The 70,347-nt window shown below is 58.9% G+C and overlaps 2 protein-coding genes across 2 annotated transcripts in view; both read left to right on the top strand.

The window, feature by feature from the left end:
- Positions 1–18,738, top strand: part of LOC122546171 (macrosialin-like) — a 61,739-nt gene extending 43,001 nt beyond the window's left edge. The window contains exons 2-6 of the mRNA XM_087983056.1: positions 4,681–5,285; positions 12,604–12,723; positions 15,516–15,588; positions 16,972–17,145; positions 17,544–18,738. Coding sequence (XP_087839182.1) covers positions 4,681–5,285; positions 12,604–12,723; positions 15,516–15,588; positions 16,972–17,145; positions 17,544–17,683 — 1,112 coding nt within the window. The 3' untranslated portion in view covers positions 17,684–18,738. The remainder of the gene's footprint in view (positions 1–4,680; positions 5,286–12,603; positions 12,724–15,515; positions 15,589–16,971; positions 17,146–17,543) is intronic.
- Positions 18,739–27,188: 8,450 nt separating this feature from the next.
- On the top strand, positions 27,189–58,905 carry mpdu1b (mannose-P-dolichol utilization defect 1b). The gene is made up of 7 exons (XM_087982798.1): positions 27,189–27,343; positions 31,471–31,536; positions 32,462–32,594; positions 37,352–37,437; positions 39,350–39,468; positions 57,275–57,385; positions 58,568–58,905. Exons 1-7 carry the CDS (start codon positions 27,247–27,249, stop codon positions 58,688–58,690), a joined length of 735 nt encoding a protein of 244 aa, XP_087838924.1. The 5' UTR covers positions 27,189–27,246; the 3' UTR covers positions 58,691–58,905.
- Positions 58,906–70,347: the final 11,442 nt, after the last annotated feature.

Consider the following 70,347-nt stretch of genomic DNA (forward strand, 5'->3'; position numbering starts at 1 on the left):
CTCCAGCCCCTACACCCCTCCCTATCTCTGTAACCCCCTCCAGCCCCTACATCCCCTCCCTATCTCTGTAACCCCCCCTCCAGCCCCTACACCCCCTCCCTATCTCTGTAACCCCCTCCAGCCCCTACATCCCATCCATATCTCTGTAACCCCCCCGCCAGCCCCTACACCCCCTCCCTATCTCTGTAACCCCCTCCAACCCCTACACCCCTTCCCTATCTCTGTAAACCCCTCCAGCCACTACACCCCTCCCTATCTCTGTAACCCCCTCCAGCCCCTACACCCCCTCCCTATCTCTATAATCTCCTCCAGCCCCTATACCCCCTCCCTATCTCTGTAACCCCCTCCCGCCCCTACACCACGTCCCTATCTCTGTAACCCTCTCCAGCCTCTACACCCCCTCCCTATCTCTGTTACCCCCTCCAGCCCCTACACCCCCTCCCTATCTCTATAAACCCCTCCAGCCCCTACACTCCCTCCCTATCTCTGTAACCCCCTCCAGCCCCTACATCCCCTCCCTATCTCTGCAACCCCCCCTCCAGCCCCTACACCCCCTCCCTATCTCTGTAACCCCCTCCAGCCCCTACATCCCATCCATATCTCTGTAACCCTCCCTCCAGCCCCTACACCCCCTCCCTATCTCTGTAACCCCCCTCCAGCCCCTACACTCCCTCCCTATCTCTATAACCCCCTCCAGCCCCTATATCCCTTCCCTATCTCTGTAACCCCCTCCTGCCCCTACACTCCCTTCCAATCTCTGCAACCCCCTCCAGCCCCTACACCCCCTCCCTATCTCTGTAACCCCTCCAGCCCCTACACCCCCTCCCTATCTCTGTAACCCCCTCCAGCCCCTACACCCCCTCCCTATCGCTGTAACCTCCTCCAACCCCTGCACCCCCTCCCTATCTCTGTAACCCCCTCCAACCCCTACACCCCCTCCCTATCTGTGTAATCCCCTCCGGCCCCTACACCCCCTCCCTATCTCTGTAATCCCCTCCAGCCCCTACACCCCCCCATCTCTGTAACCCCCTCCAGCCCCTATATCCCCTCCCTATCTCTGTCACCCCTTCCTGCCCATACACCCCTTCCCTATCTATGTAACCCCCTCCAGCCCCTACACCCCTCCCTATCTCTGTAAACCCCTCCAGCCACTACACCCCTCCCTATCTCTGTAACCCCCTCCAGCCCCTACACCCCCTCCCTATCTCTGTACCCCCTCCAGCCCCTACACCCCCTCCCTATCTCTATAATCTCCTCCAGCCCCTATACCCCCTCCCTATCTCTGTAACCCCCTCCAGCCTCTATACCCCCTCCCTATCTCTGTAACCCCCTCTCCCTATCTCTGTAACCCCCTCCAGCCCCTATACTCCCTCCCTATCTCTGTAACCCCCTCCAGCCCCTACACCCCCTCTACCCCCTCCCTATCTCTGTAACCCCCTCCAGCCCCTACACCCCCTCCCTATCTCTCTCACCCCCTCCAGCCCCTACACCCCCTCCCTATCTCTGTAACCCCCTCCAGCCTCTACACCCCCTCCCTATCTCTCTAACCCCCTCCAGCCCCTATATCCCCTCCCTGTCTCTGTCACCCCCTCCAGCCCCTACACTCCCTCCCTATCTCTGTAAACCCCTCCAGCCCCTACACCCCCTCCCTAACTCTGTACCCCCTCCAGCCCCTACACCCCCTCCCTATCTCTATAATCTCCTCCAGCCCCTATACCCCCTCCCTATCTCTGTAACCCCCTCCAGCCTCTATACCCCCTCCCTATCTCTGTAACCCCCTCCAGCCTCTACACCCCCTCCCTATCTCTGTAACCCCCTCCAGCCCCTATACTCCCTCCCTATCTCTGTAACCCCCTCCAGCCCCTACACCCCCTCTACCCCCTCCCTATCTCTGTAACCCCCTCCAGCCCCTACACCCCCTCCCTATCTCTGAACCTCCTCCAGCCCCTACACCCCCTCCCTATCTCTCTCACCCCCTCCAGCCCCTGCACCCCTCCCTATCTCTGTAACCCCCTCCAGCTCCTACACCCCCTCCCTATCTCTGTAATCCCCTCCAATTCCAGCCCCTTGACCAATCCCCGATTCCCATCGTTCCACCATTGGGGGCCGTGCCTTCAGCTGCCTGAGTCCTGAGCTCAGGAACCCCCCTCCCTGACTCCCCTTCCTGTGTCTCTCTGTCTGCTCCTTTCAGACCCTCCTTAAAACTGACATCTTTGTCTGAGCCCTGAATCTGATACATCCTCATGTAGCATCATTCCTAAAGAAGGACTTATGCCCGAAACGTCGCTTCACCTGCTCCTTGGATGCTGCCTGACCTGCTGCGCTTTTTCAGCAACATATTTTTCAGCCCCACTTCCTCATTTAGCATCCTGTTTGATTACAATTACAGCAAGATACCTGAGGAATCTTAAACGGTTTTAAGGGGGCTGGAAGCCATATCCATGCAGGTGTCCCAACTGATTATCCCAATTCCCTCCCAAACCACTGTCAATCGGGATTAATCTGTAAACTCCTGAACTGGCCCCAGCATCAGATCTCTGCTGCAACCATGATGAGGCGATGGACACCATCAGGGGTCCGACTCTGACAAATCTTAATGTCATACTACACCTCAACACGAATTCCTCTCAAAGTGAAAGGGATGACCTCCACCCAGGATGTGACTTGAAAATTTGCGTTACAAAATCAAATCAGTGTTAGATACAGAGTACAGCTCCCTCTACACTGTCCCCATCACACCCTCCCAGGGACAGGGACAGCACGGGGTTAGATACAGAGTACAGCTCCCTCTACACTGTCCCCATCAAACACTCCCAGGGACAGGGACAGCACGGGGTTAGATACAGAGTACAGCTCCCTCTACACTGTCCCCATCAAACACTCCCAGGGACAGGGACAGCACGGGGTTAGATACAGAGTACAGCTCCCTCTACACTGTCCCCATCAAACACTCCCAGGGACAGGGACAGCACGGGGTTAGATACAGAGTACAGCTCCCTCTACACTGTCCCCATCAAACACTCCCAGGGACAGGGACAGCACGGGGTTAGATACAGAGTACAGCTCACTCTACACTGTCCCCATCAAACACTCCCAGGGACAGGGTCAGCACGGGGTTAGATACAGAGTACAGCTCCCTCTACACTGTCCCCATCAAACACTCCCCGGGACAGGGACAGCACAGGGTTAGATACAGAGTACAGCTCCCTCTACACTGTCCCCCATCAAACACTCCCAGGGACAGGGACAGCACAGGGTTAGATATAGAGTACAGCTCCCTCTACACTGTCCCCCATCAAACACTCCCAGGGACAGCACGGGGTTAGGTACAGAGTACAGCTCCCTCTACACTGTCCCCATCAAACACTCCCAGGGACAGGGACAGCACGGGGTTAGATACAGTGTACAGCTCCCTCTACACTGTCCCCATCACACCCTCCCAGGGACAGCACGAGGTTAGATACAGAGTACAGCTCCCTCTACACTGTCCCCATCAAACACTCCCAGGGACAGGGACAGCACGGGGTTAGATACAGAGTACAGCTCCCTCTACACTGTCCCCATCAAACACTCCCAGGGACAGGGACAGCATGGGGTTAGATACAGAGTACAGCTCCCTCTACACTGTCCCCATCAAACACTCCCAGGGACAGCACAGGGTTAGGTATAGAGTACAGCTCCCTCTGTCCCCCATCAAACACTTCCAGGGACAGCACGGGGTTAGATACAGAGTAAAGCTCTCTCTACACTGTCCCCAAACACTCCCAGGGACAGGGACAGCACAGGGTTAGATACAGAGTACAGCTCTCTCTACACTGTCCCCATCAAACACTCCCAGGGACAGGGACAGCACAGGGTTAGGTACAGAGTACAGCTCCCTCTACACTGTTCCCCATCAAACACTCCCAGGGACAGGGACAGCACAGGGTTAGATACAGGGTAAAGCCCCCTCTACACTGTGCCCACATCAAACACTCCCAGGACAGGGACAGCACGGGGTTAGATACAGGGTAAAGCTCCCTCTACACTGTTCCCCATCAAACACTCCCAGGGACAGGGACAGCATGGGGTCAGATACAGGGTAAAGCTCCCTCTACACTGTGCCCACATCAAACACTCCCAGGACAGGGACAGCACGGGGTTAGATACAGGGTAAAGCTCCCTCTACACTGTTCCCCATCAAACACTCCCAGGGACAGGGACAGCATGGGGTTAGATACAGAGTAAAGCTCCCTCTACACTGTCCCCCCATCAAACACTCCCAGGGACAGGGACAGCACGGGGTTAGATATAAAATTTTGAAAGATGGAGAAGTGTTGTGGGGGAACCAACAAAACTTGTTGGTAAACAGGACACGAATTGCTGAGTTGTGAGACTCTTTAAGGGTTGTCCTGGCCTCTCTAGCCTGACTGTTCTCCCCTTCGGCCCGTCGACATCGTCTCCCTCTCCAGTCCGAAGCTGCTCAGTAGGATCAGATTCTCCCACGAGTGTGGTGGGATTGGCCTCTGATGGTAGCTGCCCAGGCCCATCATGTCGCTAAGGACCTCTATGATGTCACTGAGCTTGTTCCTCACACAAGCAACAAAGAGGCCTCATGTTATCCCACTGTGGTCTAGATGGTCATTGCTGGTGCAGGACGTTGGAGATTATTGAACTAACTGTTGGATTTTTCTCTCACAGTGAACGGGAACACAAAGTGCAAAGGCTCTAACTGTCCAGGACCAGCCACTCTCTTACCTCCAACCGTCGTCAGTGCAAAGACACCAGCTACTCTTGTCCCACCAACTGCAATTGGCCCAGTGACCACCACCAATCACACCACCCACCCTCCGGCCAATCACACCACCCACCCTCCGGCCAATCACACCACCCACCCTCCGGCCAATCACACCACCCACCCTCCGGCCAATCACACCACCCACCCTCCGGCCAATCACACCACCCACCCTCCGGCCAATCACACCACCCACCCTCCGGGCAACCACACCACCCACTCTCCGGGCAATCACACCACCCACTCTCCGGGCAACCACACCACCCACTCTCCGGGCAACCACACCACCCACTCTCCGGGCAATCACACCACCCACTCTCCGGGCAATCACACCACCCACTCTCCGGCCAATCACACCACCCGAGCTGTGTTACCCACAAGTGTGAGTCCGAGTCCTTCTCCAGAGCGAGCCGTTGGAAGGTACAATGTGACCAACAACAAAACGGTCTGTGCGATGGCAAAGTTAGGGATACAATTCCGGGTCCAATATCAAACTGCAAAAAAACACACGGTGAGTCAAAGTGGCCTCTGCCTCTTAATCCAAGAGACTGGAATAAAGTCAGAGGCAAGCACGCGTCTGTCAGCAATATCGTAACGCTAACTCTACACTTTTAAACTGACAGTAAAGCCCCTTCTTTGAAGATGACATGAAGATGGGTGTAGACCAAAGTGTGCAGAGGACACTGAAGGTCTGCAGAGGGATATAGACAGGTTCAGTGAGTGGACAAAGATGGAGTAACATATTGGTAAATGTGAGCTCATCCAGCTTGGTAGGAATAACAGCAAAATGGACTATTATTTAAACAGAGCAACATTGCAGCACGCTGCTGTGCAGAGGGACCTGGGTGCCCTTGTGCAGGAATCACAGGAAGTTGGTTTGCAGATGCAGCAGGTAATTAATGCGGCAAATAAATATATGGTTGTTCATTGCTGGAGGGATGGAGTTTAAGAACAGGGAGGTTATACTGCAGCTGTACAGGGAGCTGGTGAGGCCACACCTGCAATACTGTGTACGGTCCTGGTCTCCTTACTTGAGAAAGGTACTGGCACTGGAGGGGGTGCAGAGGAGGTTCACTAGGTTGATTCCGGGGTTGAGAGGGTTGCCTTATGAGGAGAGATTGAGTAGACTGGGACTGTACATATTGGGGTTCTGAAGAATGAGGGGGGATTGTATGGAAACATCTGAAATGATGAAGGGAACAGACAAGATCGAAGCAGGGAGGCTGTTTACGCTGGGGGGGGGGGGGGGGAGGTGAAACTAGAACAAGGGGGCATAACCTCACAATACAGAGGGGGCAGATTTTGGATGAGCTGAGGAGGAGCCTCTTCCCCCAGAGGGTTGTGAATCTGTGGAATTCCCCGCCCAAGGAAGGCTACCACATTTAATCCTGATAGATGTTTGAACAGTACATGAGTGAAGGGTTATGGTGAGCGGGTGGGGAAATGGAGCTGAGTCCATGGTCTTTTTGAATGAGGGAGCGGGCTCGAGGGACGGACTCCTCCTCCTGGGTCTTATGTACCTCTATGCTCTTAAACTGAAAGGAAGCTGCTAGTAAATGTGCCCATCAAACCCTCCCAGGACAGGGACAGCACGGGGTTAGATACAGAGTAAAGCTCCCTCTGCACTGTCCCCCATCAAACCCTCCCAGGACAGGGACAGCACGGGGTTAGATACAGAGTAAAGCTCCCTCTGCACTGTCCCCCATCAAACACTCCCAGGACAGGGACAGCACGGGGTTAGATACAGAGTAAAGCTCCCTCTACACTGTCCCCCCATCAAACACTCCCAGGGACAGGGACAGCATGGGGTTAGATACAGAGTAAAGCTCCCTCTACACTTTCCCCCCCATCAAACACTCCCAGGGACAGGGACAGCACAGGGTTAGATACAGAGTAAAGCTCCCTCTACACGTTCCCCCCCCATCAAACACTCCCAGGGACAGGGACAGCACAGGGTTAGATACAGAGTAAAGCTCCCTCTACACTTTCCCCCCCATCAAACACTCCCAGGGACAGGGACAGCACAGGGTTAGATACAGAGTAAAGCTCCCTCTACACTTTCCCCACCATCAAACACTCCCAGGGACAGGGACAGCACGAGGTTAGACACAGAGTAAAGCTCCCTCTACACCGTCTCCCATCACACACTCCCAGGACAGGGATAGCACGGGATTAGATACAGGGTAAAGCTCTCTCTACACTGTCCCCCCATCAAACACTCCCAGGATAGGGACAGCACAAGGTTAGATACAGAGTAAAGCTCTCTCTACAATGTATCCACATCACACACTCCCAGGATAGGGCAGCACGAGGTTAGATACAGAGTAAAGCTCCCTCTACACTGTCCCTCCCATCAAACACTCCCAGGACAGGGACAGCACGGAGTTAGATACAGGGTAAAACTTCCTCTACACTGTCCCCATTTCACACAGTCACAGGACAGGGACAGCACGTGGTGAGATACAGAGTAAAGCTCTCTCTACACTGTCCCCCCATCACACACTCCCAGGACAGGGACAGCACGGGGTTAGATACAGAGTAAAGCTCCCTCTACACTGTTCCCCCATCATACACGCCCAGGACAGGGACAGCATAGGAATAGATACAGGGTAAAGCGCTCTCTACACTGTCCCCATTTCACACAGTCCCAGGACAGGGACAGCACGGGGTTAGATACAGAGTAAAGCTCCCTTTACACTGTCCTCATTTCACACACTCCCAGGACAGGGACAGCACGGGATTAGATACAGGGTAAAGCTCCCTCTACACTGTCCCCATTTCACACAGTCACAGGACAGGGACAGCACGGGGTTAGATACAGAGTAAAGCTCTCTCTACACTGTCCCCCCATCACACACTCCCAGGACAGGGACAGCACGGGGTTAGACACAGAGTAAAGCTCCCTCTACACTTTCCCCACCATCAAACACTCCCAGGGACAGGGACAGCACGGGGTTAGATACAGAGTAAAGCTCCCTCTGCACTGTCCCCCATCAAACACTCCCAGGACAGGGACAGCACGGGGTTAGATACAGAGTAAAGCTCCCTCTACACTGTCCCCCCATCAAACACTCCCAGGGACAGGGACAGCATGGGGTTAGATACAGAGTAAAGCTCCCTCTACACTTTCCCCCCCATCAAACACTCCCAGGGACAGGGACAGCACAGGGTTAGATACAGAGTAAAGCTCCCTCTGCACTGTCCCCCATCAAACACTCCCAGGACAGGGACAGCACGGGGTTAGATACAGAGTAAAGCTCCCTCTACACTGTCCCCCCATCAAACACTCCCAGGGACAGGGACAGCATGGGGTTAGATACAGAGTAAAGCTCCCTCTACACTTTCCCCACCATCAAACACTCCCAGGGACAGGGACAGCACGAGGTTAGACACAGAGTAAAGCTCCCTCTACACTTTCCCCACCATCAAACACTCCCAGGGACAGGGACAGCACGGGGTTAGATACAGAGTAAAGCTCCCTCTGCACTGTCCCCCATCAAACACTCCCAGGACAGGGACAGCACGGGGTTAGATACAGAGTAAAGCTCCCTCTACACTGTCCCCCCATCAAACACTCCCAGGGACAGGGACAGCATGGGGTTAGATACAGAGTAAAGCTCCCTCTACACTTTCCCCCCCATCAAACACTCCCAGGGACAGGGACAGCACAGGGTTAGATACAGAGTAAAGCTCCCTCTACACGTTCCCCCCCCATCAAACACTCCCAGGGACAGGGACAGCACAGGGTTAGATACAGAGTAAAGCTCCCTCTACACTTTCCCCCCCATCAAACACTCCCAGGGACAGGGACAGCACAGGGTTAGATACAGAGTAAAGCTCACTCTACACTTTCCCCACCATCAAACACTCCCAGGGACAGGGACAGCACGAGGTTAGACACAGAGTAAAGCTCCCTCTACACCGTCTCCCATCACACACTCCCAGGACAGGGATAGCACGGGATTAGATACAGGGTAAAGCTCTCTCTACACTGTCCCCCCATCAAACACTCCCAGGATAGGGACAGCACAAGGTTAGATACAGAGTAAAGCTCTCTCTACAATGTATCCACATCACACACTCCCAGGATAGGGCAGCACGAGGTTAGATACAGAGTAAAGCTCCCTCTACACTGTCCCTCCCATCAAACACTCCCAGGACAGGGACAGCACGGAGTTAGATACAGGGTAAAACTTCCTCTACACTGTCCCCATTTCACACAGTCACAGGACAGGGACAGCACGGGGTTAGATACAGAGTAAAGCTCTCTCTACACTGTCCCCCATCAAACACTCCCAGGACAGGGACAGCACGGGGTTAGATACAGGGTAAAACTCCCTCTACACTGTCCCCCCCCATCAAATGCTCCCAGGACAGGGACAGCACGGGGTTAGATACAGAGTAAAGCTCCCTCTACACTGTCCTCATTTCACACACTCCCAGGACAGGGACAGCACGTGGTGAGATACAGAGTAAAGCTCTCTCTACACTGTCCCCCCATCACACACTCCCAGGACAGGGACAGCACGGGGTTAGATACAGAGTAAAGCTCCCTCTACACTGTTCCCCCATCATACACGCCCAGGACAGGGACAGCATAGGAATAGATACAGGGTAAAGCGCTCTCTACACTGTCCCCATTTCACACAGTCCCAGGACAGGGACAGCACGGGGTTAGATACAGAGTAAAGCTCCCTTTACACTGTCCTCATTTCACACACTCCCAGGACAGGGACAGCACGGGATTAGATACAGGGTAAAGCTCCCTCTACACTGTCCCCATTTCACACAGTCACAGGACAGGGACAGCACGGGGTTAGATACAGAGTAAAGCTCTCTCTACACTGTCCCCCCATCACACACTCCCAGGACAGGGACAGCACGGGGTTAGACACAGAGTAAAGCTCCCTCTACACTTTCCCCACCATCAAACACTCCCAGGGACAGGGACAGCACGGGGTTAGATACAGAGTAAAGCTCCCTCTGCACTGTCCCCCATCAAACACTCCCAGGACAGGGACAGCACGGGGTTAGATACAGAGTAAAGCTCCCTCTACACTGTCCCCCCATCAAACACTCCCAGGGACAGGGACAGCATGGGGTTAGATACAGAGTAAAGCTCCCTCTACACTTTCCCCCCCATCAAACACTCCCAGGGACAGGGACAGCACAGGGTTAGATACAGAGTAAAGCTCCCTCTGCACTGTCCCCCATCAAACACTCCCAGGACAGGGACAGCACGGGGTTAGATACAGAGTAAAGCTCCCTCTACACTGTCCCCCCATCAAACACTCCCAGGGACAGGGACAGCATGGGGTTAGATACAGAGTAAAGCTCCCTCTACACTTTCCCCACCATCAAACACTCCCAGGGACAGGGACAGCACGAGGTTAGACACAGAGTAAAGCTCCCTCTACACTTTCCCCACCATCAAACACTCCCAGGGACAGGGACAGCACGGGGTTAGATACAGAGTAAAGCTCCCTCTACACTGTCCCCCCATCAAACACTCCCAGGGACAGGGACAGCATGGGGTTAGATACAGAGTAAAGCTCCCTCTACACTTTCCCCCCCATCAAACACTCCCAGGGACAGGGACAGCACAGGGTTAGATACAGAGTAAAGCTCCCTCTACACGTTCCCCCCCCATCAAACACTCCCAGGGACAGGGACAGCACAGGGTTAGATACAGAGTAAAGCTCCCTCTACACTTTCCCCCCCATCAAACACTCCCAGGGACAGGGACAGCACAGGGTTAGATACAGAGTAAAGCTCCCTCTACACTTTCCCCACCATCAAACACTCCCAGGGACAGGGACAGCACGAGGTTAGACACAGAGTAAAGCTCCCTCTACACCGTCTCCCATCACACACTCCCAGGACAGGGATAGCACGGGATTAGATACAGGGTAAAGCTCTCTCTACACTGTCCCCCCATCAAACACTCCCAGGATAGGGACAGCACAAGGTTAGATACAGAGTAAAGCTCCCTCTACACTGTCCCTCCCATCAAACACTCCCAGGACAGGGACAGCACGGAGTTAGATACAGGGTAAAACTTCCTCTACACTGTCCCCATTTCACACAGTCACAGGACAGGGACAGCACGGGGTTAGATACAGAGTAAAGCTCTCTCTACACTGTCCCCCATCAAACACTCCCAGGACAGGGACAGCACGGGGTTAGATACAGGGTAAAACTCCCTCTACACTGTCCCCCCCCATCAAATGCTCCCAGGACAGGGACAGCACGGGGTTAGATACAGAGTAAAGCTCCCTCTACACTGTCCTCATTTCACACACTCCCAGGACAGGGACAGCACGTGGTGAGATACAGAGTAAAGCTCTCTCTACACTGTCCCCCCATCACACACTCCCAGGACAGGGACAGCACGGGGTTAGATACAGAGTAAAGCTCCCTCTACACTGTTCCCCCATCATACACGCCCAGGACAGGGACAGCATAGGAATAGATACAGGGTAAAGCGCTCTCTACACTGTCCCCATTTCACACAGTCCCAGGACAGGGACAGCACGGGGTTAGATACAGAGTAAAGCTCCCTTTACACTGTCCTCATTTCACACACTCCCAGGACAGGGACAGCACGGGATTAGATACAGGGTAAAGCTCCCTCTACACTGTCCCCATTTCACACAGTCACAGGACAGGGACAGCACGGGGTTAGATACAGAGTAAAGCTCCCTCGACACTGTCCCCCCATCAAACACTCCCAGGACAGGGACAGCACGGGGTTAGATATAGAGTAAAGCTCTCTCTACACTGTACCCCCACACACACTCCCAGGACAGGGACAGCATAGGGTTAGATACTGAGTAACGCTCCCTCTACACTGTACCACCATCACACACTCCCAGGACAGGGACAGCACGGGGTTAGATACAGAGTAAAGCTCCCTCTACACTATCCCCCATCAAACACTCCCAGGACAGGGACAGCACAGGGTTATATACAGAGTAAAGCTTCCTCTACACTGTTCCCCCATCAAACACTCCCAGGACAGGGACAGCACGGGGTTAGATACAGAGTAAAGCTCCCTCTACACTGTCCCCCATCAAACCCTCCCAGGACAGGGACAGCACGGGGTTACATACAGAGTAAAGCTCCCTCTACACTATCCCCCATCAAACCCTCCCAGGACAGGGACAGCACGGGGTTAGATACAGAGTAAAGCTCCCGCTACACTGTCCCCCATCAAACACTCCCAGGACAGGGACAGCACAGGGTTATATACAGAGTAAAGCTTCCTCTACACTGTTCCCCCATCAAACACTCCCAGGACAGGGACAGCACGGGGTTAGATACAGAGTAAAGCTCCCTCTACACTGTCCCCCATCAAACCCTCCCAGGACAGGGACAGCACGGGGTTAGATACAGAGTAAAGCTCCCTCTGCACTGTCCCCCATCAAACACTCCCAGGACAGGGACAGCACGGGGTTAGATACAGAGTAAAGCTCCCTCTACACTGTCCCCCATCAAACACTCCCAGGACAGGGACAGCACGGGGTAAGATACAGAGTAAAGCTCTCTCTGCACTGTCCCCCATCAAACACTCCCAGGACAGGGACAGCACGGGGTTAGATACAGAGTAAAGCTCCCTCTGCACTGTCCCCCATCAAACACTGGTGAACTGTTTAAGATCAGATTAGTTGAATTAAAATACTAATTGGTCGCTGACGGGGTGTTTAAGTTTGATGCGGTGTGTTTGACAGCAGGGATTTCAAAGGTTAACGCCATGCCCTCCCCCTGCCAGCTCAGAGTGTGGTTACAAAGCGTTATGAGTTTGACTGGATTCTGTTTGTTATTCACAGGCCTGGGGAGTGTTCTTTATTGAGCCCAACAGGACTGTGGCCACTGGGACATGTAGCACCGGGTCAGTCATCATGAACCTCACTTTCCCAGAAGGATTCCTTATTTTCACTTTCAAGAAGGTGAGTAATTAAAAAGCCGAGACCCTAAATATTCAAAAACACTCTCCCTACCCCAGGCCTCACTGGGACAGTGATCAGGAATCCCCCCTAACCCAGGGCTCACTGGGACAGTGATCAGGAATCCTCCCTAACCCAGGGCTCACTGGGACAGTGATCAGGAATCCCCCCCCCCCAACCCAGGGCTCACTGGGACAGTGATCAGGAATCCCCCTGAACACAGGGCTCACTGGGACAGTGATCAGGAATCCCCCCTAACCCAGGCCTCACTGGGACAGTGATCAGGAATCCCCCCTAACTCAGGGCTCACTGGGACAGTGATCAGGAATCCTCCCTAACCCAGGCCTCACTGGGACAGTGATCAGGAATCCTCCCTAACTCAGGGCTCACTGGGACAGTGATCAGGAATCCTCCCTAACCCAGGGCTCACTGCGACAGTGATCAGGAATCCTCCCTAACTCAGGGCTCACTGGGACAGTGATCAGGAATCCTCCCTAACCCAGGGCTCACTGCGACAGTGATCAGGAATCCCCCCTAACCCAGGGCTCACTGGGACAGTGATCAGGAATCCTCCCTAACCCAGGGCTCACTGGGACAGTGATCAGGAATCCCCCCTAACCCAGGCCTCACTGGGACAGTGATCAGGAATCCCCCCTAACCCAGGGCTCACTGGGACAGTGATCAGGAATCCCCCCTAACACAGAGCTCACTGGGACAGTGACCAGGAATCCCCCCTAACCCAGGGCTCACTGGGACAGTGATCAGGAATCCTCCCGAACCCAGGGCTCACTGGGACAGTGATCAGGAATCCCCCCTAACCCAGGGCTCACTGGGACAGTGATCAGGAACCGTTCCTAACCCAGGGCTCACTGCAAGATACTCACTTGTACTAATTGCTTTAAAATCTCAACAATGAAATGAAACCGGATGGACCACGCAGCATCAACCCCGGCAGCAGAAAAGACACGACAGAAACAGCCCTGTTGACCCTGCAAGTCCCCCTCACTAACGTCTGGGGCCTAATGTCAAAGTTGGGAGAGCTGTCTCCCAGACTGGTCAAGCAACAACCTGACATAGATGTACACACGGTCTCAATCCTTCCACACCCCAGCATCACCATCCCGACAGGACACAACCAGGAGAAATGGCAACTCTCTGGGATACAGGAGGGAGGGTGATATTCTCAGAGTCCTCCACATTGACTCTGGACCCCATGAAGTCTCATGGCTTCAGATTAAACATGGGCAAGGAAATCCCCTGCTGATTACCATGTCCCGTCCTCCTAGGCTCCTGGACCCGTATCCTCCATGCTGAGGGTGGCAGGGTCACAGAATGTCCTCTGGGTGAGGTATTTCAGTGTCTCACCATCAGAGTAGCTCAGCAGTGGCATTACTGATGGAGCTAGGCGGGTGATAAAGGACAGAGCTGCTAGAATGGGTTTGCAGCAGGTGGTGAAGGAGTCAATAAGAAGGAGAACCAGACCTGACCTCCTCCTTCCCAATCTGCCAGCTGCAGATACATCTGTCCATGACAGTATCGGTAAGAGTGACCACCGCACAGTCCTTGTGGAGACAAAGTCTCACCCCCACATTGAGAATCCCCTCCATTGTGTTGTGTGGCCCTATCACCGTGCTCAATGGGACAGACTTCAAACAGATGGAGCAACTTCACACTGGGCATCCCTGAGGCACTGAGGGCCATCAACAGCAGCAGAACTCTACTCCAGCATAATCTGTAACCTCATGGCCCGGCATATCCCTCACTCAGCCATTACCATCAAGCCAGCTGGTTCAGTGGGGAGTGCCGGACAGCATGCCAGGAGCAGCACCAGGTGTATGAGGTTTTGCACTGAAGTAATATTCAAATAGCATTCGTCACACAAATACCAGACAACTGACTTATCTTCAATAAAAGACAATCTAACCGTTGTCCCTTGATGTTCAATGGTGTTACCATCACTGTCTCCCACTATCAATATACTTGCGATTAACCTGAAACTGAATGGAATTTTCCCTATAAAATACAGTGACTGCTAGAGCAGGGCAGAGGCTGGGAATCCTGCAGCGTGTAACTCCCCTCCTGACTCCCCCCAGAGCCTGACCCACCATCTACAAGGCACAAGTCAGGAGGGTGAGGGAATACTCCCCACTTGCCCCTGGATGGGGGCAGCTCCAACAACACTCAAGAAGCTCGACACCATCCAGGGACAAAGCAGCCCCCGCTTGATTGGCCCCACACCCACAAACATCCCCTCCCTCCCTTACCCACCGACGCTCAGTAGCAGCAGTGTGTACCAGCTACAAGATGCGCTGCAGAAACTCACCAAAGATCCTCAGGCAGCACCTTCCAAACCCACGGCCCCTTCCATCCAGAAGGACAAGGGGCAGCAGATACAGGGGAACACCACCCCCTGCAAGTTCCCCTCCGAGCCCCTCCCCATCCCGACTTGGGAATATATCCCCGTTCCCTCAGTGTGGCTGGGTCAGAATCCTGGGATTCCCTCCCTCAGGGACATTGTGGGTCTACCCTCCAGCACATGGACTGCAGCGGGTCAAGAAGGCAGCTCACCCCCACCTTCTCAAGGGGGGCAACTAGGGATGGGCAGGAAATACCAACATTCCTTAAGTGAATATATCACAGCTAAGCACTGGTTGTGAGATAACCTTTTTGGATTAAATTGGTGTCGGGGTGACCAGTGGCAACAGAAGTGGTCAGGGGTCACAGGGTGAAGTTCATTGGTAAGTCTGCAATTTATTTCTGTTCTGCATCCTGACACTGTCTGTCTGTCTCCTCAGGACAGCAAGCAACGAACCTTCTATCTGAGTGGCGTTCACAGTGAGCTGACCTACAGGTTTCCTGGTGCAGCTGGTGAGTTCACATCCCTATAACTTAGCCCCCACTTGGTCATAACGGCCAGGCTTTGGATAATCAGACAACGGAGATTGCAAAAGCTCAGCACGTCTGGCAGCACGAGGGAGAGACAGGGAGAGACACTGTGTCTAAGAGCCACAGGCTGACTGACCTGCTCAGCAGCTCAAACAGCTTCTGCTTTTGTTGCCGATTGTCAGTTTCCGCAGGATGTTGGTTGGCCTTCAGACAGCAGCAGCTAAACCTCCCCAAGGGGCCCCACAGCATGGCAACCAATCCAACCCAGATAACCACAAGAAACATCTTACAGGGACAAGGGGAAGAAGTGTTGGGAGGTTCCAGAGCTCAGGGAGCAGGCAGCTGGAGGCACTGCCCCCAATGGGGGAGCGATGGGAATCGGGGGATGGTCAAGGGACTGGAATTGGAGGGGGTTACAGAGATAGGGAGGGGGTGTAGGGGCTGGAGGGGGTTACAGAGATAGGGAGGGGGTGTAGGGGCTGGAGGGGGTTACAGAGATAGGGAGGGGCTGGAGGGGGTTACAGAGATAGGGAGGGGGTGTAGGGGCTGGAGGGGGTTACAGAGATAGGGAGGGGGTGTAGGGGCTGGAGGGGTTACAGAGATAGGGAGGGGGTGTAGGGGCTGGAGGGGGTTACAGAGATAGGGAGGGGCTGGAGGGGGTTACAGAGATAGGGAGGGGCCGGAGGGGGTTACAGAGATAGGGAGGGGGTGTAGGGGCTGGAGGGGGTTACAGAGATAGGGAGGGGGTGTAGGGGCTGGAGGGCGTACAGAGATAGGGAGGGGCTGGAAGCGGTTACAGAGATAGGGAGGAGCTGGAGGGGGTTACAGAGATAGGGAGGGGGTGTAGGGGCTGGAGGGGGTTACAGAGATAGGAAGGGGGTGTAGGGGCTGGAGGGGGTTACAGAGATAGGGAGGGGGTGTAGGGGCTGGAGGGGGTTACAGAAATAGGGAGGGGGTGTCGGGGCTGGAGGGGGTTACAGAGATAGGGAGGGGTGTAGGGGCTGGAGGGGATTACAGAGATAGGGAGGGGGTGTAGGGGCTGGAGCGGATTACAGAGATAGGGAGGGGGTGTAGGGGCCGGAGGGGGTAGCAGAGATAGGGAGGGGGTGTAGGGGCCGGAGGGGGCTACAGAGATAGGGAGGGGGTGTAGGGGCTGGAGGGGGTTACAGAGATAGGGAGGGGGTGTAGGGGCTGGAGGGGGTTACAGAGATAGGGAGGGGGTGTAGGGGCTGGAGGGGGTTAACGTGAGTTGGGGGGGGGAGAGGCTGACTGAGGTTGGGGTGGAGGGAGAAGACGGTGTGATCTGATCCTGTGGTGGAGATGCCCTAACTAACGTGTCTGTGTGTGTGTGTGTGACCTGGATAGGAGCCAGCCGGTACACCGCACACAACAACAGCGTGACAATGCTGCAGGCCCACCTCGGCCATTCCTACAGCTGCTCCAACCAATCAGTGAGGGCCAGCAGCACCTACTGGGTCGACCTGGAGGACCAACAGGTTCAGGTCTTCAACATCGCCAAGGACCACCAGTTCGGAGCAGGTAACACCACCTCCTGCATTGCGGTAGCGCCTTGAATCAGCCTCACAATCACCCAGCAGCTCTCAGATCTGGGCAGGGTTATAATTTGAGGAATTCAGCAGCTGGTTTAGGATGGGGAGGGAGGAGAGCAAGACTTCCCACCGTCTCTTCCAAATACGGTGTGTGACCCAGGGAGTAGGGGTCAGGTATGGGCTGTCATTGGCAGGGGGGGGGGGGGGGGGGAAGGGAAAGGTTCAGCATATAAGGGGATTGGGCTGGGGGGGGGCGGGTGGATGAGAGGGGTGCTTGAGGGGAGGGGGAGGTGATTGGAGCGGTGGGATTGAGGGTCTGTGGGGTCGATACTGTGTGGGAACCAGTGTCTCATCTCTCTTTCTCCCTTCTGCTCCCCCCCCCCCCAGCGGAGCTGTGCCCCCAGGACAGGAAGTTGCCCGTCGTCATCATCGTGGTGGTGGTGCTCCTGGTGATCCTGATCTTGGTGGTGATCGTGGCCTATCTCATTAGCAGGAAGAGGCACCCAGCCGGCTACCAGAGCATCTGACCGGGCAACACCAGGCCCCCTCCCCCCCCTCACACACACACCCACACAGACACCCTCTCACCCACACACACACACACACACACACATCCCCCACAACCACACCCTCTCTCCCTGCCCCCACACACACCATCCCTACATACACACACACACACCCTCAGCCCTGAGGCAATGGAGTGGGGGCAGGGACTTGGGGTCAGGGGTTAGGGCAGAGTACAGAATGTGGGGTTGGGGGTAGAGCAGGAGGAGATTGTGGGGTCAGGGGTTAGGGCAGGAAGGGAGCTGGGCAGATGTTTGTGCTAAGGGGTTTACTGGGGGATGAGGAGACAAAGGGAGAGGTTATTGGGGGAGGGGAAGGGTATTGGGGTTAGGGGAGTGGGTTTGAGGCTACTCTCCAATGATCGGGGGAGGGGGACTGGGTTGGGGGAGGGGGTGGTTGGGATCCATCGGAAAACCAAGGAATGAAATGAGTGGCAGCTCCATCTGGGAGCAGGGAACAGATCTCCACTTCTCTCTCGCTCTCCGACCCTGCCCCTCACCCCACTCTGCTCCCAAAACACGACCTGATGTGGAGGAGGGAATGGTGTCCGCTGCTGGTGTTTTTTTTGGGGGGGGGGGAAAAGAGAGAGAGCGAGAGAGAGTGTCTGTGTGTGCGCGCCTGTGTGTGCGCTGTCTGTCTTTGTGTGTCAGTGCGAGAGTGTGTGGGTGGTGTGTGGTTGGGGCAGGGGGTTGATGGGAGGTAGGAGAGAGTCTCCGAGTCAATCAGGAGACAGCTTGCAGCACGAGGTAACGTTTAAAAGGGAATCAGAAAATCAAAGGGAAAGATTTGCAAGGTAAGCAGGGAAAAAGCACAGGGGAGGGAATGGGGGCTGACATGGGAATGATGGGCAGAAAGCCTTCTGCTTGTGCCATCGAGCTCCTCAGCTTTAGCCCCATGAGTCACACTTGCCTTTGAACCTGGGTAATGCTGACAGGCACACACTCAATACAAAATAATAAAACTTTTAACTTTGTTGAATATGTAGTTGTAGTACAAATATATTGTGTTAAAGACCAGGCTTTCAGTTCCTTCTTTCTCTCTCGCTGTCTCTGTAATACTGCACGTGATTTCTTCACATGGGCCATCGGAGAAACTGGTTCTGAACCACAACCAGAAACACAGCGACAGCCATTTCCTGTTAACGCAACCAACGCAGTGTTCATTTCAGTATTCCGAGGTCTCTTAAAGGACTGAGCCACAGCCTCTCACTGTGTGGGGCAATCACAGACACAGACCCCCGTCCCGTCACCGTGTGGGGCAATCACAGACACAGACCCCCGTCCCGTCACCGTGTGGGGGAATCACAGACACAGACCCCCGTCCTGTCACCGTGTGGGGAATCACAGACACAGACCCCCGTCCCATCACCGTGTGGGGGAATCACAGACACAAACCCCCGTCCTGTCACCGTGTGGGGAATCACAGACACAAACCCCCGTCCCGTCACCGTGTGGGGGAATCACAGACACAGACCCCCGTCCTGTCACTGTGTGGGGGAATCACAGACACAGACCCCCGTCCTGTCACCGTGTGGGGCAATCACAGACACAGACCCCCGTCCCGTCACCGTGTGGGGCAATCACAGACACAGACCCCCGTCCCATCACCGTGTGGGGGAATCACAGACACAAACCCCCGTCCCGTCACCGTGTGGGGAATCACAGACACAAACCCCCGTCCCGTCACCGTGTGGGGGAATCACAGACACAGACCCCCGTCCTGTCACCGTGTGGGGGAATCACAGACACAGACCCCCGTCCCGTCACCCTGTGGGGGAATCACAGACACAGACCCCCGTCCCGTCACCGTGTGGGGGTGTCACAGACACAGACCCCCGTCCTGTCACCGTGTGGGGGAATCACAGACACAGACCCCCTGTCCCGTCACCGTGTGGGGCAATCACAGACACAAACCCCCGTCCCATCACCGTGTGGGGGAATCACAGACACAAACCCCCGTCCTGTCACCGTGTGGGGGAATCACAGACACAGATCCCCGTCCTGTCACCGTGTGGGGGAATCACAGACACAGACCCCCGTCCCGTCACTGTGTGGGGTTATCACAGACACAGACCCCCGTCCTGTCACTGTGTGGGGGAATCACAGACACAGACCCCCGTCCTGTCACCGTGTGGGGGAATCACAGACACAGACCCCCGTCCTGTCACCATGTGGGGCAATCACAGACACAAACCCCCGTCCCATCACCGTGTGGGGGAATCACAGACACAAACCCCCGTCCTGTCACCGTGTGGGGCAATCACAGACACAAACCCCCGTCCCATCACCGTGTGGGGGAATCACAGACACAAACCCCCGTCCTGTCACCGTGTGGGGGAATCACAGACACAGATCCCCGTCCTGTCACCGTGTGGGGGAATCACAGACACAGACCCCCTGTCCCGTCACCGTGTGGGGCAATCACAGACACAAACCCCCGTCCCATCACCGTGTGGGGGAATCACAGACACAAACCCCCGTCCTGTCACCGTGTGGGGGAATCACAGACACAGATCCCCGTCCTGTCACCGTGTGGGGGAATCACAGACACAGACCCCCGTCCCGTCACTGTGTGGGGTTATCACAGACACAGACCCCCGTCCTGTCACCGTGTGGGGGGAATCACAGACACAGACCCCCGTCCTGTCACCGTGTGGGGGAATCACAGTCACAGACCCCCGTCCTGTCACCGTGTGGGGGAATCACAGTCACAGACCCCCGTCCTGTCACCGTGTGGGGGGAATCACAGTCACAGACCCCCGTCCCGTCACCATGTTGGGGTATCACAGACACAGACCCCCATCCCGTCACCGTGTGGGGGAATCACAGACACAGACCCCCCTCCCGTCACCGTGTGGGGGAATCACAGACACAGACCCCCGTCCTGTCACCGTGTGGGGGAATCACAGACACAGACCCCCGTCCCATCACCGTGTGGGGGAATCACAGACACAGACCCCCGTCCCGTCACCGTGTGGGGGAATGACAGACACAGATCCCCGTCCTGTCACCGTGTGGGGGAATCACAGACACAGACCCCCGTCCCATCACCGTGTGGGGGAATCACAGACACAGACCCCCGTCCCGTCACCGTGTGGGGGAATCACAGACACAGACCCCCGTCCTGTCACCGTGTGGGGGAATCACGGACACAGACCCCCGTCCCCTCACCGTGTGGGGGAATCACAGACACAGACCCCCGTCCTGTCACCGTGTGGGGGAATCACAGACACAGACCCCCGTCCTGTCACCGTGTGGGGGAATCACAGACACAGACCCCTGTCCTGTCACCGTGTGGGGGAATCACAGACACAGACCCCCGTCCTGTCACCGTGTGGGGGAATCACAGACACAGATCCCCGTCCCATCACCGTTTGGGGGAATCACAGACACAGACCCCCGTCCCGTCACCGTGTGGGGGAATCACAGACACAGACCCCCGTCCTGTCACCGTGTGGGGGAATCACAGACACAGACCCCCGTCCTGTCACCGTGTGGGGGAATCACAGACACAGACCCCTGTCCTGTCACCGTGTGGGGGAATCACAGACACAGACCCCCGTCCTGTCACCGTGTGGGGGAATCACAGACACAGATCCCCGTCCCATCACCGTGTGGGGGAATCACAGACACAGACCCCCGTCCCGTCACCGTGTGGGGGAATCACAGACACAGACCCCCGTCCCGTCACCGTGTGGGGGAATCACAGACACAGACCCCCGTCCTGTCACCGTGTGGGGGAATCACAGACACAGACCCCTGTCCTGTCACCGTGTGGGGGAATCACAGACACAGACCCCCGTCCTGTCACCGTGGGAATGTTTAACAGCTGGGTTGAGAGAGTTCCTGAGACAGCAGACTGGACCATGTGAATGTGGAAGCAGTGGTACATTTAAGCCAAATGTCATCTTAGTAGCATCTTCGATTCAGGGAAGAGATCGTACAAAGATTGTCATCTCGTTCAGCTGCTGTATGACCACAATAACGGGAGATTGTGAGAAGGAAAAGATCAGATTAAATCACATTTCTGCACCTCCTTCCTCCACTCCCGCACTTAGTGACATCAAAGGTAGAACACCACCTGCCTCCCAGTCGAGGCCCAGCTGTGAGAGACTGGCCGTGTTGGATATAGCAAGCTCAAACAACCAGGACGCATCACAACAGATCAATCCAGCCTCCAGTGACGAACGGAGGGATAAATTGTCGTGCTCATCGTGGACAACACACTGGTTATCTTCAAAATACTGAGCACTGGATCTGCTATACGCACCTGGGAGGGAGGATAGACTTTGTACCTGCATCTGCTCCCTCAGCACTGACCCTCCGACAGTGCGGCGCTCCCTCAGCACTGACCCTCCGACAGTGCAGCACTCCCTCAGCACTGACCCTCCGACAGTGCCCACTCCCTCAGCACTGACCCTCCGACAGTGCGGCACTCCCTCAGCACTGACCCTCCGACAGTGCAGCACTCCCTCAGCACTGACCCTCCGACAGTGCCCACTCCCTCAGCACTGACCCTCCGACAGTGCGGCGCTCCCTCAGCACTGACCCTCCGACAGTGCGGCGCTCCCTCAGCACTGACCCTCCGACAGTGCGGCGCTCCCTCAGCACTGACCCTCCGACAGTGCGGCGCTCCCTCAGCACTGACCCTCCGACAGTGCGGCACTCCCTCAGCACTGACCCTCCGACAGTGCGACACTCCCTCAGCACTGACCCTCCGACAGTGCGACACTCCCTCAGCACTGACCCTCCGACAGTGTGGCACTCCCTCAGCACTGACACTCCGTCATCACCCACTCCCTCAGCACTGACCCTCCAACAGTGCCCACTCCCTCAGCACTGACCCTCCCAGCGCCCACTCCCTCAGCACTGACCCTCTGACAGTGCCCACTGCCCCAGCACTGACCCTCCGAAAGCGCCCACTCCGTCAGCACTGACTCTCTGAAAGCGCCCACTCCGTCAGCACTGACCTTCTGACAGTGCGGCACTCCCTCAGTACTGATCCTCCGACAGTGCGGTACTCCCTCAGCACTGACCCTCTGACAGTGCGGCACTCCCTCAGCACTGACCCTCCGACAATGTGGCACTCCCTCAGCACTGACCCTCCGACAATGTGGCACTCCCTCAGCACTGACCCTCCGACAATGTGGCACTCCCTCAGCACTGATCCTCCGACAGTGCCCACTCCCTCAGCGCTGACCTTCCGACAGTGCGACACTCCCTCAGCACTGACCCTCCGACAGTGCAGCACTTCCTCAGCACTGACCCTCCGACAGTGCGGCACTCCCTCAGCACTGACCCTCCGACAGTGCCCACTCCCTCAGCGCTGACCCTCCGACAGTGCGGCACTCCATTAGCACTGACCCTCCGACAGCGACCACTCCCTCAGCACTGACCCTCCGACAGTGACCACTCCCTCAGCACTGACCCTCCGACAGTGCGGCAGTCGCTCAGCACTGACCCTCCGACAGTGCCCACTCCCTCAGCACTGACCCTCTGACAATGTGGCACTCCCTCAGCGCTGACCCTCCGACAGTGCGGCACTCCCTCAGCGCTGACCCTCCGACAGTGCGGCACTCCCCCAGCACTGACCCTCTGACAGTGCGGCACTCCCTCAGCACTGACGCTCCGACAGTACCCACTCCCTCAGCACTGACCCTCCGACAATGTGGCACTCCCTCAGCACTGATCCTCCGACAGCGCCCACTCCCTCAGCACTGACCCTCTGACAGTGCCCACTCCCTCAGCACTGACCCTCCGACAGTGCCCACTCCCTCAGCACTGACCCTCTGACAGTGCCCACTCCCTCAGCACTGACCCTCCGACAGTGCGACACTCCCTCAGCACTGACCCTCCGACAGCGCCCACTCCCTCAGCACTGACCCTCCGACAGTGCCCACTCCCTCAGCACTGACCCTCCGACAGCGCCCACTCCCTCAGCACTGACCCTCCGACAGTGCTCACTCCCTCAGCACTGACCCTCCGACAGCGCCCACTCCCTCAGCACTGACCCTCCGACAGTGCCCACTCCCTCAGCACTGACCCTCTGACAGTGCCCACTCCCTCAGCACTGACCCTCCGACAGTGCGACACTCCCTCAGCACTGACCCTCCGACAGCGCCCACTCCCTCAGCACTGACCCTCCGACAGTGCCCACTCCCTCAGCACTGACCCTCCGACAGCGCCCACTCCCTCAGCACTGACCCTCCGACAGTGCTCACTCCCTCAGCACTGACCCTCCGACAGCGCCCACTCCCTCAGCACTGACCCTCCGACAGTGCCCACTCCCTCAGCACTGACCCTCCGACAGCGCCCACTCCCTCAGCACTGACCCTCCGACAGCGCCCACTCCCTCAGCACTGACCCTCCGACAGTGCCCACTCCCTCAGCACTGACCCTCTGACAATGTGGCACTCCCTCAGCGCTGACCCTCCGACAGTGCGGCACTCCCTCAGCGCTGACCCTCCGACAGTGCGGCACTCCCCCAGCACTGACCCTCTGACAGTGCGGCACTCCCTCAGCACTGACGCTCCGACAGTACCCACTCCCTCAGCACTGACCCTCCGACAATGTGGCACTCCCTCAGCACTGATCCTCCGACAGCGCCCACTCCCTCAGCACTGACCCTCTGACAGTGCCCACTCCCTCAGCACTGACCCTCCGACAGTGCCCACTCCCTCAGCACTGACCCTCTGACAGTGCCCACTCCCTCAGCACTGACCCTCCGACAGTGCGACACTCCCTCAGCACTGACCCTCCGACAGCGCCCACTCCCTCAGCACTGACCCTCCGACAGTGCTCACTCCCTCAGCACTGACCCTCCGACAGCGCCCACTCCCTCAGCACTGACCCTCCGACAGCGCCCACTCCCTCAGCACTGACCCTCCGACAGTGCCCACTCCCTCAGCACTGACCCTCCGACAGTGCGGCGCTCCCTCAGCACTGACCCTCTGACAGTGCCCACTCCCTCAGCACTGACCCTCCGACAGTGCCCACTCCCTCAGCACTGACCCTCTGACAGTGCCCACTCCCTCAGCACTGACCCTCCGACAGTGCGACACTCCCTCAGCACTGACCCTCCGACAGCGCCCACTCCCTCAGCACTGACCCTCCGACAGCGCCCACTCCCTCAGCACTGACCCTCTGACAGTGCCCACTCCCTCAGCACTGACCCTCCGACAGTGCGACACTCCCTCAGCACTGACCCTCTGACAGTGCCCACTCCCTCAGCACTGACCCTCCGACAGTGCCCACTCCCTCAGCACTGACCCTCCGACAGTGCGACACTCCCTCAGCACTGACCCTCCGACAGCGCCCACTCCCTCAGCACTGACCCTCCGACAGCGCCCACTCCCTCAGCACTGACCCTCTGACAGTGCCCACTCCCTCAGCACTGACCCTCCGACAGTGCGACACTCCCTCAGCACTGACCCTCTGACAGTGCCCACTCCCTCAGCACTGACCCTCCGACAGTGCCCACTCCCTCAGCACTGACCCTCTGACAGTGCCCACTCCCTCAGCACTGACCCTCCGACAGTGCGACACTCCCTCAGCACTGACCCTCCGACAGCGCCCACTCCCTCAGCACTGACCCTCCGACAGTGCCCACTCCCTCAGCACTGACCCTCCGACAGCGCCCACTCCCTCAGCACTGACCCTCCGACAGTGCTCACTCCCTCAGCACTGACCCTCCGACAGCGCCCACTCCCTCAGCACTGACCCTCCGACAGTGCCCACTCCCTCAGCACTGACCCTCTGACAGTGCCCACTCCCTCAGCACTGACCCTCCGACAGTGCGACACTCCCTCAGCACTGACCCTCCGACAGCGCCCACTCCCTCAGCACTGACCCTCCGACAGCGCCCACTCCCTCAGCACTGACCCTCCGACAGTGCTCACTCCCTCAGCACTGACCCTCCGACAGTGCCCACTCCCTCAGCACTGACCCTCCGACAGCGCCCACTCCCTCAGCACTGACCCTCCGACAGCGCTCACTCCCTCAGCACTGACCCTCCGACAGCGCCCACTCCCTCAGCACTGACCCTCCGACAGCACCCACTCCCTCAGCACTGACCCTCCGACAGCACCCACTCCCTCAGCACTGACCCTTGCTCCTGAGTGGAGGAATGATGCAGGTTATTCAGAAAGTTTTGGAATGGTGGAACAGGAATGGGAAAGGGCAGGAAAGACAGACAGAGGGTGATCTCTCAGCCAGATTTAGAAGGATGTTATGAACCTCCTGTAACACCCAAAAAAGCTGCTGAGATTTTTATCAGAGCAAAATGTCAACCAGTTTCACAGGAATACAACATTAGCTTGAACTGATAAACAAAAATCCCATAGACACTGCAAACTGCGATTAACACTCAGTGTAATGGAAAAACTCACTAGCTGAGGCAGCATCGGGCAGATTAATGTTTCAAACACAAAACCAATTCACTTTCGAAATAAGTAGATGTGAAAACTGACATTAAGCCAAATCACATTAGGGTCAAGGGTCAAATATGCTAGATCTAACAAGGCAGCATGTGAGGGGGTGATAGAGACAGGGAGGGGGTGTAGGGGCTGGAGGGGGTTACAGAGATAGGGAGGGGCTGGAGGGGGTGATAGAGACAGGGAGGGGGTGTAGGGGCTGAAGGGGGTTACAGAGATAGAGAGGGGGTGTAGGGGCTGGAGGAGGTTACAGAGATAGGGAGGGGGTGTAGGGGCTGGAGGGGGTTACAGAGATAGGGAGGGGTGTAGGGGCTGAAGGGGGTTACAGAGATAGGGAGGGGGTGTAGGTGCTGGAGGGGGTGACAGAGATAGGGAGGGGGTGTCGGGGCTGGAGGGGGTTACAGAGATAGGGAGGGGTGTAGGGGCTGAAGGGGGTTACAGAGATAGGGAGGGGGTGTAGGTGCTGGAGGGGGTGACAGAGATAGGGAGGGGGTGTAGGGGCTGGAGGGGGTTACAGAGATAGGGAGGGGTGTAGGGGCTGGAGGAGGTTACAGAGATAGGGAGGGGGTGTAGGGGCTGGAGGGGGTTACAGAGATAGGGAGGGGGGTGTAGGGGCTGGAGGGGGTTACAGAGATAGGGAGGGGGGTGTAGGGGCTGGAGGGGGTTACAGAGATAGGGAGGGGGGTGTAGGGGCTGGAGGGGGTTACAGAGATAGGGAGGGGGTGTAGGGGCTGGAGGGGGTTACAGAGATAGGGAGGGGGTGTAGGGGCTGGAGGGGGTTACAGAGATAGGGAGGGGGTGTAGGGGCTGGAGGGGGTTACAGAGATAGGGAGGGGTGTAGGGGCTGGAGGGGGTTACAGAGATAGGGAGGGGGTGGAGGGGGTTACAGAGATAGGGAGGGGGTGTAGGGGCTGGAGGGGGAGGTGATTGGTGTGAATGTGGTGCACAGAAAGATTCCAATCATGTTCAGGGGATCCTGGAGTGGGCGTGGCCAAGCCCCGGAACCATTCCGCCGGGGGGCGGGGCCGGGGGCCGTTGCGCCGCACGGACTCTTCCGGCGGCGGACCGGAAGCAGCCGATTCTCGGGCCGATCGAATGGCGGCCGCCGCGATGCTGAGATCGCTGGCGCTCAAATTCTTCCTGACGGAGAAATGCTACGAGGAATTCTTCCTGGAGTTTAACTTGTTGGATGGTGAGGAGTCGCGGAAAGGAATCGTCCCTCTGTCCGTCCCGGCATTTCTGGGCCGCGGGCTTTCATCCGTGGCTCGCCCCGATTGGCCCGTTCGAATCCGCAGTGGCCAATCCAAACGGGGCGGGCGGCCACCGGCTTCGCCATTGGCTCCCGCTGCCGTCCGTTAGGACGGAGCCCCGCCCTCTTAAAGACATTACGTCCCTCCAGTAATTTACGGTCCTTGGACCTTTAATGTTCCAGTCATTGGTTTCACCTGAACCTCCACCTGGTGGAAGATTCTAGAAGGGCTGCAGAATAAATAACTTCAGAGTTCACGGGTCAGCCATTTACAGCAGAGATGAGGAGGAATTTTTTTGGAGAGTTGTAGAATTCCTACAATGTGGGATCAGGCCATTCAGCCCTTCGGGAGTGCACTGACCCTCCAAATAGCATCCCACCTGGACCCATCTCACTCCCTGTAGCCCTGCATTTCCCATGATTAAGCCACCTAGCCTGCATATGCCTGGACACTACGGGAAATTTCCCACGGCCAATCCACTCTCACCTGCACATCTTTGGACTGTGGGAGGAAACCCACGCAGACGCGGGGAGAATGTGCAAACTCCACACAGACAGTCACCCGAGGCTGGAATCGAACCCGGGTCCCTGGCGCTGTGAGGCAGCAGTGCTGACCACTGAGCCCTCTCGGAGAGAATGACTCTTGACGGTTGTGGAAGCTAGTATGGTGGTGGCTGAGACAGACAGATTTTCAGCAAAAGTATCACACAGATTTTGGGCATTGGGGCAGGAAAGTGGAGCAAGCATGACGGGCTGAATGGCCCGTTCTCCACCTCCATCTTATGTTCTGGAGCTGTTGTTTGCCCTCTTGCCTCCTCTGTACAAATCTCTCTGCTCAGCCCCCAGTCTGCGAACAGAATAAAAGGCAAGCCCTCCCCACCCCACTGACACTGCCCTCGTCAGACTCTCCTGGGATGGGGACAGTGCCAGGTTAGGCCCCTATACCCCCTCCCTATCTTTGGAACCTCCTACACCCCCTCCCTATCTCTGTAACCCCCTCCAGCCCCTACACCCCCTTCCTATCTCTGTAATCTCCTCCAGCCCCTACACCCCCTCCCTATCTCTGTAACCCCCTCTAGCCCCTGCAGGGGCATGGGAACCCAGACTGTAGCTTTAGGGTGCAGGGCCTGGAGTGTAGGGAGGTTAGGAACATGGCATCAATTTCAAAGGAGGGTGCCTGTAAACAGGAAAGTGGCTTGAAGTGTGTATACTTCAATGCAAGAAGTATACGAAATAAGGTAGGTGAACGTGCAGCATGGGTTGGTACCTGGGACTTCGATGTTGTGGCTATTACGGAGACATGGCTAGAACAGGGACAGGATTGGCTGTTGCAGGTTCCAGGATTTAAATGTTTTAGTAGGGTCAGAGGTGGGGGTAAAAGAGGGGGAGGTGTGGCATTGCTTGTCAAAGATAGTATTACAGTGGTGGAAAGGACGATGGATGAGGACTTGCCATCTGAGGTAGTTTGGGCTGAGGTTAGGAATAGGAAAGGTGAGGTCACCCTGTTAGGAGTCTTTTACAGGCCTCTTAATAGTCCTAGAATCATTGAAGAAAGGATAGGGAAGGTGATTCAGGAGATGAGTGACAGTAATAGGGTGGTTGTTATGGGGGACTTTAACTTTCCTGATATTGATTGGGGAAGCTATAGCTCAAGTTCGTTAGATGGGTCGGTGTTTGTCCAATGTGTGCAGGAGGGTTTCCTGACACAATATGTAGATAGGCCAACAAGAGGTGAGGCCATACTGGATTTGGTTCTGGGTAATGAACCAGGCCAGGTGTTAGAATTAGAGGTAGATGAGCACTTTGGGGACAGTGACCACAATACGGTGACTTTTACTCTAGTGATGGAGAGGGATAAGTGTGCACTGCAGGGCAAGAGTTATAGCTGGGGTCAGGGAAATTATGATGCGGTGAGGCATGACTTAGGATATGTGGCTTGGAAAAGTAGACTCCAAGGCAAGAGTGTAAATGATATGTGGAGCTTGTTCAAGGAGCAACTATTGAGTGTCCTTGATAATTATGTACCTGTCAGGCAGGGAGGAAAGGGTCGTGCGAGGGAGCCGTGGTTTAATAAGGAATTGGAATCCCTTGTTAAATGGAAGAGGGCGGCCTATCTCAAGATGAGACGTGAAGGTTCAATTGGGGCGATTGAGAGTTATAGGGTAGCCAGGAAGGACCTGAAGAGAGAGCTAAGAGCAGCAAGGAGGGGACATGAAAGGTCCTTAGTCGGTAGGATTAGGGAAAACCCTAAGGCTTTCTATAGGTATGTTAGGAATAAAAGAATGACTAGGGTAGGAATTGGTCCAGTCAAGGATAGTAGTGGGAAGTTGCGTGTGGAGGCGGAAGAGATTGGGGAGACACTGAATGAATACTTTTCTTCAGTATTTACTCAGGAACAGGGCATTGTCGTCTATGTGAATACTGAGTCACAAATAAGTAGAATGGATGGCTTTGAGGTATGTAGAGAAGAGGTGTTGGAAATCCTGGAAAAGGTGAAAATAGATAAGTCCCCTGGGCCTGATGGCATTTATCCTAGGATTCTCTGGGAAGCAAGGGAGGAGATTGCAGAGCCATTGGCCTTGATTTTTATGTCCTCTTTGTCTACAGGAGTAGTGCCAGAAGACTGGAGGATAGCAAATGTGGTTCCCTTGTTCAAAAAGGGGAGTAGGGATAACCCTAGTAACTATAGGCCGGTGAGTCTCACTTCTGTTGTGGGCAAAGTCTTAGAGAGAATTGTAAGGGATAGGATTTATGAACATCTGGATAGGAATAATGTGATCAAGGATAGTCAGCATGGTTTTGTGAAGGGCAGGTCGTGCCTCACAAACCTTATTGAATTCTTTGAAAAGGTGACGAAGGAGGTTGATGAGGGGAAAGCGGTAGATGTGGTATATATGGATTTTAGTAAGGCGTTTGATAAGGTTCCCCATGGTAGGCTACTGCAGAAAATACGGAGATATGGCATTGAGGGTGAGTTGGAGGTTTGGATTAGGAATTGGCTGGATGGAAGAAGACAGAGGGTAGTAGTTGATGGCAAAGTTTCTTCATGGAGTGCCGTCACTAGCGGTGTTCCGCAAGGATCTGTTTTGGGACCATTGCAGTTTGTCATTTTTATAAATGACCTGGAAGAGGGGTTAGAAGGTTGGGTGAGCAAGTTTGCGGATGATACGAAAGTCGGAGGAGTTGTTGACCGTGAGGAAAGATGTGGCAGGTTACAGCAGGATATAGAGAAGCTGCAGAGCTGGGCAGAAAGGTGGCAAATGGAATTCAATGTAGCTAAGTGTGAGGTGATTCACTTTGGGAAGAATAACAAAAAGATGGGGTACTGGGCTAATGGTCGGATACTTGGTAATGTGGATGAGCAGAGGGATCTTGGTGTCCATGTACACAGATCTCTGAAAGTTGCCACCCAGGTAAATAGTGCGGTGAGGAAGGCATATGGCGTACTGGCTTTTATTGGTAGAAGAATTGAGTTCCGGAGCCCTGAGGTCATGTTGCAGTTGTATAAGACTCTGGTGCGGCCGCATCTGGAGTATTGTGTGCAGTTTTGGTCGCCATACTATAGGAAGGATGTGGAGGCACTGGAACGGGTGCAGAGGAGGTTTACCAGGATGTTGCCTGGTATGGAAGGAAGATCGTATGAGGAAAGACTGAGACACTTGGGTCTGTTTTCATTAGAGAAAAGAAGGTTTAGGGGTGACTTGATTGAGGTGTACAAGATGATTAGGGGGTTAGATAGGGTTGACAGTGTGAACCTTTTCCCGCGTATGGAGTCGGGTATTACAAGGGGGCATAGCTTTAAATTAAGGGGGGGGTAGATATAGGACTGAAGTTAGGGGTAGGTTCTTCACTCAGCGAGTCGTAAGTTCATGGAATGCCCTGCCAGTAGCAGTGGTGGACTCTCCCTCTTTATGGGCATTTAAGCGGGCATTGGATAGGCATATGGAGGATAGTGGGCTAGTGTAGGTTAGGTGGGCTTGGATCGGCGCAACATCGAGGGCCAAAGGGCCTGAACTGCACTGTATTCTTCTATGTCCTAACACTGCTTCTGTTTTTGCTTTTGTCTCCAGTTCCCTGCCTGAAACTTCTGCTCAGCAAAGTCCTGGGACTGTCCATCATCGCAGGATCAGTGATGGGTACGTGAGTCCGGAACCAATCAGGTCCCATCAATTTATTCATTCTCGCTGCGGGGGGGGTTCACTCTCCGTTTCCTGGCCCCTGTTGCCCTGAGGCTGGTTTCCTGAGCCAGTCCAGGGAAAGTGAACAGCAAAGGGTGGGGCATTTCAACACAAGGGGGCATCGGAATGAGGAGAGGGCTGTTTTCCCTGGAGCGTCGGAGCTGAGGGGGTGCCCTTATAAAATCATGAGGGGCGTGGATAGGATAAATAGACAAAGTCTTTTCCCTGGGGTTGGGGAGTCCAGAACTAGAGGGCATAGGTTTAGGGTGAGAGGGGAAAGATATGAAAGAGACCTAAGGGGCAACGTTTTCACACAGAGGGTGGTACGTGTATGGAATGAGCTGCCAGAGGAAGTGGGGGAGGCTGGTACAATTGCAACATTTAAAAGGCATTTGTTTGGGTATATGAATAGGAAGGGTTTGGAGGGATATGGGCCGGGTGCTGGCAGGTGGGACTGGTTTAGTTTGAGATAATGGTTGGCCAGGACTGGTTGGGCCGAAGGGTCTGTTTCTGTGCTCTATGATGCTATCTGGATTTTCCAGTTGCAGAGTCTTGCCTGGCCCTGGAGCTCTGGAATTCCCCTTTTCCTAAACCTGTCCTCCGTTAAACTGAACTCTCTCCCGCGTGCAAGGTTACTGCTCGAGTCTCACTCTTCTGCGTCTGACGATGTGGCATTTCAGGAGGTTTTACTAAATCTCAGGTGCTATATAAATGCAGCTTGTGTTGGAAGTTGCTCGGCCCCGTTTTCCCGTTGGGGAATGTTGCTGGTTGGGAGGGAGGATCCGAGTGGGAAGCTGATGTCGGAGTGAGGGTGGGGATGGTCAGTCCACAGGGTCCCCACTGGCTGTAGATTGAGAGTGAGCTTGCTGTCTTCTTTTTCCAGTCAAACTCCCTCAGATATTAAAGATTGTGAGGGCGCAGAGCACGGAGGGCCTCAACTTTAACTCTATCCTCCTGGAAATGCTAGCCATCACCGGCACCATGGTTTACGGGATGAGGAACTATTTCCCCTTCAGGTACGTCCAATTTCCAACTCCCAAACCGGTCATTTGGCACCTCAGCCAAGAGTGGGTCCCACAATCCCAACCCCCTCTCTCCCCAATCCCCAGGGGAGAGCGAGTCCTGCAATCCCAACCCCCTCTCTCCCCATTCCCCAGGGGAGAGCGACTCCCACAATCCCAACCCCCTCTCTCCCCAATTCCCAGGGGAGAGCGACTCCCACAATCCCAACCCCCTCTCTCCCCAATTCCCAGGGGAGAGCGAGTCCTGCAATCCCAACCCCCTCTCTCCCCATTCCCCAGGGGAGAGCGACTCCCACAATCCCAACCCCCTCTCTCCCCAATTCCCAGGGGAGAGCGAGTCCTGCAATCCCAACCCCCTCTCTCCCCATTCCCCAGGGGAGAGCGAGTCCTGCAATCCCAACCCCCTCTCTCCCCATTCCCCAGGGGAGAGCGAGTCCTGCAATCCCAACCCCCTCTCTCCCCAATTCCAAGGGGAGAGCGAGTCCTACAATCCCAAACCCCTCTCTCCCCAATCCCCAGGGGAGAGCGAGTCCCACAATCCCAACCCCCTCTCTCCCCATTCCCCAAGGGAGAGCGAGTCCGGAATTCCCAACCCGGTCTCTCTCCCCATTCCCCAGGGGAGAACGAGTCCCGCATTCCCAACCCCCACTCTCACCATTCCCCAGGGGTGAGCAAGTCCCACAATCCCAAACCCCTCTCTCCCAATTCCCCGAGGGAACGAGTCCCACAATCCCAACCCCCTCTCTCCCAATTCCCTGAGGGAAGGAGTCCCACAATCCCAACCCCCTCTCTCCCCATTCCTCAGGGGAGAGTGAGTCCCACAATCCCAACCCCCTCTCTTCCCATTCCACAGGGGAGAGCGAGTCCCACAATCCCAACCCCCTCTCTCCCCAATCCCCAGGGGAGAGCGAGTCCCACAATCCCAACCCCCTCTCTCCCAATTCCCCGAGGGAACGAGTCCCACAATCCCAACCCCCTCTCTCTCAATTCCCTGAGGGAATGCGTCCCACAATCCCAACCCCCTCTCTCCCCATTCCCCAGGGGAGAGCGAGTCCCACATTCCCAACCCCCTCTCTCCCCATTCCCCAGGGGATCGCGAGTCCCACAATCCCAACCCCCTCTCTCCCAATTCCCTAGGGGAGAGCGAGTCCCACAATCCCAACCCCCTCTCACCCCTTCTCTAGGGGAGATCGTGTCCCGCATTCCCAACCACCTCTCTCCCCATTCCCCAGGGGAGAGCGAGTCCCACATTCCCAACCCCCTCTCTCCCCATTCCCTAGGGGAGAGCAAGACACACAATCACAACCCCCTCTCTCCCCATTCCCCAGGGGAGAGCGAGTCCCACAATCGCAACCCCCTCTCTCCCAATTTCCCGAGGGAACGAGTCCCACAATCCCAACCCCCTCTCTCCCCAATCCCCAGGGGAGAGCGAGTCCCACATTCCCAACCCCCTTTCTCCCAATTCCCCAGGGGAGAGCGAGTCCCACAATCCCAACCCCCCCTCTCTCCATTCCCAGGGGTGAGCGAGTCCCACAATCCCAACCCCCTCTCTCCCCATTCCCCAGGGGAGAGCGAGTCCCACAATCCCAATCCCCTCTCTCCCCATTCCCCAGGGGAGAGCGAGTCCCACATTCCCAACCCACTTTCTCCCAATTCCCCAGGGGAGAGCGAGTCCCGCATTCCCAATCCCCTCTCTCCCCATTCCCCAGGGGAAAGCGAGTCCCACAATCCCAACCCCCCCTCTCCCCATTCCCAGGGGTGGGCGAGTCCCACAATCCCAACCCCCTCTCTCCCAATTCCACAGGGGAGAGCGAGTCCCGCATTCCCAACCCCCTCTCTCCCCAATCCCCAGGGGAGAGCGAGTCCCACAATCCCAACCCCCTCTCTCCCCATTCCCCAGCGGAGCACGAGTCCCACAATCCCAATCCCCTCTCTCCCCATTCCCCAGGGGAGAGCGAGTCCCGCATTCCCAATCCCCTCTCTCCCCATTCCCCAGGGGAGAGCGAGTCCCACATTCCCAACCCCCTCTCTCCCCATTCCCCAGGGGAGAGCGAGTCCCACATCCCAACCCCCTCTCTCCCCATTCAACAGGGGAGAGCGAGTCCCACAATCCCAACCCCCTCTCTCCCCATTCCCCAGGGGTGAGCGAGTCCCACAATCCCAACCCCCTCTCTCACCATTCCCCAGGGGTGAGCGAGTCCCACAATCCCAACCCCCTCTCTCCCCATTCCCTAGGGGAGAGCGAGTCCCACAATCCCAACCCCCTCTCTCCCAATTCCCCGAGGGAACGAGTCCCACAATCCCAACCCCCTCTCTCCCAATTCCCCGAGGGAACGAGTCCCACAATCCCAACCCCCTCTCTCCCCATTCCCCAGGGGAGAGCGAGTCCCACAATCCCAACCCCCTCTCTCCCCATTCCTCAGGGGAGAGCGAGTCCCGCATTCCCAACCCCCTCTCTCCCCAATCCTCAGGGGAGAGCGAGTCCCGCATTCCCAACCCCCTCTCTCCCCAATCCCCAGGGGAGAGCGAGTCCCGCATTCCCAACCCCCTCTCTCCCCAATCCCCAGGGGAGAGCGAGTCCCACAATCCCAACCCCCTCTCTCCCCAATCCCCAGGGGAGAGCGAGTCCCACATTCGCAACCCCCTCTCTCCCCATTCCCTAGGGGAGAGCGAGTCCCACATCCCAACCCCCTCTCTCCCCATTCAACAGGGGAGAGCGAGTCCCGCATTCCCAACCCCCTCTCTCCCCATTCCCCAGGGGAGAGCAAGTCCCACAATCCCAACCCCCTCTCTCCCAATTCCCCGAGGGAACGAGTCCCACAATCCCAACCCCCTCTCTCCCCAATCCCCAGGGGAGAGCGAGTCCCACAATCCCAACCCCCTCTCTCCCCATTCCCCAGGGGAGAGCGAGTCCCACAATCCCAACCCCCTCTCTCCCCATTCCCCAGGGGAGAGCGAGTCCTGCAATCCCAACCCCCTCTCTCCCCATTCCCCAGGGGTGAGCGAGTCCCACATTCCCAACCCCCTCTCTCCCCAATCCCCAGGGGAGAGCGAGTCCCACAATCCCAACCCCCTCTCTCCCCATTCCCCAGGGGAGAGCGAGTCCCACAATCCCAACCCCCTCTCTCCCCAATCCCCAGGGGAGAGCAAGTCCCACAATCCGCACCTCCTCCCCATTCCCCAGGGGTGAGCGAGTCCCACATTCCCAACCCCCTCTCTCCCCAATCCCCAGGGGAGAGCGAGTCCCGCATTCCCAACCCCCTCTCTCCCCAATCCCCAGGGGAGAGCGAGTCCCGCATTCCCAACCCCCTCTCTCCCCAATCCCCAGGGGAGAGCGAGTCCCGCATTCCCAACCCCCTCTCTCCCCAATCCCCAGGGGAGAGCGAGTCCCACAATCCCAACCCCCTCTCTCCCCAATCCCCAGGGGAGAGCGAGTCCCACATTCGCAATCCCCTCTCTCCCCATTCCCTAGGGGAGAGCGAGTCCCACATCCCAACCCCCTCTCTCCCCATTCAACAGGGGAGAGCGAGTCCCGCATTCCCAACCCCCTCTCTCCCCATTCCCCAGGGGAGAGCAAGTCCCACAATCCCAACCCCCTCTCTCCCAATTCCCCGAGGGAACGAGTCCCACAATCCCAACCCCCTCTCTCCCCAATCCCCAGGGGAGAGCGAGTCCCACAATCCCAACCCCCTCTCTCCCCATTCCCCAGGGGAGAGCGAGTCCCACAATCCCAACCCCCTCTCTCCCCATTCCCCAGGGGAGAGCGAGTCCTGCAATCCCAACCCCCTCTCTCCCCATTCCCCAGGGGTGAGCGAGTCCCACATTCCCAACCCCCTCTCTCCCCAATCCCCAGGGGAGAGCGAGTCCCACAATCCCAACCCCCTCTCTCCCCATTCCCCAGGGGTGAGCGAGTCCCGCATTCCCAATCCCCTCTCTCCCCAATCCCCAGGGGAGAGCGAGTCCCACAATCCCAACCCCCTCTCTCCCCATTCCCCAGGGGAGAGCGAGTCCCACAATCCCAACCCCCTCTCTCCCCATTCAACAGGGGAGAGCGAGTCCCGCATTCCCAACCCCCTCTCTCCCCATTCCCCAGGGGAGAGCAAGTCCCACAATCCCAACCCCCTCTCTCCCCAATCCCCAGGGGAGAGCGAGTCCCACAATCCGCACCTCCTCCCCATTCCCCAGGGGTGAGCGAGTCCCACAATCCGCACCTCCTCCCCACCCCTTTCACCCCACTCCCTGTGGGAGTGGGTCCCACACTACTCCCACACCCCCCACCACACCCCCACTCCTACCGAGAGCGAAACCCACGTTCCCAACGGGATTTATCCGTGACTGTCTGACATTGACAGTTCCGAGTTCTGGCCACTTGGAAGCAGACCGGAGAGAGTGAGTCGGAGTGTTTCAGGCTGGTGTTGGTGACTGACGGGACACTGACCAGGCACGGGGTTAGCGATGTGCAGTCACCTCGTACCCAGTGTACTCTGAGACACTGCACTGTGAGATAGACTGGATGTTGGTGGCCCTTAAGGACTGGCCCTGATTCTGTGAAATATTAACGTCAGTGAGTGGCAGAGGATGGGAGACACTAAGACAGTGGTGTTCTCTGATGGGGTGGGGTGGGGGGGGAAGGGGGGGTTGTGTTTAGGTGGTGTGCCTGCTTCTGTCAGTCCTTGCTAACCCACACGGTGATGCCAGGGGGTGGTTACACTGACTAGGTCTCCTCCCTCTCTGTCTCTCTCTCTCTGCAGCTCCTGGGGTGAGGCGTTGTTCCTGATGCTGCAGACCCTAACCATTGGCTTTCTGATCCTGCATTACAGTGGCCAGACACAAACAGGTACGTTCCCCGTCCCTGTCCCCGTCCCTGCACCCTCACCTCGAGGGCTCAGACCCCACAGTGCAGGAAGCTGCCACTTTCTCACTCTTCACTGGGGGGGGTGGGTAAATGCAGGGGGACAGGAGGGGGTTTGCTGGAAACTGGGACGCTCCCTGAGAGATTGGGTGATGCCTCCATCAGCTTCGGATACGGGGGTGGGGGGGGGGGGCAGGCGGGGGGGAAGGGGAGGTACCAGCTTTCACCTCAGAGTGAGACCATCGCATGTTCACTGGGATGGGGGTGCACTCCAGATCGGGAGGTGCTGAGACAGACCAGATCCCAGCAGGGCCCAGGTCACTGGGTCACCCACTCACCAAATCCCAGGTCACTGGGTCACCCACTCATCAAATCCCAGCAGGGCCCAGGTCACTGGGTTACTCACTCACCAAATCCCAGGTCACTGGGTCACCCACTCACCAAATCCCAGCAGGGCCCAGGTCACTGGGTCACTCGCTCACCACATCCCAGCAGGGCCCAGGTCACTGGGTCACTCGCTCACCACATCCCAGCAGGGCCCAGGTCACTGGGTCACTCGCTCACCACATCCCAGCAGGGCCCAGGTCACTGGGTCACTCGCTCACCACATCCCAGCAGGGCCTGGGTCACTCGCTCACTGGATCCCAGCAGGGCATGGGTCACTGGGTCACTCACTCACTAGATCCCAGCAGGGCACAGGTCACTGGGTTACCCACTCACCAAATCCCAGCAGGGCCCAGGTCACTGGGTTACTCACTCACCAAATCCCAGGTCACTGGGTCACCCACTCACCAAATCCCAGCAGGGCCCAGGTCACTGGGTCACTCGCTCACCACATCCCAGCAGGGCCCAGGTCACTGGGTCACTCGCTCACCACATCCCAGCAGGGCCCAGGTCACTGGGTCACTCGCTCACCACATCCCAGCAGGGCCTGGGTCACTCGCTCACTGGATCCCAGCAGGGCATGGGTCACTGGGTCACTCACTCACTAGATCCCAGCAGGGCACAGGTCACTGGGTTACCCACTCACCAAATCCCAGCAGGGCCTGGGTCACTGGGTCACCCACTCACCAAATCCCAGCAGGGCCCACGTCACTGGGTCACTCGCTCACTGGATCCCAGCAGGGCCCGAGTCACTGGGTCACTCGCTCACTAGATCCCAGCTGTGGGCCTGAAAAGTGGTGCCCTTTGACCTTTGTTTGGGAGCCTGGGGTGTGACCTTTCAGAGTAGTAGTTGGGGATCAGAGCAAGTCAGTTCGAAATGGTTTAATGGCCCACACCCTCTTTCTGTTTCTGTTTGTATGTGTATGTCTCTCTCTCTTCTCTCTGTCTGTCCATCTCTTTCTCTCTCTGTATGTGTGTCTGTTTTTCTGTGCCTGTCTCTCTCGATATCTGTGATTTTTTTCCTTGTCTCTCTCTGCGTGCGTCTCTCTTTCTCTCTCTGCACATGTCTATATCTCTCTCTGCGTGCGTGTGTCTCTCCCTCCCTCTCTCTGTCTGTCTCTTTCTCTGCGTGTGTGTTTCTCTCTCTCTGCGTGTGTGTTTCTCTCTCTCTGTGTGTCTGTCTGTCTCAATTACTGTGTCTCTCTCTGCATGTATGTCTGTCTGCGTGTGTCTTTCTCTCTCACTGTGTGTCTCTCCCTCTCTACGTGTGGGTGTGTCTCTATCTCTCTCTCCCTCTCTGCATATGTCTCCCTCTCTGAGTTTATTTGTGTCTCTCTCTGTCTCTCTCTGTCTCTCTCTGTCTCTCTCTCTGTCTCTCTCTCTGTCTCTCTCTCTGTCTCTCTCTCTGTCTCTCTCTCTGTCTCTCTCTCTCTCTCTATCGTTCTCTCTCTCTCTCTCTCTATATGAACTGTTCCAATCCCTGTTCTCTCTTATCCCCCCACCCCCTGCTCAGGTGTGAGCTGTTTGCTGGTTTACCTCGCTATGCTGATCCTTCTGCTGTCACCTCTGACCCCGTTGAAGGTCGTGACCTTACTCCAGGCCCTCAATCTGCCTGCAATCATGGTCAGCCGGGTAAGAACCAATCCCGTTTACTGAGGGTACCTTCATTGACATAGCGCCTCTGGCCACCCCAGGGAGACAGCCTCAAACCCCTTCGCAGCCAGTGCAGTCAGCGCTGACCCTCCGACAGTGCGGCGCTCCCTCAGCGCTGACCCTCCGACAGTGCGGCGCTCCCTCAGCGCTGACCCTCCGACAGTGCGGCGCTCCCTCAGCGCTGACCCTCCGACAGTGCGGCGCTCCCTCAGCGCTGACCCTCCGACAGTGCGGCGCTCCCTCAGCGCTGACCCTCCGACAGTGCGGCGCTCCCTCAGCGCTGACCCTCCGACAGTGCGGCGCTCCCTCAGCGCTGACCCTCCGACAGTGCGGCGCTCCCTCAGCGCTGACCCTCCGACAGTGCGGCGCTCCCTCAGCGCTGACCCTCCGACAGTGCGGCGCTCCCTCAGCGCTGACCCTCCGACAGTGCGGCGCTCCCTCAGCGCTGACCCTCCGACAGTGCGGCGCTCCCTCAGCGCTGACCCTCCGACAGTGCGGCGCTCCCTCAGCGCTGACCCTCCGACAGTGCGGCGCTCCCTCAGCGCTGACCCTCCGACAGTGCGGCGCTCCCTCAGCGCTGACCCTCCGACAGTGCGGCGCTCCCTCAGCGCTGACCCTCCGACAGTGCGGCGCTCCCTCAGCGCTGACCCTCCGACAGTGCGGCGCTCCCTCAGCGCTGACCCTCCGACAGTGCGGCGCTCCCTCAGCGCTGACCCTCCGACAGTGCGGCGCTCCCTCAGCGCTGACCCTCCGACAGTGCGGCGCTCCCTCAGCGCTGACCCTCCGACAGTGCGGCGCTCCCTCAGCGCTGACCCTCCGACAGTGCGGTGATCCCCTGACCCTCCGACAGTGCGGCGCTCCCTCAGCGCTGACCCTCCGACAGTGCGGCGCTCCCTCAGCGCTGACCCTCCGACAGTGCGGCGCTCCCTCAGCGCTGACCCTCCGACAGTGCGGCGCTCCCTCTGACAGTGCGGCGCTCCCTCAGCACTGACCCTCCGACAGTGCGGTGATCCCCTGACCCTCCGACAGTGCGGCGCTCCCTCAGCGCTGACCCTCCGACAGTGCGGCGCTCCCTCAGCGCTGACCCTCCGACAGTGCGGCGCTCCCTCAGCGCTGACCCTCCGACAGTGCGGCGCTCCCTCAGCGCTGACCCTCCGACAGTGCGGCGCTCCCTCAGCGCTGACCCTCCGACAGTGCGGCGCTCCCTCAGCGCTGACCCTCCGACAGTGCGGCGCTCCCTCAGCGCTGACCCTCCGACAGTGCGGTGATCCCCTGACCCTCCGACAGTGCGGCGCTCCCTCAGCGCTGACCCTCCGACAGTGCGGCGCTCCCTCAGCGCTGACCCTCCGACAGTGCGGTGATCCCCTGACCCTCCGACAGTGCGGCGCTCCCTCAGCGCTGACCCTCCGACAGTGCGGCGCTCCCTCAGCGCTGACCCTCCGACAGTGCGGCGCTCCCTCTGACAGTGCGGCGCTCCCTCAGCACTGACCCTCCGACAGTGCGGTGATCCCCTGACCCTCCGACAGTGCGGCGCTCCCTCAGCGCTGACCCTCCGACAGTGCGGCGCTCCCTCAGCGCTGACCCTCCGACAGTGCGGCGCTCCCTCAGCGCTGACCCTCCGACAGTGCGGCGCTCCCTCAGCGCTGACCCTCCGACAGTGCGGCGCTCCCTCAGCGCTGACCCTCCGACAGTGCGGCGCTCCCTCAGCGCTGACCCTCCGACAGTGCGGCGCTCCCTCAGCGCTGACCCTCCGACAGTGCGGCGCTCCCTCAGCGCTGACCCTCCGACAGTGCGGCGCTCCCTCAGCGCTGACCCTCCGACAGTGCGGCGCTCCCTCAGCGCTGACCCTCCGACAGTGCGGTGATCCCCTGACCCTCCGACAGTGCGGCGCTCCCTCAGCGCTGACCCTCTGACAGTGCGGCGCTCCCTCAGCGCTGACCCTCCGACAGTGCGGCGCTCCCTCTGACAGTGCGGCGCTCCCTCAGCACTGACCCTCCGACAGTGCGGTGATCCCCTGACCCTCCGACAGTGCGGCGCTCCCTCAGCGCTGACCCTCCGACAGTGCGGCGCTCCCTCAGCGCTGACCCTCCGACAGTGCGGCGCTCCCTCAGCGCTGACCCTCCGACAGTGCGGCGCTCCCTCAGCGCTGACCCTCCGACAGTGCGGCGCTCCCTCTGACAGTGCGGCGCTCCCTCAGCACTGACCCTCCGACAGTGCGGTGATCCCCTGACCCTCCGACAGTGCGGCGCTCCCTCAGCGCTGACCCTCCGACAGTGCGGCGCTCCCTCAGCGCTGACCCTCCGACAGTGCGGCGCTCCCTCAGCGCTGACCCTCCGACAGTGCGGCGCTCCCTCAGCGCTGACCCTCCGACAGTGCGGCGCTCCCTCAGCGCTGACCCTCCGACAGTGCGGCGCTCCCTCAGCGCTGACCCTCCGACAGTGCGGTGATCCCCTGACCCTCCGACAGTGCGGCGCTCCCTCAGCGCTGACCCTCTGACAGTGCGGCGCTCCCTCAGCGCTGACCCTCCGACAGTGCGGCGCTCCCTCTGACAGTGCGGCGCTCCCTCAGCACTGACCCTCCGACAGTGCGGTGATCCCCTGACCCTCCGACAGTGCGGCGCTCCCTCAGCGCTGACCCTCCGACAGTGCGGCGCTCCCTCAGCGCTGACCCTCCGACAGTGCGGCGCTCCCTCAGCGCTGACCCTCCGACAGTGCGGCGCTCCCTCAGCGCTGACCCTCCGACAGTGCGGCGCTCCCTCAGCGCTGACCCTCCGACAGTGCGGTGATCCCCTGACCCTCCGACAGTGCGGCGCTCCCTCAGCGCTGACCCTCCGACAGTGCGGCGCTCCCTCAGCGCTGACCCTCTGACAGTGCGGCGCTCCCTCAGCGCTGACCCTCCGACAGTGCGGCGCTCCCTCTGACAGTGCGGCGCTCCCTCAGCACTGACCCTCCGACAGTGCGGTGATCCCCTGACCCTCCGACAGTGCGGCGCTCCCTCAGCGCTGACCCTCCGACAGTGCGGCGCTCCCTCAGCGCTGACCCTCCGACAGTGCGGCGCTCCCTCAGCGCTGACCCTCCGACAGTGCGGCGCTCCCTCAGCGCTGACCCTCCGACAGTGCGGCGCTCCCTCAGCGCTGACCCTCCGACAGTGCGGCGCTCCCTCAGCGCTGACCCTCCGACAGTGCGGCGCTCCCTCTGACAGTGCGGCGCTCCCTCAGCACTGACCCTCCGACAGTGCGGTGATCCCCTGACCCTCCGACAGTGCGGCGCTCCCTCAGCGCTGACCCTCCGACAGTGCGGCGCTCCCTCAGCGCTGACCCTCCGACAGTGCGGCGCTCCCTCAGCGCTGACCCTCCGACAGTGCGGCGCTCCCTCAGCGCTGACCCTCCGACAGTGCGGCGCTCCCTCAGCGCTGACCCTCCGACAGTGCGGCGCTCCCTCAGCGCTGACCCTCCGACAGTGCGGCGCTCCCTCAGCGCTGACCCTCCGACAGTGCGGCGCTCCCTCAGCGCTGACCCTCCGACAGTGCGGTGATCCCCTGACCCTCCGACAGTGCGGCGCTCCCTCAGCGCTGACCCTCTGACAGTGCGGCGCTCCCTCAGCGCTGACCCTCCGACAGTGCGGCGCTCCCTCTGACAGTGCGGCGCTCCCTCAGCACTGACCCTCCGACAGTGCGGTGATCCCCTGACCCTCCGACAGTGCGGCGCTCCCTCAGCGCTGACCCTCCGACAGTGCGGCGCTCCCTCAGCGCTGACCCTCCGACAGTGCGGCGCTCCCTCAGCGCTGACCCTCCGACAGTGCGGCGCTCCCTCAGCGCTGACCCTCCGACAGTGCGGCGCTCCCTCAGCGCTGACCCTCCGACAGTGCGGCGCTCCCTCAGCGCTGACCCTCCGACAGTGCGGCGCTCCCTCAGCGCTGACCCTCCGACAGTGCGGCGCTCCCTCAGCGCTGACCCTCCGACAGTGCGGCGCTCCCTCAGCGCTGACCCTCCGACAGTGCGGCGCTCCCTCAGCGCTGACCCTCCGACAGTGCGGCGCTCCCTCAGCGCTGACCCTCCGACAGTGCGGCGATCCCCTGACCCTCCGACAGTGCGGTGATCCGCTGACCCTCCGACAGTGCGGCGCTCCCTCAGCGCTGACCCTCTGACAGTGCGGCGCTCCCTCAGCGCTGACCCTCTGACAGTGCGGCGCTCCCTCAGCGCTGACCCTCCGACAGTGCGGCGCTCCCTCTGACAGTGCGGCGCTCCCTCAGCACTGACCCTCCGACAGTGCGGTGATCCCCTGACCCTCCGACAGTGCGGCGCTCCCTCAGCGCTGACCCTCCGACAGTGCGGTGATCCCCTGACCCTCCGACAGTGCGGCGCTCCCTCAGCGCTGACCCTCCGACAGTGCGGCGCTCCCTCAGCGCTGACCCTCCGACAGTGCGGCGCTCCCTCAGCGCTGACCCTCCGACAGTGCGGCGCTCCCTCAGCGCTGACCCTCCGACAGTGCGGCGCTCCCTCAGCGCTGACCCTCCGACAGTGCGGTGATCCCCTGACCCTCCGACAGTGCGGCGCTCCCTCAGCGCTGACCCTCTGACAGTGCGGCGCTCCCTCAGCGCTGACCCTCTGACAGTGCGGCGCTCCCTCAGCGCTGACCCTCTGACAGTGCGGCGCTCCCTCAGCGCTGACCCTCCGACAGTGCGGCGCTCCCTCTGACAGTGCGGCGCTCCCTCAGCACTGACCCTCCGACAGTGCGGTGATCCCCTGACCCTCCGACAGTGCGGCGCTCCCTCAGCACTGACCCTCTGACAGTGCGGCGCTCCCTCAGCGCTGACCCTCTGACAGTGCGGCGCTCCCTCAGCGCTGACCCTCCGACAGTGCGGCGCTCCCTCAGCGCTGACCCTCCGACAGTGCGGCGCTCCCTCAGCGCTGACCCTCCGACAGTGCGGCGATCCCCTGACCCTCCGACAGTGCGGTGATCCGCTGACCCTCCGACAGTGCGGCGCTCCCTCAGCGCTGACCCTCCGACAGTGCGGCGCTCCCTCAGCGCTGACCCTCTGACAGTGCGGCGCTCCCTCAGCGCTGACCCTCCGACAGTGCGGCGCTCCCTCTGACAGTGCGGCGCTCCCTCAGCACTGACCCTCCGACAGTGCGGTGATCCCCTGACCCTCCGACAGTGCGGCGCTCCCTCAGCGCTGACCCTCCGACAGTGCGGTGATCCCCTGACCCTCCGACAGTGCGGCGCTCCCTCAGCGCTGACCCTCCGACAGTGCGGCGCTCCCTCAGCGCTGACCCTCCGACAGTGCGGCGCTCCCTCAGCGCTGACCCTCCGACAGTGCGGCGCTCCCTCAGCGCTGACCCTCCGACAGTGCGGCGCTCCCTCAGCGCTGACCCTCCGACAGTGCGGCGCTCCCTCAGCGCTGACCCTCCGACAGTGCGGTGATCCCCTGACCCTCCGACAGTGCGGCGCTCCCTCAGCGCTGACCCTCTGACAGTGCGGCGCTCCCTCAGCGCTGACCCTCTGACAGTGCGGCGCTCCCTCAGCGCTGACCCTCTGACAGTGCGGCGCTCCCTCAGCGCTGACCCTCCGACAGTGCGGCGCTCCCTCTGACAGTGCGGCGCTCCCTCAGCACTGACCCTCCGACAGTGCGGTGATCCCCTGACCCTCCGACAGTGCGGCGCTCCCTCAGCACTGACCCTCCGACAGTGCGGCGCTCCCTCAGCACTGACCCTCCGACAGTGCAGTGCTGTGAGGGGAGGGATATTACAGGAGTGGGGGGCGGGGTTTGTGGTATCGAGGGGGCGGGGTTTGTGGTATCGAGGGGGCGGTGTTTGTGGTATCGAGGGGGCGGGGTTTGTGGTGTTGAGGTGTTGGGAATCGGGTTGTTGAGGGGGTAGAGTTCGGGGTATTGAGGGGATAGAGTTCGGGGTATTGAGGGTGTAGAGTTTTGGGTATTGAGGGGGTGGGAATCGGGATATCGAGGAAATGGGAATCGGGATATCGAGGGGGTGGGAATCTGGGTATCGAAGGTTTAGGGTTCGGGGTATCGAGGGGGTAGGCTTCGGGGTATCGAGGGGGTAGAGTTTGGGGTATCGAGGGGTTGGGAATTGGGGTATCGAGGGGGTAGAGTTTGGGGTATCGAGGGGTTGGGAATCGGGATATCGAAGGGGTAGGGTTCGGGGTATCGAGGGGGTTGGAATCGGGATATCGAGGGGGTGGAGTTCGGGGTATCGAGGGGTTGGAGTTCGGGGTATCGAGGGGGTGGGGTTCAGGGTATCGAGGGGGTGGAGTTTGTGGTATCGAGGGGGTAGGAATCGGGGTGTTGAGAGGGTAGAGTTCGGGGTATTGAGGGGTTGGGAATCGGTGTATTGAGGGGTTGGGAATCGGTGTATTGAGGGGTTGGGAGTCGGTGTATTGCGGGGTTGGGAGTCGGTGTATTGAGGGGTTGGGAGTCGGTGTATCGAGGGGTTGGGAGTCGGTGTATCGAGGGGTTGGGAGTCGGTGTATTGAGGGGTTGGGAGTCGGTGTATCGAGGGGTTGGGAGTCGGTGTATCGAGGGGTTGGGAGTCGGTGTATCGAGGGGTTGGGAGTCGGTGTATCGAGGGGTTGGGTGTCGGTGTATCGAGGGGTTGGGAGTCGGTGTATCGAGGGGTTGGGAGTCGGTGTATCGAGGGGTTGGGAGTCGGTGTATCGAGGGGTTGGGAGTCGGTGTATCGAGGGGTTGGGAGTCGGTGTATCGAGGGGTTGGGAGTCGGTGTATCGAGGGGTTGGGAGTCGGTGTATCGAGGGGTTGGGAGTCGGTGTATCGAGGGGTTGGGAGTCGGTGTATCGAGGGGTTGGGAGTCGGTGTATCGAGGGGTTGGGAGTCGGTGTATCGAGGGGTTGGGAGTCGGTGTATCGAGGGGTTGGGAGTCGGTGTATCGAGGGGTTGGGAGTCGGTGTATCGAGGGGTTGGGAGTCGGTGTATCGAGGGGTTGGGAGTCGGTGTATCGAGGGGGCGGGTGTCGGTGTATCGAGGGGTTGGGAGTCGGTGTATCGAGGGGTTGGGAGTCGGTGTATCGAGGGGTTGGGAGTCGGTGTATCGAGGGGTTGGGAGTCGGTGTATCGAGGGGGCGGGTGTCGGTGTATCGAGGGGGCGGGTGTCGGTGTATCGAGGGGGCGGGTGTCGGTGTATCGAGGGGGCGGGTGTCGGTGTATCGAGGGGGCGGGTGTCGGTGTATCGAGGGGGCGGGTGTCGGTGTATCGAGGGGGCGGGTGTCGGTGTATCGAGGGGGTAGAGTTCGGGGTATCGAGGGGGTGGAGTTCGGGGCATCAAGGGGGTGGAGTTCGGGGTATCGAGTGGGTGGCGTTCGGGGTATCGAGGGGGTGGAGTTCAGGGTATCGAGGGGGTGGGAATTTGGGAATCGAGGGGGTGGGGTTTGGGGTTTCGAGGGGGTGGGGTTTGGGGTTTCGAGGGGGTGGGGTTTGGGGTATCGAGGGGGTGGGGTTTGGGGTATCGAGGGGTGGGGTTTGGGGTATCGAGGGTTGGGGTTTGGGGTATCGAGGGGGTGGAGTTCGGGGTATCGAGGGGGTTGGAAGCGGGGTATCGAGTGGGTGGAGTTTGGGGTATCGAGGGGGTTGGAATCGGGGTATCGAGGGGGTTGGAATCTGGGTATCGAGGGGGTTGTATCGAGGGGGTGGAGTTCGGGGTATCGAGGGGGTGGAGTTCGGGGTATCGAGGGGTTGGAGTTCGGGGTATCGAGGGGGTGGGAATTTGGGTATCGAGGGGGTGGGAATTTGGGTATCGAGGGGGTGGGAATTTGGGAATCGAGGGGGTGGGGTTTGGGGTTTCGAGGGGGTGGGGTTTGGTGTTTCGAGGGTGTGGGGTTTGGGGTATCGAGGGGGTGGGGTTTGGGGTATCGAGGGTTGGTGTTTGGGGTATCGAGGGGGTGGAATTCGGGGTATCGAGGGGGTTGGAAGCGGGGTATCGAGTGGGTGGAGTTTGGGTATCGAGGGGGTTGGAATCGGGGGTATCGAGGGGGTTGGAATCGTGGTATCGAGGGGGTTGGTATCGAGGGGGTGGAGTTCGGGGTATCGAGGGGGTGGAGTTCGGGGTATCGAGGGGTTGGAGTTCGGGGTATCGAGGGGTTGGGAATTGGTGTATCGTGGGGGTGGAGTTTGGGGTATCGTGGGGGTGGAGTTTGGGGTATCGTGGGGGTGGAGTTTGGGGTATCGTGGGGGTGGGGTTTGGGGTATCGTGGGGGTGGGGTTTGGGGTATCGTGGGGGTGGGGTTTGGGGTATCGTGGGGGTGGGGTTTGGGGTATCGTGGGGGTGGGGTTTGGGGTATCGTGGGGGTGGGGTTTGGGGTATCGTGGGGGTGGGGTTTGGGGTATCGTGGGGGTGGGGTTTGGGGTATCGAGGGGGTGGGGTTTGGGGTATCGAGGGGGTGGAGTTTGGGGTATCAAGGGGGTGGGGTTTGGGGTATCGTGGAGGTGGATTTCGGGGTATTGAGGGGGTGGGGTTTGGGGTATCGAGGGGGTTGGAAGCGAGGTATCGAGGGGTTAGAGTTCGGGGTATCGAGGGGGTGGAGTTTGGGGTATCGAGGAGGTTGGAAGCTGGGTATCGAGGGGGTGGATTTCGGGGTATCGGGGTGGAGTTTGGGGTATCGAGATGGTTGGAAGCGGGGTATCGAGGGGGGTGGAGTTCGGGGTATCGAGGGGGTGGAGTTTGGGGTATCGAGGTGGTTGGAAGCGGGGTATCGAGGGGGTGGAGTTCGGGGTATCGAGGGGGTGGAGTTCGGGGTATCGAGGGGGTGGAGTTCGGGGTATCGAGGGGGTGGAGTTCGGGGTATCGAGGGGGTGGAGTTCGGGGTATCGAGTGGGTGGCGTTCGGGGTATCGAGGGGGTGGGAATTTGGGTATCGAGGGGGTGGGAATTTGGGAATCGAGGGGGTGGGGTTTGCGGTTTCGAGGGGGGTGGGGTTTGGGGTATCGAGGGGGTTGGAAGCGGGGTATCGAGGAGGTGGATTTCGGGGTATTGAGGGGGTGGGGTTTGGGGTATCGAGGGGGTTGGAAGCGAGGTATCGAGGGGTTAGAGTTTGGGGTATCGAGGAGGTTGGAAGCTGGGTATCGAGGGGGTGGATTTCGGGGTATCGGGGTGGAGTTTGGGGTATCGAGGGGTTAGAGTTTGGGGGTATCGAGGAGGTTGGAAGCTGGGTATCGAGGGGGTGGATTTCGGGGTATCGGGGTGGAGTTTGGGGTATCGAGGTGGTTGGAAGCGGGTATCGAGGGGGTGGAGTTCGGGGTATCGAGGGGGTGGAGTTCGGGGTATCGAGGGGTAGAGTTCGGGGTATCGAGGGGGTTGGAAGCGGGGTATCGAGGGGGTGGAGTTTGGGGTATCGAGGTGGTTGGAAGCGGGGTATCGAGGGGGTGGAGTTCGGGGTATCGAGGGGGTGGAGTTCGGGGTATCGAGGGGGTGGAGTTCGGGGTATCGAGGGGGTGGAGTTCGGGGTATCGAGGGGGTGGAGTTCGGGTAGCGAGGGGTTGGGAATTTGGGTATCGAGTGGGTGGCGTTCGGGGTATCGAGGGGGTGGAGTTCGGGGTATCGAGGGGGTGGAATTTGGGTATCGAGGGGGTGGGAATTTGGGTATCGAGGGGGTGGGAATTTGGGTATCGAGGGGGTGGGAATTTGGGTGTCGAGGGGTAGAGTTCGGTGTATCGAGGGGGTAGGCTTCGGGGTATCGAGGGGGTAGAGTTTGGGTATCGAGGGGGTGGGAATCGGGGTATCGAGGGGGTAGAGTTTGGGTATCGAGGGGGTGGGAATCGGATATCGAGGGGTTGGAGTTCGGGTATCGAGGGGTTGGGAGTCGGTGTATCGAGGGGGTGGGAATCGGGGGTGTTGAGGGGTTGGGAGTCGGTGTATTGAGGGTTGGAATCGGTGTATTGCGGGGTTGGGAGTCGGTGTATCGAGGGGTTGGGAGTCGGTGTATCGAGGGGTTGGGAATCGGTGTATCGAGGGGTTGGGAGTCGGTGTATTGAGGGGTTGGGAGTCGGTGTATTGAGGGGTTGGGAATCGGTGTATTGAGGGGTTGGGAGTCGGTGTATCGAGGGTTGGGAGTCGGTGTATTGCGGGGTTGGGAGTCGGTGTATCGAGGGGTTGGGAATCGGTGTATTGAGGGGTGGGAATCGGTGTATTGCGGGATTGGGAGTCGGTGTATTGCGGGGTTGGGAGTCGGTGTATCGAGGGGTTGGGAGTCGGTGTATCGAGGGGTTGGGAGTCGGTGTATCGAGGGGTTGGGAGTCGGTGTATCGAGGGTTGGGTGTCGGTGTATCGAGGGGTTGGGAGTCGGTGTATCGAGGGGTTGGGAGTCGGTGTATCGAGGGGTTGGGAGTCGGTGTATCGAGGGGTTGGGAGTCTGGTGTATCGAGGGGTTGGGAGTCGGTGTATCGAGGGGTTGGGAGTCGGTGTATCGAGGGGTTGGGTGTCGGTGTATCGAGGGTTGGGTGTCGGTGTATCGAGGGTTGGATGTCGGTGTATCGAGGGGGCGGGTGTCGGTGTATCGAGGGGGCGGTGTCGGTGTATCGAGGGGGCGGGTGTCGGTGTATCGAGGGGGCGGGTGTCGGTGTATCGAGGGGGCGGGTGTCGTGTATCGAGGGGGCGGGTGTCGGTGTATCGAGGGGGCGGGTGTCGGTGTATCGAGGGGGCGGGTGTCGGTGTATCGAGGGGGCGGGTGTCGGTGTATCGAGGGGGGCGGGTGTCGGTGTATCGAGGGGGCGGGTGTCGGTGTATCGAGGGGGCGGGTGTCGGTGTATCGAGGGGGCGGGTGTCGGTGTATCGAGGGGGTAGAGTTCGGGGTATCGAGGGGGCGGGAGTCGGTGTATCGAGGGGCCGGGGTTCGGGGCATCGAGGGGGTGGAGTTCGGGGCATCGAGGGGGTGGAGTTCGGGGCATCGAGGGGGTGGGAATTTGGGTATCGAGGGGGTGGGAATTTGGGTATCGAGGGGGTGGGAATTTGGGAATCGAGGGGGTGGGGTTTGGGGTTTCGAGGGGGTGGGGTTTGGGGTATCGAGGGGGTTGGAATCGGGGTATCGAGGGGGTTGGAATCTGGGTATCGAGGGGGTTGGTATCGAGGGGGTGGAGTTCGGGGTATCGAGGGGGTGGAGTTCGGGGGTATCGAGGGGTTGGAGTTCAGGGTATCGAGGGGGTGGAATTTGGGTATCGAGGGGGTGGAATTGGGTATCGAGGGGTGGGAATTTGGGGTATCGAGGGGGTGGGAATTGGGTATCGAGGGGGTGGGAATTTGGGTATCGAGGGGGTGGGAATTTGGGTATCGAGGGGGTGGGAATTTGGGTATCGAGGGGGTGGGTTTGGGGTTCGAGGGGGTGGGGTTTGGGGTTTCGAGAGGGTGGGGTTTGGGGTATCGAGGGGGTGGGGTTTGGGGTATCGAGGGGGTGGGGTTTGGGGTATCGAGGGGGTGGGGTTTGGGGTATCGAGGGGTGGGGTTTGGGTATCGAGGGGGTTGAGTTTGGGGTATCGAGGGGGTTGAATCGGGGTATCGAGGGGGTTGGTATCGAGGGGGTGGAGTTCGGGGTATCGAGGGGTTGGAGTTCGGGTATCGAGGGGTTGGAGTTCTGGGTATCGAGGGGTTGGGAATTGGTGTATCATGGGGGTGGAGTTTGGGGTATCGTGGGGGTGGGGTTTGGGGTATCGTGGGGGTGGGGTTTGGGTATCGTGGGGGTGGGTTTGGGGTATCGTGGGGGTGGGGTTTGGGGTATCGTGGGGTGGGGTTTGGGGTATCGTGGGGGTGGGGTTTGGGGTATCGTGGGGGTGGGTTTGGGGTATCGTGGGGGTGGGTTTGGGTATCGTGGGGTGGGGTTTGGGGTATCGAGGGGGTGGAGTTTGGGGTATCGAGGGGGTGGGGGTTTGGGGTATCGTGGAGGTGGATTTCGGGGTATTGAGGGGGGTGGGGTTTGGGGTATTGAGGGGGTTGGAAGCGAGGTATCGAGGGGTTAGAGTTCGGGGTATCGAGGGGGTGGAGTTTGGGGTATCGAGGAGGTTGGAAGCTGGGTATCGAGGGGTGGATTTCGGGGTATCGGGGTGGAGTTTGGGGTATCGAGGTGGTTGGAAGCGGGGTATCGAGGGGGTGGAGTTCGGGGTATCGAGGGGGTGGAGTTCGGGGTATCGAGGGGGTGGAGTTCGGGTATCGAGGGGTTGAAGCGGGTATCGAGGGGGTTGGTATCGAGGGGGTGGAGTTCGGGGTATCGAGGGGGTGGAGTTCGGGGTATCGAGGGGTTGGAGTTCGGGGTATCGATGGGGTTGGAATTGGTGTATCGTGGGGTTGGGGTTTGGGGTATCGTGGGGGTGGGGTTTGGGGTATCGTGGGGGTGGGGTTTGGGGTATCGTGGGGGTGGGGTTTGGGGTTTCGTGGGGGTGGGGTTTGGGGTATCGTGGGGGTGGGGTTTGGGGTATCGTGGGGGTGGGGTTTGGGGTATCGAGGGGTGGATTTCGGGGTATTGAGGGGGTGGGGTTTGGGGTATCGAGGGGGTTGGAAGCGAGGTATCGAGGGGTTAGAGTTCGGGGTATCGAGGGGATGGAGTTTGGGGTATCGAGGAGGTTGGAGGCTGGGTATCGAGGGGGTGGATTTCGGGGTATCGGGGTGGAGTTTGGGGTATCGAGGTGGTTGGAAGCGGGGGTATCGAGGGGGTGGAGTTCGGGGTATCGAGGGGTGGAGTTCGGGGTATCGAGGGGGTGGAGTTCGGGTATCGAGGGGGTGGAGTTCGGGGTATCGAGGGGGTTGGAAGCGGGGTATCGAGGGGGTGAGTTTGGGGTATCGAGGTGGTTGGAAGCGGGGTATCGAGGGGGTGGAGTTCGGGTATCGAGGGGTGGAGTTCGGGGTATCGAGGGGGTGGAGTTCGGGGTATCGAGGGGGGTGGAGTTCGGGGTATCGAGGGGGTGGAGTTCGGGGTATCGAGGGGTGGAGTTCGGGTATCGAGGGGGTGGAGTTCGGGGTATCGAGGGGTGGAGTTCGGGGTATCGAGGGGGTGGGAATTTGGGTACCGAGGGGGTGGAGTTCGGGGTACCGGAGGGGTGGAGTTCGGGGTACCAGGGGGTGGAGTTCGGGGTACCGAGGGGTGGAGTTCGGGTATCGAGTGGGTGGCGTTCGGGGTATCGTGGGGGTGGAGTTCAGGGTATCGAGGGGGTGGGAATTTGGGTATCGAGGGGGTTGGAAGCGGGGTATCGAGGAGGTGGATTTCTGGGGTATTGAGGGGGTGGGATTTGGGGTATCGAGGGGGTTGGAAGCGAGGTATCGAGGGGTTAGAGTTCGGGGTATCGAGGGGGTGGAGTTTGGGGTATCGAGGGGGTTGGAAGCGGGGTATCGAGGAGGTGGATTTCAGGGTATTGAGGGGGTGGGATTCGGGGTATCGAGGGGTTGGGAAGCGAGGTATCGAGGGGTTAGAGTTCGGGGTATCGAGGGGGTGGAGTTTGGGGTATCGAGGGGGTTGGAAGCGGGGTATCGAGGGGGTGGAGTTTGGGGTATCGAGGTGGTTGGAAGCGGGTATCGAGGGGTGGAGTTCGGGGTATCGAGGGGTGGAGTTCGGGGTATCGAGGGGGTGGAGTTCGGGGTATCGAGGGGGTGGAGTTCGGGGTATCTGGGTGGAGTTTGGGTATCGAGGTGGTTGGAAGCGGGGTATCGAGGGGTGGAGTTCGGGGTATCGAGGGGGTGGGAGTTCGGGGTATCGAGGGGGTTGGAAGCGGGGTATCGAGGGGGTGGAGTTCGGGGTATCGAGGGGGTGGAGTTCGGGGTATCGAGGGGGTGGAGTTCGGGGTATCGAGGGGTGGAGTTCGGGGTATCTTGGGGGTGGAGTTCGGGGTATCGGGGGTGTGGAGTTCGGGTATCGAGGGGGTGGAGTTCGGGGTATCGAGGGGGTGGAGTTCGGGGTATCGAGCGGGTGGAGTTCGGGGTATCGAGCGGGTGGAGTTCGGGGTATCGAGCGGGTGGAGTTCGGGTAGCGAGCGGGTGGAGTTCGGGGTAGCGAGGGGGTGGAGTTCGGGGTAGCGAGGGGGTGGAGTCGGGGTAGCGAGGGGGTGGAGTTCGGGGTAGCGAGGGGGTGGAGTTCGGGGTAGCGAGGGGGTGGAGTTCGGGGTAGCGAGGGGGTGGAGTTCGGGTAGCGAGGGGGTGGAGTTCGGGGTAGCGAGGGGGTGGAGTTGGGGGAGCGAGGGGTGGAGTTCGGGGTAGCGAGGGGGGAGTTCGGGGTAGCGAGGGGGTGGAGTTCGGGGTAGCGAGGGGGTGGAGTTCGGGGTAGCGAGGGGTGGAGTTCGGGTATCGAGGGGTGGAGTTCGGGGTAGCGAGGGGGTGGAGTTCGGGGTAGCGAGGGGTGGAGTTCGGGTAGCGAGGGGGTGGAGTTCGGGGTAGCGAGGGGGTGGAGTTCGGGGTAGCGAGGGGGTGGAGTTCGGGGTAGCGAGGGGGGGAGTTCGGGTAGCGAGGGGGTGGAGTTCGGGGTATCGAGGGGGTGGAGTTCGGGTAGCGAGGGGGTGGAGTTCGGGGTATCGAGGGGGTGGAGTTCGGGGTATCGAGGGGGGAGATTCGGGGTATCGAGGGGGTGGAGTTCGGGGTATCGAGGGGGTGGAGTTCGGGTATCGAGGGGGTGGAGTTCGGGGTATCGAGGGGTGGCGTTCGGGTATCGAGGGGGTGGAGTTCGGGGTATCGAGGGGGTGGAGTTCGGGGTATCGAGGGGTGGAGTTCGGGGTATCGAGGGGTGGGATTTTGGGTATCGAGGGGGTGGGAATTTGGGTATCGAGGGGGTGGGAATTTGGGTATCGAGGGGGTGGGAATTTGGGTATCGAGGGGGTGGGAATTTGGGAATCGAGGGGGTGGGGTTTGGGGTTTCGAGGGGGTGGGGGTTTGGGGTTTCGAGGGGGTGGGGTTTGGGGTTTCGAGGGCGTGGAGTTCGGGGTATCGAGTGGGGTGGGGTTTGGGGTATTGAGGGGTGGGGTTTGGGGTATCGAGGGTTGGGGTTTGGGGTATCGAGGGGGTGGAGTTCGGGGTATCGAGGGGTTGGAAGCGGGTATCGAGTGGGTGGAGTTTGGGGTATCGAGGGGGTTGGTATCGAGGGGTGGAGTTCGGGGTATCGAGGGGTTGGAGTTCGGGGTATCGAGGGGGTTGAAGCGGGGTATCGAGTGGGTGGAGTTTGGGGTATCGAGGGGGTTGGTATCGAGGGGTGGAGTTCGGGTATCGAGGGGTTGGAGTTCGGGGTATCGAGGGGGTGGAGTTTGGGGTATCGTGGGGGTGGAGTTTGGGGTATCGTGGGGGTGGAGTTTGGGGTATCGTGGGGGTGGAGTTTGGGGTATCGTGGGGGTGGGGTTTGGGTATCGTGGGGGTGGGGTTTAGGTATCGTGGGGGTGGGTTTGGGTATCGTGGGGCTGGGGTTTGGGGTATCGAGGGGGTGGAGTTTGGGGTATCGAGGGGGTTGGAAGCGGGGTATCGAGGAGGTGGATTTCGGGGTATTGAGGGGGTGGGTTTGGGTATCGAGGGGGTTGGAAGCGAGGTATCGAGGGGTTAGAGTTCGGGGTATTGAGGGGGTGGAGTTTGGGTATCGAGGAGGTTGGCAGCTGGGTATCGAGGGGGTGTATTTTGGGGTATCGGGGTGGAGTTTGGGGTATCGAGGTGGTTGGAAGCGGGGTATCGAGGGGGTGGAGTTCGGGTAGCGAGGGGGTGGAGTTCGGGTAGCGAGGGGTGGAGTTCGGGGTAGCGAGGGGGTGGAGTTCGGGGTAGCGAGGGGTGGAGTTCGGGGTAGCGAGGGGGTGGAGTTCGGGGTATCGAGGGGGTGGAGTTCGGGGTATCGAGGGGGTGGAGTTCGGGGGTATCGAGGGGGTGGAGTTCGGGGTATCGAGGGGGTGGAGTTCGGGTATCGAGGGGGTGGAGTTCGGGGTATCGAGGGGGTGGAGTTCGGGGTATCGAGGGGGTGGCGTTCGGTGGCGTTCGGGGTATCGAGGGGGTGGCGTTCGGGTATCGAGGGGGTGGCGTTCGGGGTATCGAGGGGGTGGAGTTCGGGGTATCGAGGGGGTGGAGTTCGGGGTATCGAGGGGGTGGGAATTTGGGTATCGAGGGGGTGGGAATTTGGGTATCGAGGGGGTGGAATTTGGGTATCGAGGGGGTGGGAATTTGGGTATCGAGGGGGTGGGAATTTGGGTATCGAGGGGGTGGGAATTTGGGAATCGAGGGGGTGGGGTTTGGGTTTCGAGGGGGTGGGGTTTGGGGTTTCGAGGGCGTGGAGTTCGGGGTATCGAGTGGGTGGGGTTTGGGGTATTGAGGGGGTGGGGTTTGGGGTATCGAGGTTGGGGTTTGGGGTATCGAGGGGGTGGAGTTCGGGGTATCGAGGGGGTTGGAAGCGGGGTATCGAGTGGGTGGAGTTTGGGGTATCGAGGGGGTTGGTATCGAGGGGGTGGAGTTCGGGGTATCGAGGGGTTGGAGTTCGGGGTATCGAGGGGGTTGGAAGCGGGGTATCGAGTGGGTGGAGTTTGGGGGTATCGAGGGGTTGGTATCGAGGGGGTGGAGTTCGGGGTATCGAGGGGTTGGAGTTCGGGGTATCGAGGGGGTGGAGTTTGGGGTATCGTGGGGGTGGAGTTTGGGGTATCGTGGGGGTGGAGTTTGGGGTATCGTGGGGGTGGAGTTTGGGGTATCGTGGGGGTGGAGTTTGGGGTATCGTGGGGGTGGGGTTTAGGGTATCGTGGGGGTGGGGTTTGGGGTATCGTGGGGCTGGGGTTTGGGGTATCGAGGGGGTGGAGTTTGGGGTATCGAGGGGGTTGGAAGCGGGGTATCGAGGAGGTGGATTTCGGGGTATTGAGGGGGTGGGGTTTGGGGTATCGAGGGGGTTGGAAGCGAGGTATCGAGGGGTTAGAGTTCGGGGTATTGAGGGGGTGGAGTTTGGGGTATCGAGGAGGTTGGCAGCTGGGTATCGAGGGGGTGTATTTTGGGGTATCGGGGTGGAGTTTGGGGTATCGAGGTGGTTGGAAGCGGGGTATCGAGGGGGTGGAGTTTGGGGTATCGAGGTGGTTGGAAGTGGGGTATCGAGGGGGTGGAGTTCGGGGTATCGAGGGGGTGGAGTTCGGGGTATCGAGGGGGTGGAGTTTGGGGTATCGAGGGGGTGGAGTTTGGGGTATCGAGGGGGTGGAGTTTGGGGTATCGAGGGGGTGGAGTTTGGGGTATCGAGGGGGTGGAGTTTGGGGTATCGAGGGGGTGGAGTTTGGGGTATCGAGGGGGTGGAGTTTGGGGTATCGAGGGGGTGGAGTTTGGGGTATCGAGGGGGCGGAGTTCGGGGTATCGAGGGGGCGGGGGTGTGGGGTATCGAGGGGGCGGGAGTGTGGGGTATCGTAGGGGGCGGGAGTGTGGGGTATCGAGGGGGCGGGAGTGTGGGGTATCGTAGGGGCGGGGTATTGAGGAGGCGGGGTCTCAGGGGGCAGGGTCTCGAGGGGGCGGGGTCTCGGGGGGCAGGGTCTCGAGGGGGTGGGGTCCGGGTCGAGCTCCCTCTGATGTCAGTGTCTCTCTCCCCGGGGAGAGTGTGGGGTATCGAGGGGGCGGAGTGTGGGGTATCGAGGGGGCGGGGGTGTGGGGTATCGAGGGGGCGGGGTCTCGGGGGGCAGGGTCTAGAGAGGGCGGGGTATCGAAGGGTCAGGGTATTGAGGAGGCGGGGTCTCAGGGGGCAGGGTCTCGAGAGGGCGGGGTCTCGGGGGGCAGGGTCTCGAGGGGGCGGGGTCTCGGGGGGCAGGGTCTCGAGGGGGTGGGGTCCGGGTCGAGCTCCCTCTGATGTCAGTGTCTCTCTCCCCGAAGCTGATCCAGATTGTGACCAACTACAGGAATGGCCACACAGGGCAGCTCTCTGCCATCACCGTCTTCCTCCTGTTCAGCGGCTCCCTGGCGAGAATCTTCACCTCAGTGCAGGTCAGTCTGATGGTCACTCATACCCTGCACCCAACCACACCACAACCTCCCGGGGTAGTGGGCCTGTGACCTTTGACCTTCAACCTTCAGAGGAATGTCAGTGTGGGGAGCATCCTGTGTGAGGGTCCTGCCCTGTCAAGGGGCACAGCAAGTTGGAAAGGCAAGGCCAACACCTCCCCCCTCTCCAACACCGTCCCCCCTCTCCAACACCGTCCCCCCTCCCCCCCTCTCCGACACCCTCCCCTCACTCCGACACCCTCCCCCCTTCCCCCTCTCCGACACCCTCCCCTCTCCTCCTCTCCCCCCCACCCCCTCCCCTTTCCCCCCGCTCCGACACCCTCCCCCTCCCCTTTCCCCCCCACCCCCCTCCCCCCTCTCCGACACCCTCCCCCTCCCCTTTCCCCCCGCTCCGACACCCTCCACCCTCCACCCTCTCTGATACCCTCCCCCCATCCGACACCCGCTCCGACACCCTCCCCCCTCTCCGACACCCTCCCCCCCCCCCCCCCGATACTCCCCCCCCTCCGATACCCTCCCTCCCGACCCTCCGATACCCTCCCCCCCCTCCGATACCTTCCCCCCCCCCTCCGATACCCCCCCCTCCGATACCCCCCCCCTCTCTGACACCCTCCCCCCCCCCCCCCCTCCAACAGCACAGCACAAGAACAGGCCCTTCAGCCCACTAGGTTGTGCTGATCATGAAACTAATCCCCTCTCTCTGCCCTCAGTCCATATCCCTCCATCCCTTACATATTCATGTGCTGATCTCCAAGCCCCATAAACGCCCCTGTCGTGTCTACCTCCACATTGTGTAAAAACACTTGCCCCTCATATCCTCCTTTGAACTTTCCCCCTCTCGCCTTAAACACATGGCCCCTAGCATGAGACATTTCAACTCTGTTTAAATAAAAGATTCTGACGGTCAGCCGTATCTGTGCACCTGATAATTTTATAGATTTCTATCAGGTCTCCCCCCAGCCTCCGCAGTTCCGTAGAATGTTTCGAGCCTCTCCTTCTAGCCCATGCCCTCTCATCCTGGGTAAACCTCTTCGGCACCTTCTCCAAGGGCTGCACGCCCTTCCTGTACTGTACTGATCAGAACTGAACGCAATACTCTTGCAGCGTCTCCGAACCAAAGTCGAATGAAGCTGCCAGATGACCTTTGTGGCTTGTGTTCCCTAGGAGACAGGCGACCTGCTGATGATTCTCACCTACCTGGTGGCATCTTCCTTCAACGGGGTCATTGCTGTCCAGGTGCTGTATTACTGGAGGGTGTCCGTGGAGAAAACCCGGAAAATGGATTAACCCCGGGATTACCGTGTCCCCACGGCCAGCGAAGGGGGAGGTGGTGGTGGGGACGCGTTTGTTACTGAACACATTCCGATTCGGGACCACCCCCCCCCCCCCCCCCCACACTCCCCAGCCCGGAGTGAGACGGCTGGTCGGTCAGGAGGAATGATGGTTTTGTGGGTGACCTGCACACCCAGGAGTGCTCGTGATTAAACCCGGTTGTGAATGAGCCTTTCTGTCGGTGATATTTCGCTCCCGGTTCTGCCCACCCCCTGCTCCGCCCCGATCACGCCTCTCCGTTGCCTGTGCCCGTTCCAGACTTGGGATCTTGCCATGCGGTTTGCAACGGAGCCATGACTGCACTTTGCAAAGTGCGCTGCAGCTGCTCTGGGGTCAGGGGGTCTGCTGCCCACACTGCCTGGGCACGCGGGGTTGTGGGCAAGGCACCAGTGATGCTCCAGCTGATGGTGCTCCCTGGAGAGCAGTGAGAGCTTCTCCCTGTGGGTACCCCTGCCTTCTGGGTTCACTCCCAGCCCCCCCCCCCCCCCGCATGGTCTGGGCAGGGCCTGGCTCCCTGAGCAAACAGGTCATCAGCCACAGACATGTCCAACTCTCGATGCCAGCCTGGAGCTGTGCTGAGTCTAACCCCATGCTGCGGACTGACAGGTTAGCACTTGTTTTCCTTCGAGGTATTTCAGTGAGGCAGGCTGGTTACCAACAGTTAAAGCTGGCATTATGGCTGTCACCATTGAGGCCAGGTTTATTCATTGGGACTGAAATATTACATCCCTGTAATGTCTTTGTGGTTTTTATTTCACCTGTCCCACACTCGTACAAACCCCTCAATTAGGTTCCAGTCTGTAACTCCCTCCCAGGGAGCTGTTATTCTGTATATAAACCACCCTGAGCCCCTCGATTAGATTCCAGTCTGTAACTCGCTCCTTGGGAGCTGTTATTCTGTATATAAACCATCCCACGCCCCTCGATTAGATTCCAGTCTGTAACTCCCTCCCGGGGAGCTGTTATTCTGTATATAAACCATCCCACGCCCCTCGATTAGATTCCAGTCTGTAACTCCCTCCCGGGGGGGGCTGTTATTCTGTATATAAACCACCCTGAACCCCTCGGTTAAGTTCCAGTCTGTAACTCCCTCCCGGGGAGCTGTTATTCTGTATATAAACCACCCTGAACCCCTCGATTAGATTCCAGTCTGTAACTCCCTCCCGGGGAGCTGTTATTCTGTATATAGACCACCCTGAACCCCTCGGTTAAGTTCCAGTCTGTAACTCCCTCCCGGGGAGCTGTTATTCTGTATATAAACCACCCTGAGCCCCTCGGTTAAGTTCCAGTCTGTAACTCCCTCCCGGGGAGCTGTTATTCTGTATATAGACCACCCTGAACCCCTCGGTTAATTTACAGTCTGTAACTCCCTCTCGGGGTGGGTAACGTTGTGTTCCCTTTCCTGATGGTTTGCAGTCCCTGTGTGTTCGCCTTCTGTTCTGGGCTGTGAAATTCAAGGTGAAATGCATTGTACTGAATGGTGCCCCGGGTGGGCACGATGGGTGGAATGGCCTGCTGCTGTACCTCTCATTCTGAACCTCAGTGGGGACAGGACTGAGCTTTCTGTCATTCAATAACCCCTTCCGTCCCACATCAGCAGGGTGGGTGGGTGGTTTATATACACTGAGAAAACACAGACTGGTCTGGTTCAGGAGGGCTGTGACCGCGAGCGACATGGTCCGTGTCTCCGAGCCAAGTGATATCTGCAAATGGATCCATTCCTGAGTGGAAGCAGCTCCTGAAGGAAATGGCCAAGGTAACTTCACAGGAATTCATCAACCACCCCCCCCCGCCCCCCCACCCTACCTCCCAATCCCAAAACTATCCGAGCTAGCTGGAATGTTAGCTCAGCTGTGTGAAAAAGCAGGCTATTTGGCCCATCGAGCCTGTTCCCCCCCCATTCATTGGCGTCGTGGCTGTTGTGACCATTCCTGACCTCCACTATACCTGCCTTTTGCCCATAACCCTTGATCCCCCTTCCTATCTCTATGTACTCCATGACTAGCCTCCACAGCACTCAGTGGTCAAGAATTCCCCACGTTCACTCCCCTCAGAGAGAAGAAATTCCTCCCCATCTCTGTCTTCCATTTCAGTGAAAACAAACCCAGTATCTCTGTAACCCCCTCCAGCCCCTACACCCCCTCCAGCCCCTACACCCCCTCCCTATCTCTGTAACCCCCTCCAGCCTCTACACCCCCCTCCCTATCTCTGTAACCCCCTCCAGCCCCTACACCCCCTCCCTATCTCTGTAACCCCCTCCAGCCCCTACACCCCCCTCCCTATCTCTGTAACCCCCTCCAGCCCCTACACCCCCTCCCTATCTCTGTAACCCCCCTCCAGCCCCTACACCCCCCTCCCTATCTCTGTAACCCCCTCCAGCCCCTACACCCCCTCCCTATCTCTGTAACCCCCTCCAGCCCCTACACCCCCTCCCTATCTCTGTAACCCCCTCCAGCCCCTACACCCCTCCCTATCTCTGTAGCCCTCTCCAGCCCCTACACCCCCTCCCTATCTCTGTAACCCCCTCCAGCCCCACTCCCCCTCCCTATCTCTGTAACCCCCTCCAGCCCCTACACCCCCTCCCTATCTCTGTAACCCCGTCCAGCCCCTACACCCCTCCCTATCTCTGTAGCCCTCTCCAGCCCCTACACCCCCTCCCTATCTCTGTAACCCCCTCCAGCCCACACCCCATCCCTATCTCTGTAACCCCCTCCAGCCCCTACACCCCCTCCCTATCTCTGTAACCTCCTCCAGCCCCTACACCCCCTCCCTATCTCTGTAACCCCCTCCAGCCCCACACCCCCTCCCTATCTCTGTAACCCCCTCCAGCCCCTACACCCCCTCCCTATCTCTGTAACCCCCTCCAGCCCCTACACCCCCTCCCTATCTCTGTAGCCCTCTCCAGCCCCTACACCCCCTCCCTATCTCTGTAACCCCCTCCAGCCCCTACACCCCTCCCTATCTCTGTAACCCCCTCCAGCCCCACACCCCCTCCCTATCTCTGTAACCCCCTCCAGCCCCTACACCCCCTCCCTATCTCTGTAACCCCCTCCAGCCCCTACACCCCCTCCCTATCTCTGTAACCTCCTCCAGCCCCTACACCCCCTCCCTATCACTGTAACCCCCTCCAGCCCCTACACCCCTCCCTATCTCTGTAGCCCTCTCCAGCCCCTACACCCCCCCTCCCTATCTCTGTAACCCCCTCCAGCCCCACACCCCCTCCCTATCTCTGTAACCCCCTCCAGCCCCTACACCCCCTCCCTATCTCTGTAACCCCCTCCAGCCCCACACCCCCTCCCTATCTCTGTAACCCCCTCCAGCCCCTACACCCCCCTCCCTATCTCTGTAACCCCCCTCCAGCCCCTACACCCCCTCCCTATCTCTGTAACCCCCTCCAGCCCCACACCCCCTCCCTATCTCTGTAACCCCCTCCAGCCCCTACACCCCCTCCCTATCTCTGTGGCTGCTTGTTTAGTCTGATCTGACTGTTCCTGGGACATGGTCTGATATGAGCAGTGTGAAACCTGGTCTCTGGGTGGCAGTGTAACCTCACTCACAGTCACTGCCATCCCACTGTACGGGGCCTGAATGTTCAGGTGACTGTGTCTGTGGTGGCTCGTCCCCACCTCCCTCTTTCCTTCCCACACACTCCTAGACCTTTTTAACCTTGTGGGTATTTATCCGATTCTCCCTTTTGGAGGTTCCCGATGCAATCACTGACTTCCAGATTACTGAGCTAACACCGCTCTCCCCCTCAGCACCTTTCCCAGACTCTCTTAATCCAACTCTCTCCCATTCCCTCTCCTCTGCCATGGGGGACAGTATCTCCTGATTTACCCACTTGGTCTCGACTCCGAGAGATGAGCACCCATCAGGAATACTCGGCACAGACTTTGTCAGAGGAAATCATGTTAAAGAAATGGGATTGAGTTTTCCGAGGAGTGGACAGGATGTGTAGATGAGGGGAGTGCAGTGGATGTAGTCTACATGGACTTCAGGAATAGGGTCTTACACGGGAGACTCCCTCAGCACTGACCCTCTGACAGTGCGGCGCTCCCTCAGCACTGACCCTCTGACAGTGCGGCGCTCCCTCAGCACTGACCCTCTGACAGTGCGGCGCTCCCTCAGCACTGACCCTCCGACAGTGCGGCGCTCCCTCAGCACTGACCCTCCGACAGTGCGGCGCTCCCTCAGCACTGACCCTCCGACAGTGCGGCGCTCCCTCAGCACTGACCCTCCGACAGTGCGGCGCTCCCTCAGCACTGACCCTCCGACAGTGCGGCGCTCCCTCAGCACTGACCCTCCGACAGTGCGGCGCTCCCTCAGCACTGACCCTCCGACAGTGCGGCGCTCCCTCAGCACTGACCCTCCGACAGTGCGGCGCTCCCTCAGCACTGACCCTCCGACAGTGCGGCGCTCCCTCAGCACTGACCCTCCGACAGTGCGGCGCTCCCTCAGCACTGACCCTCCGACAGTGCCGCATTCCCTCAGCACTGACCCTCCGACAGTGCAGCATTCCCTCAGCACTGTCCCTCCGACAGTGCTCACTCCCTCAGCACTGACCCTCCGACAGTGCCCACTCCCTCAGCACTGACCCTCCGACAGTGTGACGCTCCCTCAGCACTGACTCTCCGACAGTGCGGCATTTCCTCAGCACTGTCCCTCCGACAGTGCGGCACTCCCTCTGCACTGACCCTCCGACAGTGCGGCACTCCCTCAGCACTGACCCTCCGACAGTGTGGCACTCCCTCAGCACTGACCCTCCCGACAGTGCACACTCCCTCTGCACTGACCCTCCGACAGTGCGGCGCTCCCTCAGCACTGACCCTCCGACAGTGCGGCGCTCCCTCAGCACTGACCCTCCGACAGTGCGGCGCTCACTCAGCAACTGACTCTCCGACAGTGCTCACTCCCTCAGCACTGACCCTCTGAACATACTGACAATAGCAGAGTTATTGCAGGTTATGAGAGCACTACACTTTGTAAATTGACAGAAGTGGCAAATAAAATGAGTTTCCTTAATACAGGAAAGAGGGGTTTAAGTCTCTGAGTGTTCCACCTCCCACCCTCCCACCTTCCCCCACCCACCCACCCACCTCATACCCGCAATCTATGGTGGGAGGGACAGGAATAATTGTCACAGTGTGCTGCTGGAGTCCGGTCTGTGGACCCTGATAGTCGGTGCTGTAACCTACAGCTTGGTGTGATCGAGCCAGGCCTGAGAGGAGGGGATTGCTGGCTCCTTATTCACTTAGTGGGTCACTGGCTAGAGATAATGACTGGGATTGTCTCTGGCAGCCCCTGCACCGTTCCCCGCCCACACTCGCCTGCTTCCAGCTGAATATCTATTCACTCGTCCCGAATATTAATTTACTCCTGCCCCGCCATCAGCTGCCTCACCTTCATGGAAGCTTCCTCTGCAGCCACACTCTGCCTGAGGTTAATCCCCTCACATACCTGAGCTGTATCTTAGCAACACGTGTTGGGAGAGAGGACTCAGCCTGTTCCCACAGGCCGCTCCCCGGTCAGTGACGGCAAATTCAAACTCCCCTGGGCCTCGCACCCCGCCCCCACCCCTCCACCCCACTCTGTCTCTCACACACGCACACACACAGCCCACCCACTGGGTCAGTACGGATGGGCCGAATCTCTGCTGAGCAGGCCCCAGGCCAAGGTGCGGCCTACTGCTCCCTCATGGGCATGGCCATCGCTGCCAGCATGACAGGAAGGGGCTCCGAAGCTTGCAGGGGGCTGCTCAGCTGGGTGAGGCAACACGCATGTGAATCTCTGTCTCACTGTCTGCAGGAAACAAGGGGGCATTAATCTCTGTGTATCAGCCTCAACATGTAACTGCCTGATTCCAACTTTCAAACATGTTCCCCCCAAATCCCCCCTCACTCTCTCTCACTCACTCTCACTCTTCACCACCCCTGACCTTTCTGTGGCTATCTCTCCTCTCTCTCTCTCCCCCCTACTCTCTCTCTCTCCCCCCTACTCTCTCTCTCCCCCCTACTCTCTCTCTCCCCCCTACTCTCTCTCTCCCCCCCTACTCTCTCTCTCCCCCCCTACTCTCTCTCTCCCCCCCTACTCTCTCTCTCCCCCCCCCACTCTCTCTCCCCCCCCCCACTCTCTCTCTCCCCCCCCACTCTCTCTCTCCCCCCCCACTCTCTCTCCCCCCCCACTCTCTCTCTCCCCCCCCACTCTCTCTCTCCCCCCCACTCTCTCTCTCCCCCCCACTCTCTCTCCCCCCCCACTCTCTCTCCCCCCCCACTCTCTCTCCCCCCCCACTCTCTCTCCCCCCCCACTCTCTCTCCCCCCCCCACTCTCTCTCCCCCCCCCACCTCTCTCTCCCCCCCCCACTCTCTCTCCCCCCCACTCTCTCTCCCCCCCCACTCTCTCTCTCCCCCCCCACTCTCTCTCTCCCCCCCCACTCTCTCTCTCCCCCCCCACTCTCTCTCTCCCCCCCCACTCTCTCTCTCTCCCCCCCACTCTCTCTCTCTCCCCCCCCACTCTCTCTCTCTCCCCCCCCACTCTCTCTCTCTCCCCCCCCACTCTCTCTCTCTCCCCCCCCACTCTCTCTCTCTCCCCCCCCACTCTCTCTCTCCCCCCCCACTCTCTCTCTCCCCCCCCACTCTCTCTCTCCCCCCCCCACTCTCTCTCTCTCCCCCCCACTCTCTCTCTCTCCCCCCACTCTCTCTCTCTCCCCCCCACTCTCTCTCTCTCTCTCCCCCACTCTCTCTCTCTCCCCCCACTCTCTCTCTCTCTCCCCCCACTCTCTCTCTCTCTCCCCCCCACTCTCTCTCTCTCCCCCCACTCTCTCTCTCTCCCCCCACTCTCTCTCTCTCCCCCCACTCTCTCTCTCTCCCCCCACTCTCTCTCTCTCCCCCCACTCTCTCTCTCTCCCCCCACTCTCTCTCTCTCCCCCCACTCTCTCTCTCTCCCCCCACTCTCTCTCTCTCCCCCCACTCTCTCTCTCTCCCCCCACTCTCTCTCTCTCCCCCCCACTCTCTCTCTCTCCCCCACTCTCTCTCTCTCCCCCCACTCTCTCTCTCTCCCCCCACTCTCTCTCTCTCCCCCCACTCTCTCTCTCTCCCCCCACTCTCTCTCTCTCCCCCCACTCTCTCTCTCTCCCCCCACTCTCTCTCTCTCTCCCCCCACTCTCTCTCTCTCTCCCCCCACTCTCTCTCTCTCTCCCCCCACTCTCTCTCTCTCTCCCCCCACCTCTCTCTCTCTCTCCCCCACTCTCTCTCTCTCTCCCCCTGCCTGTCTCTTTCTGTCTCTCTCTCTCCCCCCACTCTCTCTCTCTCTCCCCCCACTCTCTCTCTCTCCCCCCACTCTCTCTCTCTCTCCCCCTGCCTGTCTCTTTCTGTCTCTCTCTCTCCCCCCTCTCTCCCTCTCTCTCTCTCTCCCCCTCTCTCTCTCTGCTCTCCCCGTCTGCCTGTCTCTCTCTCTCTTTCCCCCACCCCGGTCTCTCTCTCCCCGCCTGTCTCTCTCTCCCCGCTGTCTCTCTCTTTCTCTCCTCCCCCCATATTAATAATGACCAGGAAAGCTGTGTCCAGCCAGCCAAGGCCTTCCTCCAGTAGCCTGTTATGTTCCCAGCTCCGGGGTTGTGGGATCTGTCAGACCTACCTAAAAGTTTTCGGGAAAAAGATACAAACTTATCCCGATATGGAACACAGCCAGAAAAAAAACTGTTAAAGAGTGAGCAACAGCAGGACATTACCCAACGTGGTGAGGATCCAGTAATTCCAGCTTGGAAACATTAACCCTCCACTTCAGGAAAGCACACTTTAAAAGCCAATTTGGTTACTTCAGCCAGTGCACTCTCTTGACTGGTAACTATTTTCCTCAGAAAAGATTTACAAGGATGTTGCCAGGGTTGGAGGATCTGAGCTACAGGGAGAGGCTGAACAGGCTGGGGCTGTTTTCCCTGGAGCGTCGGAGGCTGAGGGGTGACCTTATAGAGGTTTACAAAATTATGAGGGACATGGATAGGATAAATAGGCAAAGTCTTTTCCCTGGGGTGGGGGAGTCCAGAACTAGAGGGCATAGGTTTAGGGTGAAAGGGGAAAGATATAAAAGAGAGCTAAGGGGTAACCTTTTCACACAGAGGGTGGTGCATGTATGGAATGAGCTGCCAGAGGAAGTGGTGGAGGCTGGTACAATTACAACATTTAAGAGGCATTTGGATGGGTATATGAATAGGAAGGGTTTGGAGGGATATGGGCCGGGTGCTGGCAGGTGGGACTAGATTAGGTTAGGGTATCTGGTCGGCATGGACGGGTTGGACCGAAGGGTCTGTTTCCGTGCTGTACGTCTCTGTGACTCTGTGGAGTTTGCATGTTCTCCTCGTGGATTGGCCACGGGAAATTGTCCCGTAGTGCCCAGGGATGTGCAGGTTAGGGTGGATTGGCCATGGGAAATTGTCCCGTAGTGCCCAGGGATGTGCAGGTTAGGGTGGATTGGCCATGGGAAATTGTCCCGTAGTGCCCAGGGATGTGCAGGTTAGGGTGGATTGGCCATGGGAAATTGTCCCATAGTGTCCAGGGATGTGCAGGTTAGGGTGGATTGGCCATGGGAAATTGTCCCGTAGTGCCCAGGGATGTGCAGGTTAGGGTGGATTGGCCATGGGAAATTGTCCCGTAGTGCCCAGGGATGTGCAGGTTAGGGTGGATGGCCATGGGAAATTGTCCCATAATGCCCAGGGATGTGCAGGTTAGGGTGGATTGGCCATGGGAAATTGTCCCATAATGCCCAGGGATGTGCAGGTTAGGGTGGATTGGCCATGGGAAATTGTCCCATAGTGCCCAGGGATGTGCAGGTTCGGGTGGATTGGCCATGGGAAATTGTCCCATAGTGCCCAGGGATGTGCAGGTTCGGGTGGATTGGCCATGGGAAATTGTCCCATAGTGCCCAGGGATGTGCAGGTTAGGGTGGATTGGCCATGGGAAATTGTCCCATAGTGCCCAGGGATGTGCAGGTTAGGGTGGATTGGCCATGGGAAATTGTCCCATAGTGCCCAGGGATGTGTAGGTTAGGGTGGATTGGCCATGGGAAATTGTCCCATAGTGCCCAGGGATGTGCAGGTTAGGGTGGCTTGGCCATGGGAAATTGTCCCATAGTGCCCAGGGATGTGCAGGTTCGGGTGGCTTGGCCATGGGAAATTGTCCCATAGTGCCCAGGGATGTGCAGGTTAGGGTGGATTGGCCATGGGAAATTGTCCCATAGTGCCCAGGGATGTGCAGGTTAGGGTGGGTTGGCTGTGGGAAATGTAAGGTTACAGGGATAAGGTGGGTGTGGGTGGGATGCTTTTCAGAGGGTCAGTGTGGACTCGATGGGCCGAAGCCTGGTTGGCATGGACGGGTTGGAGCGAAGCGTCTGTTTCTGTGCTGTACATCTCCATGACTCTATGACCTGTTCCCACACTGTGTGGATTCTATGAAAGAGATTGCGTTACGTGGAATGGCTACATCAGAAAATACAAAGTGCAAGCAGTCCATCTGGATTGCCAGCAGGTTCTGTTCTGGAGTTGACTTTGCTTTTTTTTAATCAAAACAGTGAAGGGGAGGGTAGGGACTAAATCAAAATAGAGTTGGAGGGGGAAATGATGCACTCCACTCCCTGCGGAGCCCACCTCTCCCTGAACAACTCCAGGGTGTTGGTGGACACCGCGTGCTCCTTCTCCAAGGACACCCGGGCCCTAACGTAACCGCGGAAGAGGGGCAGGCAGTCGGCCCTAACGACCCCCTCCACGGCCCGTTGCCTGGACCTGTTAATGGCCAGTTTGGCCAGGCCCAGGAACAGACCCACGAGGAGGTATCAGACCTGCCCTCCCTCCTCCATACCGAGTGCCCAAAGATCAGGAGCGTAGGACTGAAGTGCAGCCAAAAACAGAGGAGAAGGTTATTCAGAAAATCAAAAAGGGAGTGCAAACGCCCACACCCAATATACACGTGGTCCACGGACTCCACAGCACCACAGAACAAGCAGTTGGGCTGGGAGTCCGTGAACCACCGCAATCTGCAGTTGCAGGGGACTGCTGCGTGCAGCACCCTCCACCCCAGATCCCCGAGAGAAAGGGGGAGGACTCCCGCGTAGAGAGCCCTCCACTGGGGATCCCCACCGCCCGGTGGAAAATGGGCACGCCAAGGCGTGTCCGGACGGTGGATGAGGGAGAAGAGGTGGACGGTGTGCAGCAGCAGTCGATACAGGGCCTTCCTTTTCACATCCCTAAATGAAACAAAATTAATATTTTGGAGGCGGCTCAGGTTGTGGGGCACAGGCTCCCGCGGGAAGTACGGGACCTTGGGGCCAATGTGAAATTCCGTCCGGGCTGGGGTGAGCGTGGACGGGATCCCACCGCACACCTGAGCGTCCTCCAACTGGTGCACGACGTCGGGTCCGAGCACCGCTGTTTTAAGGCGTTGACTTTGCTTTATGGTGTGTCCCGATGTGTGAATGAAACACCAGACAACAGAAAGCAGCAGTCCCTAAGGACAGGAAATGTTTTATTCAATGCCAGACCTTGTCAAGATTAATACCATGTATGGGATCAAGTCAGTGAGTCTGCGTGGTGGCTGGATGGAGGTTGGAAGTCTAGTGAGACTCATGGTGTGGACAATGCCGCACTGGATCCTGTCACTGTCGGTGTGCCGGACTGGGGCAGCGAAGAGTTAATGTCAGAGCTGAAATGTTGAAAAGGTGACCCAGGGAGTTTCGGGTCAGGTGGTCCCCGGGCAGAACCGTGCGTGGGTGAGATTTCACCAGCACAGGGTGTGGAAACAGTTGCAGCTTTCTGACTGCCCCTGCAGCGAGAATTTCTCTTTCGGGTGTGAACACAAGCACGTAAGTTCATTCTTGACTCGAAACATTGCACCCCACCCACAGCTTTCATAATGCCCTGCCCTCTCCCTGCAACCTTACACACACACACACACACACACACACACACACTGACTCTCACTGGGGTACAGTCCCACACACAGACACACACACACACACACTGACTCTCACTGGGTACAGTCACACACACACACACTGACTCTCACTGGGGTACAGTCCCACACACACACACACTGACTCTCACTGGGTACAGTCACACACACAGACACTGACTCTCACTGGGGTACAGTCCCACACACACACACACACACACTGACTCTCACTGGGGTACAGTCCCACACACACACACACACACTGACTCTCACTGGGGTACAGGCCCACACACACACACTGACTCTCACTGGGGTACAGTCCCACACACACACACACACACTGACTCTCACTGGGGTACAATCCCACACACACACACACACTGACTCTCACTGGGGTACAGTCCCACACACACACACACTGACTCTCACTGGGGTACAGTCCCACACACACACACACTGACTCTCACTGGGGTACAGTCCCACACACACACACACACACTGACTCTCACTGGGGTACAGTCCCACACACACACACTGACTCTCACTGGGGTACAGTCCCACACACACACACTGACTCTCACTGGGGTACAGTCTCCCTCCCTCCCCTCCCCCCCCACACACACACACTGACTCTCACTGGGGTACAGTCCCACACACACACACACTGACTCTCACTGG

The sequence above is a fragment of the Chiloscyllium plagiosum genome, unplaced genomic scaffold (genome assembly GCF_037043375.1).
Source record: "Chiloscyllium plagiosum isolate Xiang-an unplaced genomic scaffold, Cpla_swu_hap1 HiC_scaffold_44, whole genome shotgun sequence".
Taxonomy (NCBI): Eukaryota; Metazoa; Chordata; class Chondrichthyes; order Orectolobiformes; family Hemiscylliidae; genus Chiloscyllium; species Chiloscyllium plagiosum.

What these genes read in the sequence shown, in the direction of transcription:
- mpdu1b (XM_087982798.1), top strand. Translation starts at nt 27,247, where the DNA reads ATGGCGGCCGCCGCGATGCTGAGATCGCTGGCGCTCAAATTCTTCCTG. An exon ending in CATCGCAGGATCAGTGATGG is followed by an intron (nt 31,537 to 32,461) that starts GTACGTGAGTCC and finishes TTCTTTTTCCAG; the next exon opens with TCAAACTCCCTCAGATATTA. An exon ending in CAGTGGCCAGACACAAACAG is followed by an intron (nt 37,438 to 39,349) that starts GTACGTTCCCCG and finishes CCCCCTGCTCAG; the next exon opens with GTGTGAGCTGTTTGCTGGTT.